Raw genomic sequence first — 72,089 nt, 5'->3', positions numbered from 1 at the left:
AGCGATCACTGCTTTTGGAATCTGGGAACTTTTTCACTTACTGTCTGATGCACTGAAGATAAGTGGACCAGATATTAAATGAAATAGTTCTACATTCACGCAGCAATGGACACTACACTAGAGAGTACAACTACATGTTTATCCTTAGACAACACGATTACAGATGTATCCTTACTTCAGATGACAACTGTAAACATACCCAGAACGGACAGATATAATTGGCCATTTTAACAGTTGTTCTGCCATACCAGCTTAAGGTTCTGCCGGCTGACGATTATGGCTAACTGGACCCTGTACGCTGACAACGAGCATGTTTATTTTCTTTCCCTTGCTACATCAAGCCATGTTTGGTCAGGGCTTGCAGAGTTTTCACGCTGGAGGTGTTAGGCTTGGCTGACCCCTTCCCTACTAACAAATTTCCTAAAGCTGGAGAAAGTCATTAGGTGGTGGCAAGACTTTAGTATAAAAGAAAAGGACGTCATCGTGTTAAGTGGACTGATTATTCACGTGAAGTAACAATTTAAATAAATCATCGAGTAGAGGGTCAGTACTGTGTCATTTTCACTTTAATCTGGCCTATAATTGCCATCTCACCATCTTGAGTTGTAGCAAGTGATTAGCACTAGACTGCTGCTGATAGTAACGATTTTTTTTTTTTTTAATGCGAGGAAGAAGGAACCAAAGGCCATGAGCCCGCAGTAACAGTTCCCTCCAAGAGAAAAACGAAATACAATAGAGAGCCAAATTCAAGATCCGATCATTTTGAGATGCCTGGACACACTGCGTTTGAAAGACTGGAGATCATAGGCAGCAGGAAATACAGACAGAGGGAGACAGTTCCAGAGCTGACCTGTAACATAAATGAAAGACTGGGAGTAACGGTTAACTCTTGCATTAGAGAGTTGGACAGAAAAGGGATGAGAGTTTGCTGCCAGACAGGTGCTACGCGCCCGTCGTAGAGGTGCTACAGTCTACTCCTCCATGAAAAGGATGTAAAGCTACAGTATTACCTTATTCGGTCACTGAACAATCTACAGTAAGCTATAAATGAAGGGAAATCTGGATCAAGGTTAAGTGAAAATAGTACAAGGAGCTTCCGAAGCCTCAAGAGTATCATGATAAGATTCTCTCAGGCAAGGGGTATGTATTCAGTGCTCTTTACCCTCTAATCTATTCAGTCTCGGAGATTCTGTAGTTCCTCTTCCATACTAGTTTAAATTTTCAGTATGTCATGTTAACTCTCTCGCCTTCCTGTGACTCCCTATGAACCCCCTCAGTCTGGTGGCGTATTTTTCATTCATTCTTGTTATCTCCAGGTTTGTTCAATTTAGGTACTTTCTTTTTTCTTCTCTCTTTTTTTTATATATGACCTGCATTTACCCCATTTCTATGTCTTCCCAAAGCCGAATAAAATCGTCTACAGCAGCAAAAATAAAGCAATGAAACGGTCAGCTAATTAAAGGGGTTAACAAAACAGACTGACGTTAACTGGAATACAGTACTACAGTTCCAAGCATAAGAATGTTGATGATGGCAGTGTTACAGTAGATCTCACCCTCCTACTGTTAACTTTTAGGTGGAAATAATCGACTATTCGAACATATATTTTTTAATGTGTCCGACCCTGGACATAGACTATAACACTCCGTTCCCTGAGGTCCAGCAGTCCTCCTACGAACCATACACCTCCACATACCACCAATTCGGCGCTGACATCCACCGTACACATTGAATCCAGTACTATATTAAGCCTTTAGATGCATAGGGTCCAGAGATCAGGCTAACGCATTTCGAAATATTGAAGGATTCTCTCTCTCTCTCTCTCTCTCTCTCTCTCTCTCTCTCTCTCATCCCATCCCTCCAGTGCCTCACATTTCTCACATTCCGTCATATATCAAATTAATCTTCTTTCTCCAATATTAAGCTCTTCCCAGCATCTTTACTACGTTTCTTTGCCTTATTGGTCTTCAAGCACGGCTCTTTATTTATCTCCTGTCACTGGACCGTTCTCTTATCCAACCGTTCACTATGATCATTTTTACATCATTCTTGCTGCATTCGGGGGATTTTGGCTTTGTGGAGGCTTTTCCTACTGGAGGTGTTGTGTGTACTCGTAGTTTTCATTAACCATTTTGCCACATGAAGTCTCTCTTTTTCTTTCTTTCTTTCTCTCTTTCATTCTTTGTGTGTGTGTGTGTGTGTGTGTGTGTGTGTGTGTGTGTTTTTTTTTTAGGTGTGTGCTTATAAGGAGGACATAATGCCGTCGTTTTTCACCATAGTCATTAACTCTGAATTTCTGATGCTTCATGCTGAACAAATGGACCAAAGAGACACTGCATTGGTGATTATATGGACGGATGGTTACAGAGGAGAAGGTGAAATACGGGAAGGTTGTTGCTGTAAAGTCTAATCCTGATGTTAGAATTATCTCCCGTTAGGTTCAAAATCCTGTTACGTAGCCACTCAAGGTCCCAGATCAGACTCTTCTTCTTGGTTTTTATCTATGTGAGCAAAACAGACACGGGTATACACAGCAGAGGCTTTAGCAGTGGAGAAACTGTGACTATGAGTTCATGAATTTTGTATACAGACACGACACATCCCAGTCAACATGGAAAGGGCTTGGCAGTCAATGATGCTACGTGGTGATGTTTGTATTGCAGAACGGGGACACAGTAACCTCTGATCTCTAACACAAATGTCCATACCCTGATATATAAGAAAATAAAGTATAACACGTGGGGTATATCATTCTACACATTTTCTTCCAACATCTGTGCTGTAGCCATGTAGCCTATTCGTGGTTTAACTCGTTCAGTGTCTCTGATCTATTTGTTTAGATGGAAATTGTAGAAATTCTTTGGTAATTACTGAAGTACGAACCTCCAATATTCCCATAAGAACCTGAACTTTGTGAACACATTGTAATTACAAAACTAAGCAGAAATGGACATAGCATCAAAGAGACATTGTGATTTAGATACCTAAGAAATTAGTCCTCCAAAGAACGACATGCTTTGCTGAAATGCCGTGAATATATCAAAATTACAAGATGGCATCGGAACTGAAAGCTTCGTCTCATCTGAAAATTACGTTATCACCAGTATGGGATTTGGATATCATAACAGAGCTGTCTTGGAAATGGTAGATGCCACTTACTGTAATTCGCGTCAAGTGCTTCATGTTGGACAGATACACGTAGGAAATATGTTTATGAAATTATGAGCTAACGGAAAAGAGCAACCTGTGATATATGATGGGCTTATGTTTCAGAAAATATTAACTCTCAACACTGCATGGAACAATAATTATGAGAAATATGGTGATGGGGTTTACTACCAGAAACATTTCGTATAAGAGTAAGGAAATCATTTTACCTCTAAGCCTGTACTGTATAATGTATTCTTGTTCCTGTAAAACTGTAAATGAGTGTCGTGCGCTAGGGAATTCCTTACGATGAACTGGCGCTGTTGAGAAACAAAAGAAAAACATTTTATTACTATTATGGTAATCATCATCATCATCATCATCATCATCATCATCATTAGTATTGCCACTATCTTTATTATTATTTTTATTATTATTATTATTATTATTATTATTATTATTATTTATTATTATTATTATTATTATTATCACCACCATCATAATAATATGGTAGGTGGTGGTGACCATCATCTACCCACTTGATGTAGTGCTATCTACTTCTTCCTTCATCTTTATCATTCTTTTTCTATGTCTACCCTCCTCTCTTCCTGTTTCTTCCATCTTTCCTGTCACTTTTTATTACTCTTATTTCCTTTTCAAGTGGCTTTACATTGGGTAGCAAGCCTAACGGTTTCCTCTATGCCAGGTAACCACTTCCAGCGCTGGGTGGTAACCATATAACAAGCCCATACGTGTTCCCTACGTGTCAACAAATGGGTTAGCAGAAAGTTAGTGGCCCTCCCCGTAAAACACCTAAAAGACAAACGGCCACCTCATGCGGGATGGTGGCGTCTGGCTGTGGAGATATAGATAACCAGCATCACATATTATGATCATTGTTATTATTATTAAACTTTCCACATCCCAGTGGGAAATTTTATTGTTTTGGTTTATTTGTTTATTTATATATTTATTTATTTTTTGCTTCTTGAGAAGTAAATGGCCATTACTCGGAGGCTTTAGCCTAGGGCCTTCAAACTTTGTCAGCTGTCCCCAGCTGGGCGCTTCATCTGGCTAATTTGTAAGCGAATCAGTTAACTGGATCTCAGGATGTTATCTGGAACACAGAAAAACTTAACTGTTGACATTATGTCAGAAACCACTTAAGCCAGAAATCTGAAATTCTTATAGCAAATGACTCTTGCCGGGGAGCAGATCAGAAAGGAGTATGATCTTAATCAGGTAAATATCCTCCGAGATCGCCTAGGGTTATATATTAGGATTTTTCCAGATATTACGGATGTCACCTAATTTTCCTTGAAAGAATAAAGCCGCCACCAAACTTGGACTTGTAGACTGTACTGACCTAAGGTGACATGCACAAGATCAGTGACCTTGACCTTGAATGGCGTAAAAAATTTGGAGATCAGGGACCTTGACCATCAGTGGCGTAAAAAATTGGGATTTTTCCTGTTATTCAGGATGTCACCTAATTTTCCATGAAGGATTATAGCCAGAGCCACCACACTTGGTGTATTATAGACTGTGATGAACCAAGATGACATGCACAAGATCAGTGACCTTGACCTGGAACTTTATAGCTCGGCTTCTTGTGGGCAGTGCTGGTGGGATTTTATTTTTTTATAATGAAAATTGTCCTTGGACAATTTTACGGTGTTCTAGTTATAATAACGATACTACTACAACTACTACTACTAACTTTTACGATTATTATTATTATTATTATTATTATTATTATTATCCATCCATTATCCAATTCTACGTCGCCCCACGAGGAGCGCAGAAGCCTTGGGCTAGGCAATTTGGTCCTGACATTTAAGATGAGAGTGACCAGCCTCACTCATCCCTGAGTGGCATTACATGAGCAATAACTATTATTATTATTATTATTATTATTATTATTATCATCATCATTATTATTATTATTATTATGACAGAATAGATAGGCAAGCCATGTGGAAGGTATTAAGAATATATGGAGTGGAGGGGAAATTGTTGAGTGCTGTGAAGAGTATGTACGAAGGAGCTAGGGCTACGGTGCGAGTGGATGGTGAGCTGAGTGAGTTCTTTGATCTCAATGTGGGACTGAAACAAGGTTGTGTGATGTCTCCATGGCTGTTTAATATATACATGGATGGGGTTGTAAAGGAGGTGCAGGGTAGGGCAGTGGATGTGGGGGTGGCCCTAATGAATGAGGGTGAGATTTGGAAGCTTCCGGTGTTGCTGTTTGCTGATGATACAGTATTGTTGAGTGAAGATGAATGGGAGTTCCAAGGTTTGGTGAATGAATTTGGGACAGTGTGTAGGAGGAGGAATCTGAAAGTTAATGTAAACAAAAGTAAAGTTATGGTGTTTGAGAGGAATGAAGTCACAGAGTGTGCAGTGAGGTTGGATGGTGAGGATATGGAGAATGTGAGTGCATTCAAGCACTTGGGTAGTGTGATGAGTAAGGATGGAACTTTGGGGGATGGAGTGCGTGAAAGGGTACAGCAGGGAAGGAAGGTTGTTGGTACACTGAAAGCAATGATGTGAAATAGGGAGGTGAGTATGGAAGTTAAGAAGTCACTGCATGATAGTATTGTGATCCCTACCCTGACGTATGGAAGCGAGGCATGGACCTTGCAAGAGGGGAACAAGTCAAGAGTGAGAGCAGTGGAAATGAGTTACTTGAGAGGAGCATGTGGAGTGACGTGGAGGGACAGGTTGACGAATGAAGAAGTGAAGGAACGCTGTGGGGTGGATGTGGATGTGGTTGAGATGATTAGGAGAAATACACTAAGGTGGTTTGGACATGTGAAGAGAATGGAGAATGAAAGACTGACTAAGAGGGTGTATGTAGGTGAGGTGGAGGGAGGGAGAGGGAGAGGTAGACCGAGGATGAGGTGGAGGGATGGAGTTGAGAGGTATATGAGGGAGGGGGGGGGTGAGTTGGGAGGAGGGTAGTCAAATGGTGGGTGACAGAGCGACTTGGAGGCGTTTTGTCTGCGGCCACCCTTTGCGGGATTAGGGCGTCGGGCTATAGATAGATAGATGGATTATTATTATTATTATTATTATTATCATTATCATCATCATCACATGAACTTAGTTCATATGTGGAATATGCTGTCCAGTTCTGGGATTTTTACTTGAACCAATACATCATAAAATTTTCAGGCGTTCAGAGAAAGACCTCTCAAATACTTCCATCACTAAGCATCTCTCTCTTATCCCCTGCTCTTAAAAACAGAAAGCTTAGAGATGAATTAGGATGAGGTATTAAAACTGCAAAGGATTCACCTAAGCAAAAACAGGGAGGTTCATTACAAGGAAGTTCGTTTCCTACCAGAACAATACTTCTGCGGTCCCACATAGCCAGCCAATTAATTCCGCTGTCTTACTCTGCCCCGTGACACAAACTCATGGAGAGTACACCTCCACCTACGCCAAAAACATTTATCATTTATTCCTGCCTCCGGATCCGGATCCACCTGAAAAGCTAATCAACTCCTTGACTCAGTATCGACCTATCCACAAGATTTCACTGAAATTCGATGCAGGTACTTAGACATCACGTACACAAACACAAAAACAGACGAACAGGTGAAAACATATCCTCAGTCCAACCTCATTTGCGGAGGCAATAATACAGAGTATGTCGTTAATAGCGAGATATGAATAGCATAAAAGGAAATATTATTGTGCAATATGAGAAAGATATCGCTAAAATGGTGTGCCGCTAAGTCCTCTACACCAACGAGACCAGAAATCAGGGTGAATGAAATAAACAGCCAAGAAAACTGAACAATAGTTCCATGACAGGTAAGGAAACATGAAAATGTAAGAGTTCCACCATCATATACAAATCATGCTTACTAAAAATCGGGTCAGCTGAAATGGAGGGGAAATTTATCATCTGTTTTCCATAACTTGTTTGGAAGTTGTGTGACTTGAATACATAATTTCCTGAGTGTCCTCCCTGCCCCATCTCTCTCTCTCTCTCTCTCTCTCTCTCTCTCTCTCTCTCTCTCTCTCTCTCTCTCTCTCTCTCTCTCTCATTACGATGCAAAGCGAGAAGAATATTTTTACTACAACTTTCAGCTCCTCCTCAACTCCCTGTATATAATGGACCAGTGAAGAGTATCGAACCGTGAGCAGGGGAATTTTTTTGACAAGAGAGAGAGAGAGAGAGAGAGAGAGAAAGAGAGAGAGAGAGAGAGAGAGAGAGAGAGAGAGAGAGACCTTTAATTACGCAACTCCTCTTCATTTTCCTCCATCCCTCCTTCCATTCACATAGCATAACTGTATATATTGAATGGCGTGCCTCAGCGGGAGTTTATACATCTGCTGTTTATGTTTTGTTGTGACAGAGTCCCCCCGTCCATTTTTCTGACGACAGTTTGATGAAGAGGGTGAACGTGCGGGGCAGAGATTTGGAGAGAGAGAGAGAGAGAGAGAGGTTATCAGTGTTATTCTTCACGTCTCGTGCGGTTAATTGTTTTTCTCACCACTAACTATGTTCATAGCGTTGGAGGGAATTATCGTACTAACATTAGACTGAAGGTTAAACTAAATTAAGTAAAATCGTCTGATGGTAACAGGAATCATTATATACTGTATATATAAACATAAATAAGCTAGAAAGCACTCAGAGTGCATACCTCCGCCAGTGCCATTGTCATTAATAAGGATCCGGATCCGGATCCGTGGATATAGGATCCACATCCGGACTCGGATCTGCCCCAAAATTTATTTATTTATTTATTTTATTTCATTTTTTGTCCATGGCCCATCTTACCACAAAATTTCATTGAAATTCATTGAGAACTTCAGGATATAATGTACGGGATACTCTAGATCCGGATCCGGCTCAGCCTCCAAATTTAATAATTTTTCCTTCGCCCATGGCCCACCCTTCCACAAAATTTCATCATAATCCGTTCACGGTTTTTTTTAGTAAAGTTGCTAAAAAAAAAAAAAAAAAAAAAAAAGCATACCATTACAAATAGACAAACAAACAAATCAACGTCAGCGAAAACATGACCTCCTTGGCGGATGTTTTATATATATATATATATATATATATATATATACGCCGCGTTGTTTGTTTGTCCTTCAATCACGGCCAAACCAACGGCCACAGACTCCACACCCTTATATATTCTGCATCAGGAGGGTTTGGGGGGTTAAAAATTAAGATCTGCGTCATTTGAGGTCACCAGTACAGTGTTCGCCTTTTTGTCGCAGGCACCGCCGGGTACCCCTGCAACCTAATTTTTGCCATGGAGATTTGCATGGCTTCCAGTTCGGACATAGGCTGTATGGCTGACCACCGAGGTCATTTTGAGGTCACTGGTCGGAGGTCATTTGAGGTCACCGTTAATACACGCACGAAAGACTGGACCCAGCTGCCCAGTTTTTGGCATGGAGACTCACATGACTTCCAGTTCGGACATAGACTATGTGAGGTTGACCTCCGGGGCCATTTGAGGTCACCGGTCGGAGGTCATTTGAGGTCACCGGCAGTAGTAAACAAGTGCGCACAAATACTGTGCATTAGTCCGAGAAAGCTGAAATAGAAAGTTCCTGGACCTCTTCTAATCTCTCTTCAAAAGCATTTAGAGGCAAAGTTGCGGACACATCAAACAGAAACACCCCGTCCACCAGCGAGGTGGTGGCTCTCCGCATCTGGTAACACTGATAGGTATGGAGCTTCACCAGGTTTCGTTCGGTCGCTGGGACGAACCGAACGCGGTGATCATTGCCGCTGTGCGCAGTTATTGGTGGGAATATAACATATAAGCGATGTTCCGCAGGAAAATACACAGATAATACCATGTCATGATTATGGTAAGTTTTTAAAATTATGTCATAAAATACACGCTCTACATAATGGCAGCTGTTATGAATGATATGGATTTCAGGAGTGGTGTAGTTTCGAGTCATGAACCATGCAACAGTTAACAATTCATCATATAAGTCATTATTATCAGCTTCCCCATAACTATCAATAAACAGAGAATTATCGTGACGCCCATCCTCCCTACCGTGAACCTAACATTCGTAGACCTCTAAAATCGAAACAATTTCACTTCATACAGGAAGTGGCACCACAGGAGGCGGCAGGGTAAGGGTGGGGGACCTAGGTGACAGGAGGGGGGAGGTGGATGTGGAAGGGGGCAACAGCCCTGCATTCATGACGGAGAAGAGACTATAGGAGGGAGAGGGGTAGCATAGACTTATCCAAAAGATATGAAAATTAAATATGGAAATGCAGAGTTGGAGCTAAGATAGGAAGATAGGACTGCACTAGAAAGGAAGGTTATTGCCTGAAAAATGAAGGAAATAGACGTGGTAAAGGAAGACGAGTCGGAAAAAGAAGGGGTAAACAATGAGTTCATTCATCGATAAAAAGAAAAATCTGCTTCGTGCCGGCATATGTGTCAGCCTGCATAACCGACCTTTAATATCCAGTCAAGCGTTCCTAGTCAGGCCATTCCAGGTCATCTGAAGGTAATTTAGACCCAATTAGTTCCGTTCAGGTCAGAAAGCTCTGCGTAGATCTTTCATGTATTCAGGTTTAGTCAGGTGAATTCATTCTGATTCAGTTAAGGCCACGTAGGAACTTCTCAGATGGTCCATCACAGAATCGAGGATTATGCAATAAAAATTTAATCACAGCTCACGTAAACATATTGCACTTAAAATGAATTAGTCGTACCATGTAACATAGCGACCTCATTTAGACCAACCTAATCTTACCTTGCTACATAATCTGACCTAACCAAACCAAACCACCTAACGTAGCAGCCCTACCTGACTTAACCTAATAAATATCTACCTACCTAACCTAATCTAACAACGACCTGTACCCTACCAACCACTAAACTGAACCGAACCAAACCTCATGGAACCTAGCGAAACAAAATTTAACGCACCTCCTAACCAACCCTAGCCCTACCTAACCTAGCCGTATAAATTACTTTAATCCTACTCCATCAGTATACATAATTTAACATTAATAATAAACCCACATAACTTAATTAACTAACAAACTTAGCCACTTGAACGAGTCTAATTTAAATTTAACCAGCCACCTAACCTAGTCAACTGGCCTAAACTAGCCATCTAAATTAGTCAACCACAATGAGCTTAGCACTTAGCATAACCTTCCCGCAAGAACCTAATCATTCATCCTAAGCTAACTACACATTAAAAACTGATTTTACGGAGAATTAGAAGTGTCCTCCACGGGTACTAGGTAAATCTACATGGATAGCACGTGTTTTTCTCGTGAAATGTACAGTCGGTGACCAATCGTCAAAATATCTGTAGTAAAAGTTGGCCACTTAAAACTAATTTACATTCGGCAGTAAGGTTACTCTTTTGCTTGGTTCAACCCAGCCTGTTCACCACCGTTGCACGCCTGCTCCGAGCAACAATGCAAAATTAATCCCTTCACAATGGCGACGTCTCTGAAATTTTATTCTTGCCACCTTCAGGCGAATTTAGGCTACTCAGTGTACGAAACATCTGTGTTATGAACGAGTTGTTCTGTGATGTCTATCCAGCACCTTTAGTTTGATAATCTCTCTTCTGCTGAATAAAATTGGTTAGTGGCAGGAATAAGAGAGAGAGAGAGAGAGAGAGAGTCTGCCAGGTTTTGCTCTCTGTCTCATCTCTCCACCTTCAGTCTGACCTTTTTTCTATTACACTTGCAGTCTCTTGGAGTCCAGTCAGTCACCCTCTTGCTCCATCGGTTATTCCTTATTTTTGCTACATGATCTACCCACCTCCATTTTTGTTCGTTTTTAACTTTTATGAGGTCTTTTGCTCAGTCAGGTCAGGCTATGCTTGCAATTGGTACCTTGTAAGCCAGTACTACCGTACAGTTGCTCAAGCAGAAAGTGCGAGAAAAAGATTGGAGTACATGGAGACATCTGGCTGTTCCCTGTAGTAAGCCCACGTATTTTTTATGAATGAATCACTCAGAACCGGGAGCTTATGTCAGGTGGAACGTGATTGGCTGAACATTCGAGTGGTGGTGGTGAGGCAAATATTCTCATCATATTATATGTAAATGAGGGTTAATAACTCATAGAAGGTAAGAGACAATTTATAGAGAATACAACAGTACTTAATGAACGAACGTGGAATATAACAGAGTAATAAGCGTTAGCCCCACATCATTGACAATCACTTGGCGTCACTTCCTGACCTCCTTCAAGATGTGATTGCCAGCAATGGTCTTTGGACAAAATATTGAGTTGAATTAAAGTGGCAGATTCAATTTGATTTAATAATTAGTCCAGTTATGTAGTTTTCATGCAATAATATTTTATTCGTTTGGACAGTTATCCAAACAAAACAGGAATATTGTTTATTTGTCGTATATAGATCACACATGTTATTTTGAAGAGAATATTATTTATAATTTTTTTAAGGAGTGAATACTTTGACAGAGGAAATAAACTTACTGTAAATTATTATGATTTTGTTCTAGGCCTTCCGATGATGAGATATATTAGAGTTGAAACATTATCAATATTAGCGACAAACATACGTCAGGCAAAAACAAACCCCCACAATTGATTTCCATGCCTTCCCTGTCTTCATTTCCACCACATTAGAAAACATGTCCTGTTGAATGATTGCTACGAATTTTCTTGGAAGAGATGAAAAAGGAATATAACCGTGTGAGATATGTGTTGGAATCAGCGTCGTGCTCATCTCGCAGCTATATCGCACACGGCAAACATCCTGGCAATCGATAGCGAATGCTTGTCAGTGATAGACTATGCAACATATCAAAGCAATCATGTGATCTTAAAGTCCGGCCACACTATCGGGCAGTGGCCGACGGGCACGAGTGATGAGCCCGCCATCGAACAGTTTTTTGTGGCAACTTTGATGGGCAAACCAGCGGACAGTCAGTGCCTGTAACTGAGCGACATCACCAGACAGCTCCCTGTGGTTTGGCGTCGGGCCGACGACCCTGGCATCCTCAAAAATTTATATCTGGCTCTTTAACTAGATTGTTTTTTCGCACTCTCTCCTTTATTTTCTTTTTTCCAATTGCAATAATTAATATGCTATACTGAGTTATTTATTTTCTTTTCAAATGTGTTGCACATGCTGATGCAAACCACCACACCACATGGTTATACGAACCACCACACCACATGTTAAAGCAAACCATCACACCACACGTATATAACACCATCACTTCCACATAGACTGACGAAGAGAGTGTATGTGAGTGAGGTGGAGGGGGGAAGAGGGAGGGGGAGGCCCAGGATGAGATGGAGGGATGGGGTGGAGAGGTATATGAGAGAGGGGGGTGTGAGTTGGGAGCAGGGCAGTGAAATGGCGGGGGACAGGGCGACTTGGAGGCGATTTGTTTGTGGCCACCCCAAACGGGATTGAGGCGTCTGGCAATAGATAGATAGACAGACTTCCACATAGTGGTAAGTACAAGCACGTTTTCATAAATTTTATTCCACAATCATTACACATCAATCGTTATCAGGACACGTGTGTTCATAATCCCATTTCATTTGACAAACTCCTTCCTCGTTACGAAATCGAACAAAATAGCAATTTAAAAATACATACGCATCGTTGCTTCATTTGATTAAACATATTGTACTTGGATAAAGAAAACTGTAAACGTGAGAGACAGCTAGAGTGCTGTCATATGCGGACGTAGCTGGCGACTGGCACCTAAAGAAAACTGGTGTAGTTGGAATATTTTAGTTAAATATATAGATAAAAAGTATAGAGGGCTAGACTTGTGTGATGGCCAGGAAGCGGAAACCAGTCCTGGTAACAATGTTACATTTTTTATTCTTAAACTTTGACAAAACTGGTGTCTGGCCCACTCTTAGGTAGCAGACTTCTCGAGACGACCAGAACATAGAGGAGATGTAGAGGACGCCATGCAACAGACGGAGGAGGAAAGAAACCAATTTCACACTGGCATAAAACGAAACATGCTTCAGAGGTAAAAGCAGTCACAAAATATGGAATGTTTATAAATTAAAAGTTCATCATGACACACTTACTCAGGCCAGTTATTACTTTTACTTTGGATCCTTGCACCCTTCAGGTTGAAAACCACTGCTCTGTACGATCTGCAGTCGATATTCACAAAACATCTCGGCTAATTTTCCATCACACTACTTTAAATAGCAGCTCATCATCATGATTATAGGCCTGTTTTAACTTTTCACGTTTCCCCTCACTCTGCTTCAGCTATGAAGTGTTTGGTAAGTTAGCTGTGAGAATTCAGATAAACAATAAAACAAACGATCTTCAAAAGAATTTTTAGCTAAAAATCTTTCATCAGTATGAATCCATAGTACACGACAATGAGTTTTCAGAGAAATGGTAAGGTCATCATCTAACGTACATTTTCTATGGTTATGTGTCAAAGAAAATGAAGAATTGTAAAGGCTAACTAATATCTATCTATCTATCTATCTATAGCCCGACGCCCTAATCCCGCAAAGGGTGGCCGCAGACAAAACGCCTCCAAGTCACTCTGTCACCCACCATTTGACTCCCCTCCCCCCAACTCACCCCCCCTCCCTCATATACCTCTCAACTCCATCCCTCCACCTCATCCTCGGTCTACCCCTCCCTCTCCCTCCCTCCACCTCACCTACATACACCCTCTTAGTCAGTCTTTCATTCTCCATTCTCTCCACATGTCCAAACCACCTCAGTGTATTTCTCCTAATCTTTTCAACCACATCCACATCTACCCCACAACGTTCCTTCACTTCTTCATTCGTCAACTTCTTCATTCGCTAACTAATATGCTAAGATATATGTCTGCGAGCCCTCAGTGTTGATGCTTGTATCTAATTGCAAATATACAGCAGAAAAATAGATATTCGGGTTGTTTGACGTGTTGTGAAATACAAATTCCACACCATTAGTCCTCTAACAATCTATTCTATGGAATACGGTTGCAGAGAGTTTGCGAGTCGAGAAATATCTAACCAGTTTGTCTATCTATCTACGGTCTGACGCCATAATCCCGTAAAGGGTGGTCATTTGTCAATGAGTAAGTGGTTTTACGGGGAGGGACACTAATCCTCCGCCAACCCACTTTTTGACACGTAGGGAACACGTGTGGGTTGGTTATATGGTTACCACCCAGATTTGAAAATAGTTTCCAGGCATACAGGAAACCATTAGGCTTGTGGCTCAATGTAACGCCACCTGAAATAGAAAGGAGAGTAATAACAAGTGACAGGAAAGATGGGAGAAATAGGAAGAGAGGATGGCAGACACAAAACTAATGGTGACGGTGAAGGAAGAAGTAGGCAACACTACTGTACATTAAACTAGTGGATGACGGTCGCCACCACCCAGCCTACCGCTGCTAATATCATAAGCAGCTATGTTCTTTATAAATATGTAAATAATTGTATTTGATTTGGGTGTATTATTAAATGGTAGTAATATTTCAATTGTAAGGTACAAATTCATATTTAACAAAACACAGCCTGATTAAAAGCGAACATGACTGTATTGAGCAGCTTACTCTCGGCTAGCACGTACGAAACACGAGCTTAGGGCGGACCGAGAATAAGGCCGTTGGTTACTGTAACAACTTTGAATAAAGGCACAGTCGCCAGCAGACCGCAGAAATCGAAGTCAAAATGTTGTACCATACACAGAACTTTCTGTATAACATCAGAAGTGATTGTCTGATATTAAATGTATTACTGGATAATAATGCTACAGCATGAAGAAGGGTCTGGAGGACCACCATATGGACAACATATCAGTCCAAGTACAGAGGAGGCTCCCTGTCCATGGTTAAATACCCAACGAATATATACATCTGGCCTCTGGGTACCGGTAGGATATATAGGGCTATTTTTGGGATGACGTTACGTCGTATGACATTCTCAAAAACATCCGGGAGGAATTTAACCAGATTCTACCGACGTACAATCAAAGACAAAAATCGTGTCGTGAAATCTAGTGAAAACATCTGCTGAAAGGTTGAAGTTTTGGTGAGCTCTGCTGCTCTGCTTTGCCATACGGACGATTGGCAGCACTGATATGATTTGCCATTTGCTCCAGGTGACGCACCTGTGGATGCGAACATATTTTTTTTATATATATGCACCGTTTCTCATATGTTCTTCATGTCAGCAATGCTGCAATTCAATTGGCTAAATAAGTCTTGAAATCAGATCTCCTTCTCTATTTAATTACCTCTTACTTTGCTTAAGTTGATAATTATGAGGTGTGACTATCACTATCTGTCATCGTTATCAAACAAAATAGTCCAGACTATTTTACATGTGAGGAAAGTTACTGTATAATGGGGATTAATCGTTTCAGGGGCAGAATAGACACTACACAAGCGGATCCAACCATCGGCCACCGTGGCCTCAAAAAGCTGAAAGGTCATATCATCATATACAGAGCAGCGGAAAAGTTGATGTGGTATGGAGGAATGAATGTAACTAGGGAAACCATTCCTGGCGAGGTGAACATAGGAAATGTAGCCAGCAATTGAGGGAGCCTCTTCCTCAGGCAGAGGACAACCAACAAAAGCTTCCTAAATGAACATAACATGAGGATGATGGCGACATACATAGCTCTCGAATGCAGCAAGTTTTGTTTGACTTCTGATTCCACAGACATTCCATGAGATAACATCAAATGGCATTCGGTTAGTGAAGTTTATGTTTGAGTTTCCGGGGGTCAGGCAGGGATAAGGAGGTTGAACGAGCACTGCCTTGTGGTGTAGGATGTGAGAGGTCCTTTGTCGATAGATCACTGATCCATTTAAGGGGAGAGGCGATAGCATCCATCTTCTCTGTGAGGGTGGTGACAGTAGTGATGATAACCTGATGCGACTCAACAAGAGAAGCGAGTGTGCTTTCGGTGTTGGTGTGCTGGCTGACCAATTATCGTCGTGTGTCTCAGTGGCATCAAAGCGTGCCCCGACTGTGCACTGAGACATCAGGGAGGCAACAGCTTCATGGACGGCAAGTACTTGTGCGGAATTAGAAGCGGAAGAAGAGGCAGGTGAGGAGGCTGTGTCCGGTGGCAGTGGCAGTGGTGGTGGTGGTGTATGTGATAACGTGGCTCTAGGAGCCATGGCAGTGCCTAAGCATTTAGTACAACCATGCCACACATTGACTCCTGGCTTATAACAATGAGGACATCTCCACTGCAAGGTGTCCGGTACAGGTGAGGGTAACGGTTTCGAAGTAGAAGTGGTAGCAGCAGTGGTGGGTGGCGAAGGGGTGCAATATGGGCAAGTCCAGGAGGCATGAGTGGCAGCACACTACGCACACTTCTTCAAGGTAGGGCAGTAACGTGATATACGTCTGATTCCCTAGCATCTGAAGCACCACGGCTGTTCGTCCTTCATTCTGCACAGCTCACAGGATGGGAGACAAGGGAGGAAACTAAAACTGACAACTGTTGGAGGAGGGTCTGTGAGACTCCACGTGACAACAAGGCGGTTGATGGGTATTTCATTTTGATGGAAACGACGAGCAGTGTAGATGCCAGGGAGTTTTTTGGCCAAGGAAGGATCAATGCCGACAGGATAAGCGGGTGACAAGATAGGCAGGGAACTTACAGGGCCTGTCGAGTGAGTGCTAAACATCCACGAACAAGGACAGGAACTCACCACTCCTGACCCTGTCTATGATGTCCGTATGTCTCCGTGAGATATAGACAAAGCGGGAGGCGACAGCAGACATCTTGACCTCATCTATCTCCTGATCGAGAAGGAATGTCTTGGTGACCACAGATAGCCAACGAAGTTTCATATCGACAGACTGGTACTCTTTGAAGAGGAGTTTGACATACTCAACCCGGGGAGCAATTGCTGGAGGAAATAGCACAGGAAGGTGTCTTCCGAGGAGTGAGGCGAGGGAGGGAGGAGTCAGGAACCTTACACTGCCAAGAAGGCTAAAGAGGAAGGCTAATACTCCTTTAAGGAGGGGGACCCGGGAGTTAAATTTCAGGATCATCGAGGAGGCGGTAACTATGAATCAATTTTGAAAAGAACTTACACACGATGTTTTCTTAAAAAGGAACACATTTCCACCCTAGGAGGTAAAAAAATACATTAATTTTTCACCTCTATAACTGAGGACCACCCTAACCTATAGGCTCGGACTATATCCTTCTTACGCTATCCCACTGCACGCAATGCATAAACTGTTATATGACCTCTGACAAGTGCAGAATGATAGTCAAAATGTAGTCTGAAACGATGACACAAAACTATTTCTGCTCTTTGTGCTTGTTCGTACGTCGTCCCTTGGCCAAACAATCATTCGCTGTCCAGAAAGGGGCGGGACTGTTATTATCCACACTGATGCAGACCCCAACTTTCTTTTATGACTGTACAGTACATGTTGTTGAGCTGTGATACAGTGTCATGGCCATAGTGGTTGTTTCACTGTTTTCGTACCAGGGTGTTTTGTTAGTGCTGTTAGAGAGTTAGGTGTCTGTGCTGGGGAAGGAAACTGTCTTGTGACGGTGTGGCGTGGGAGGCCTTAAAGGGAATGTAAATGGTAGAAGTGTTGATTTTTCGTTTATAGCAGATTTGACATTGAGTGACACTATGTCTAATATGGTGTCGCTCAGGAATGTTAATTGTGGTGTGTTCTGTCTTTGTGAAGGAAGTATTTGTGAATGTAAGTAATGAGGTCTCCTTCATCACCATCACTGTCTCTGTGGAACTGAGTAATGTCTTATGTGTGAAGTCATGTGTTTGCGTGCCATGTGAGTTTTTTTCTTGTAGGACTGAAATGTATATGTTGTGTTTATGAAGAAGACTTTCATCATGTGGTGTTTTGATGTAGAAGCCATCGACATCATAGTTGTAATGCGTTTATGCCGCGTGTTCGGGACGGTAGGCAGCTTATGTGGATATTTGTTGTATATGTAGTGTTTGTGCACAGGGGCTGATTTGTGGTGGCAGTGGTTGTGTGAGTAGGGGTTGCTGGAGGAGGTGGGGGGAGGGAATGTGTTTGGAGCGACAGGAGAATTTTTTTGCGGATGTTACGCCTGTCACATACCCATGTACTGTGAGGTTGTTTGAGATCTGTGCGTGTAGTGCATGTGGTGCACTGGGGAGGGGCGGGGGGTCACGTGTTCGTTTTGTGCTTGTGGTGTATAAGGTGCAAACTGGACAAATGTATCATGTTTAAGCGTGGGAATGCTCCCAGTGTCTCCTGTAAATGTGAGGAGAAGGAAAATGGCCTCAGCTGAGTCACTTTCGTTTGTGTGAGAAACGGTGAACAAGTGCCTCACGTGGGAGATGGTGCCCCTCCAGGTTGACCAAGATTCTTCTTTTAGGATGCTGAGCAGGTCGGGGAGACTCCACTCCCAGGCCGAATTCATAGTGGTTTATTCTTACCTTTGGTTTACGAGTACAATATCACCAAGGGTATACTCTCCTCCAGCACCTCAAGCTCATGTGAAAGAAAAGTATCGATTTTCAACGTTTCCGGTGTGTCCATTCTGTTCACACATGACCATGCATTACAGCATTTGGATGCCGTATCATAGTAACCATATCAACTTTGTTACTCCAGTTCGCACACATAATAGGTTCATGACAGGAGTGTGGTATTGCTCACCTTTATTGATTTTCAGAGACTTTGGTTCTGCTACCATCCCCCCCTCCCCCCCCTTTCGTATGCCAAATCTTGTGGGTGCCATATTTTAGTAACTAGGTTAATTTTATGCAACTTCACACACACACACACACACACACACACACACACACACACACACACACACACACACACACACACACACACACACACACACACACACACACACACACACACACACACACACAAACTAAATATGTAATGGGCTCAGCTTTCCTGCTGGTAAGCAATGCTCAGTGTGATATTCTTTCTTTGGAAATGACCACCGGCAGAAACACTGGTGTTTGACAGCTGTTAACAGATGCGATCTAGTTCAAAATACTTTTGTCCTGGCACAAATGAATACAAAGATTAGTATGAAAAGGATATACAGATTAAACGTATCAATTAAAGAATACTTTGAAGTCTTGAGCGGGTAGAGAATGAAAATGTGGGGCAATTCTTTTAGCGTTCTGTTCATACCTCATTAGCTGTCATGCAGGACACGGAATCTCCAAGCCTTATTGTTAAGAGTCAGTAATGATCTCTTCTCCCATTACACGGCACTCTCTCATATCAAGCGTTCACCTACAGCATGCCTCTTTGTTTTTATCTTTTAGGTATCTGGTTTCAGTCGTGTAAAACGTGGATGCTGGCGTGATGATGATGATGATGATGATGATGATGATGATGATGATGATGATGATGATGATGATGATGATGATGGTGATGATAATTATGAAGATGATGGATTAAAAAAAATAATAAAAGAACTAGTAGAACAAGAGGTAATGCTAAAAACTGAGACACCTTGGAGAATTTTAGGAAAAAAAAAGTCACATCAACGAAAAAAAAAAAAAAAGAGCCCGGAAAAGGTGTGTAGAAGTGATGAAAGGATCAATGTGAAGAAGAAGAAGAAAGTGAGGAGAAAATAAAGTATTAATGACCCTGGGTGGGAATGATGACGAGACAACGATGACACTGGGAAGCTCTGGATAGACAGACGGACAGACGGTTAGACAGACCGACACAGACAGGAAGCCAGACTGATACACAGACACACACGCGCACACACACACACACACACACACACACACACATATATATATATATATATATATATATATATATATAAGTGTATGTTGGAGAAACACACACTTCACGAGCGTACATATGTGGATAGTTTTTTTACACTCCAGCCGGGAATCGAATCCGAGACCTCCAGATAGAAGTCAGGCACTATTACCACTAAACCATGGCGTGATAAAAGCTAAGCCACCTGAATTCTGTGAGGAACCAGGTAAATCCGTTATGGGTAGGATATATTTCCATCCCAACCCATATGATGATACTGTACATACAGAGAGAGAGAGAGAGAGAGAGAGAGAGAGAGAGAGAGAGAGAGAGGTTGAAGCCAAATAAAGAGGTAAAAATAAAGTGGGTCAAAAGAGACGAGAAGAAAGAAGGGGACATAAAATGAGAAGGATGCTATTAAGATACCAATAAATATCATCAGCTATCATAGCTTTCTTTTACGCCATCCTCCTCCTCCTCCTCCTCCTCCTCCTCATCATCATCATCATCATCATCACCAAGACCTCCTTTCCCAATCTAGGGACTCTCTCTCTCTCTCTCCCCTCTTTTTCTCTCCACGCTCCTGTTTCTCTTGTCATACCTCCGTTTCACTCATTCCTGTTTCTCTGTTCACGCCTCTGCTTCTCTCGCCACACTCCTGTTCCTCTCTCCACACTCCTGTTTTTCACTCCATACTCTTGTTTCTCCCTTGACGTTCTCATTTCTCCCTACATACTCCGTTTCTCTCTCCACACTCCTCTTCCTGCCTCCACACCCTTCTCTCTACACATCCCTAACTCTCCCCACAGATTAAATTATTCGCCCTAGTGGGTCCTGAGCCTGCCTGACGTCTTACTTGTTTTGTTTGAGGATCCGGTTACGTCTTCGGTTATATTTATGATAGTAAACCAATCTATGATATTTTCTGTGAAGAATAGGCATCTATTTCTACTACTGATGGTGTGGAAAAAAAAAGTCATTGCTAAGAAATGTGTTACTGAGGAAAACAAGAAACTGAAGATCGAATTCAGCTTTCTAAATGAGAAATTAATTTTACAAAGGAATACCAGAGCGAGTACGACGACTTCTTGCCCCTCCCCCCTTTTTTCTCTCTCTCCAGCTACTGTACCTGTCTTCCTCATCCCAATCCCACTCCTTCACCACTTGGCCCTCTTCCCTTTACCCAGATATTCCTAGTCAGCATCACCACTCCTTCCCCACCACCGTTCTACCTCCTCCCTCCCATCACCCCAAGTAGAGTGCAACAGGAACTTTCCTTCCCTTCCTTCAGCCTCTACCCAGCCTTTTATCTACTGCCATAACACCTACTCTTGCTTTGCCAGTTCGGATGAGGAAAAAAAAATCACCACCTGTAGCCGAGGCACAAAGATCAAATATAGGCTACTGTAGAGAAGGTTAAGAAAACAAAGTAGACTGGGAAGATATGCATTTTTCGGAAGATTAAATGTTGCGTTTCACAACGCAGTTGCCTCAGGGGATGTGGTAGAGAAGTGCCGAGAGTTAAGTGGCATCGTAAATGGTCAGAGCATTAACACTGCATCAGTAGCAGTACAAGCGTCTTGGCGTGCTGTGCTTGTGATGGCACTTGCCCTGTCGGGAGTGAGGCGGCCATCTAAGCCGTTACAGGGCCACAAAAGCTGCCAAGACACACCATTACAGGAAGCCAATCTGGATCAAACCCGGCTTGTTTGCTATTCAACCTCAGTGGTTGTGTAGGCAGTATTTAAAGACGTTTTGTCATGTTTCTGAGTTTTGTTTTACACACACACACACACACACACACACACACACACACACACACACATTTATACTCGCATTACTTTCACACACACACACACACACACACACACACACACACACACACACACACACACACACACACACACATTTATACTCGCATTACTTTCATTCTATGTTTAACAGTTCCTTAAAGGGTTCTCTTCATCTGCTCACTCTTTCTCCCTTCTCCACTCTTAATCTACCATTTTTATCTTTCACATCCCTACTAACGTCTTTATCACCCTGTCTAACTCTCTTTACCTCCTTCCAGAACATGTTCTTACATTCTCTCCACTTTACACTCAAATTCCTTCGAAATTCCTCATCCACGCTCTTCTTACTTTCCATCACTAATCCTTTCACCTGTCTCTTCCTCTCTACACATAACTCTCTTCGTCTCTCAGCTCCTCCATGCCTCTGCTTCCCATCCTCTCATTATATGCTTTCTTCTTTTGGGCCACAGCTTGTTTCATCCCTTCATTCCACTATGCTGTTCCTTGCACCCCCGTATGTCTTCTCTTTACCCCACACACCACGTCACATGCTGCACGGATTTCTTCTGTGAATATCCTGCACAAGCCTTCCACCTCCCCCATCTACTCCAAATCATATTTACCCAATCACTCCTCCACATCTCTCTCATATTCTGCCTTTTTTGTCATCCTTTTGCAACCTTTGTACCCTCGCTGTATAGACTATTTCCTCCGGTCCTTCCCTCCTTCTATTCTACCACTGCACTTGAACCTTGACTTTTAGTATCATTATATATATATATATATATATATATATATATATATATATATATATATATATATATATATATATATATATATATATATATATATATATTATTGTCATTGACTCCTACAGCTTAATTCGGAAACAGTTTCCCTTAGCAGAGCTATGGGAATTAATGACTCAGTTGTTCTTGTTTGGTCTATGGCTTATCTGAACATGAACTCGGTGGACTACAGGCTGATGTTGTCTTTTTCCTGCAGTACATCCATCTTTCAGGAAATGGAAGGGCGTTTGTGGGTGTGTGTATATAATGGGACTACCTGGGCATATCAATGCCTGCACTTACAGGCGTCTTTTTCCACCACCAGTGAGGGCGAAGAGATTGTATAAGAAGGCAAAAATCAGATTTACTGATCTACTGAAAGACTGTGGTAGGTGATAGCGCCCGCCATCCACAGGCTTGATATACCACCATCAGTGGTTGTACACTGACTGACAATCCATATTATTTCGTAGAGCTCAAGAAAGCATAAACAACTCATGGGCGACAACCACATAGCCAAATGCACGCCTATACTCCGTTTTTTTTTTTTTTTTTTTATCAAGGCGAAGATGCACTTGACAGATTGGTGATAATTGGCTGAATGCAACATTACTTCATAATCTAGCGTTATTAACTGACAACAAATACCTGAGGGGGAAATTTGGGTTAGTAAATATTTTTTGGACATGTTGCATTTAGCCAATCATCATCAACCTGTCAAGTGCATCTTCGCCTCAGTAAAAAAAAAAACGGAGTATAGTGGACTAGTGAATTAAGATGGTCTGACCAGATGGGTGCCAAAAGGGCTTACATGGGAGGGTGTGGTTGGGGCCTATTGCTCACATAATACCATCGTGGAGAGGCTGCTTATACTCGCCTCAAATATCTGGACTAAGTTGTCCAATCCTGGGCCTTTATGCTGTTGATGGCACAATAAAGAACTGGAGGACACTACACATAGAATGAAGAGATTTTATTGCTAATATAAACATTCTAAGTGTAATTGTCTGCACCTTAACTCTACAGACTACTTATTTTCTTCACTGATTACAAACCAGATCATAATGTATATTCATGAAAAAAATATCCTATAAGACACAGCAAAGTAAGAATTTGTTCTCACAAACAAAATAATATTATATGAATGAAATGTAAGGTAGGTTACTAAGCCAGCACCGAGACTGGCAAATCATTGGATTACATGTGTGTAGGAAGCTTAGGTCAAATGACAGGGACCTCATTTGATCTTAGGTCATGACTACAACAACAGGAAGATGACATCACCTGAACTAAATGTAATGGTAGTCAGGAATAAATTTAGTTAACTGGAATGTTTGATGATCATTTTGCTGTCCACCTTGCCCAACAATGTTAACAATCACCCTCTTAACTCCAGACAGACATGAATCTCATACACAGCCTAGAGTCTCCCTCGTAAACCAATCAGTTCCACTGGAGAGACACCTCCACATTCTAGAACTTACGCTGGATGCACACATGCGTTTTTCTATCCACAGGCAACGTAAATGCAAAGGTATGTAGTAATTTCGATGACCTGAAATATTCACGGGCAGTACCTTCAGAGTCCGTGGCTGAATCGGTAGAGAGGCGGCCGGCAGTCCTATAGGTCCCTGGTTTGAATCCCGACAAGGGCAGCGAACAGTTGAAGGATTTGAATTTCATAAAAGCAGACACTCCTGATCTACCAGAAGACCCTCCGACATGTGGTAAAAATACCCCCGCTAATACCAGTACACCAGTCCTGTGTGAAACAGCCCTAGCATGTATTCAATATGGACGGTGGGTGTTAGCGCCGAAGTGGTGACATGTAGAGGTGTAGGAGGACTACTGGGCCTTGGGATAGGCCACTGCCCCTCGAGAAGTAGACCTTGAAGCCTTTGCCCAGAGTCGGACAAAAAGGAAAAAAAAATAGCAGAAGGAATCTGTGAAAGCAGTCTACTAACAGTTCATAAGAACGACAGTGAACCCCAACAGAGTGCCAGCCTTAGCCACACCACTAAGGCGTCACCAGGGCACCACAGAACACCGTCAAATAAACGCAACACAAAGTTCTACCAATAATAACGAAATGCAGGAAGATCACAAGTGCAGACCACTTGCAACAAATAAAAACACTCCCATTCAAGGATCCATGAATAGAAGCGCATAGCTCATTGCATCACATCAAGATCCATCCCAACTGTGTAACTTTGTGTTGCATGAGCCCCCACCACAACAAAACAAAACACAAACAACCTCCCAACACTGCACAGATTGCCTCAGTAGCCTCCCTGTTCCTCCATCCAACACTACACTTCATAAATACATCCATAAAGACAAAGCCATCACAGCCATCCGAAACCTCCAGCCAGAGAACATCCTTCGTGAACCATCACCAGACAGCCACCCCTCAAAACTCCTTTATCCAGAGAGATACGACTGCACCTAGCCAGAGTATGCTGCAGCCACCTCCTTTCCCTAGTTCATTACCATCACAAAATACAGTTCACAGATAATTTGCCATGCCAGCAAGGCATTACAGTCCCTCACACTACATCATACTAACTCACTTCATGCATTTCACTCTAACACCACACATAGTTCTTCAGCATAACCTCAATAAAAGATCTCTGGGAGCTCCCGGGTGAAGCGGCCAGTTTCCTGCGGTCCACTGGGTTCAAGTCCAACTAAGCCCAGGGTTGTAACAACACCCTGCTAGTTTCGGTTCAAGATTTTGTGGGAGTGAAAAGTCTCTTCTCATTTGTTACCCCTGTTCTTGTAATCTCATAACCAGTAGAGATGGAAGCTGTTTAATAATATGGAAGATCCCACGATACTCTAATTAAACGGCCTACTGCAGCTATCCTTCTGCACGCCACACCCTGCTCCTTCCATACTGAGGTCAGAAAATCCCCTTCCTCCTCCTTCTCCTCCTCCTTTTCCTCCTCCTCCTCCTCCTCCCCCCTTTTTTTCTTCTTCTTTCTCCCCCACCTCATCATCATTACCTTTCTATGGCGTACATGGGGCGGGTAGTATCCAGAAACAGTCCAGTTCTAACAAAAAATCTCACAGAAGAGTCATTCTGTCAGCAGTTAAAGGGACTGTCTCTATTACTCATTCTTTTTTTTTTCTACATTAACATTTTTTTACCTAATCTTCTGGCTGAGCGACAAAGATATTCGGAAGTCTGCTCTAATTGTGTGTGTGTGTGTGTGTGTGTGTGTGTGTGTGTGTGTGTGTGTGTGTGTGTGTGTGAACAAGGGTCCTGAGCCGCGTTTATGTCTGTCACCACCTGCCATCCTCCAATCCCACCTCCTTCCTCTCCCACACCAGTCCTCTCTCTCTCTTTCTATCTATCTATCTATCTATCTATGTATCTCTTTCGCCGTTTCTGTTCTTCCCTTTCCCTCTTCCCCGAACGTCACTTTTCATTTTATAGAGTCGGGGTTTTGCCTTTGTTCACAGCCCCATCCTTTGCCAGCATTTATATTTCCTGTGTATATCTCACTACGTATTACACTGTTCTGATGCATTTCCCTTCCCTCCGTTACTTCATATACTTTTTCTTTTCTCCACACTCCCATCCCCTCCGCTTCCTACATTATCACAAACACTCCAATTTCGTGCTTTTCCTTTCTTCATCCTTGTTTTGCTTCCCTCTCTCTCTCTCTCTCTCTCTCTCTCTCTCTCTCTCTCTCTCTCTCTCTCTCTCTCTCTCTCTCTCTCTCTCTCTCTTCTCTTGCCACTACTCAGCTGCCTCCACTCGCTGCATTTCCATCTCTCTCTCTTCATCCCTCTCTTCCACTTGGCTACCCCTTCTCTCTCTCTCTCTCTCTCTCTCTCTCTCTCTCTCTCTCTCTCTCTCTCTCTCTCTCTCTCTCTCTCTCTCTCTCATCGGACTGTAAAAAAATAATGATTCGCATTTTTTAGAATAAGACCGCCTTTGTCCGTGAAATTACCGTCCACTCAGCCTTACACATGTAGTAGGGAGAGAACTGGAAGGTGTAGTTGCTGACAGGATGGTAGATCATCTAGAATTAAATAAGTTACTATATGACTCACAACTCGGCTAGTGGCGGCGACTTTAATGTTTGACCACTGATCTGATGTTTTCCCTTGTATGTTCTCATTATAAGAGAATATGACCGTTGTCGGGCAATTGATGTTCTTTATTAGTACTGCCAAAGGGCAATAAGTACAGTATTTAATCGAAGGATGATGACCAACGCTTGTCCACTAGGAATTCAAGCTGCATTTTGATGGATAGAACAGGCTCTCCGATTTGAGAAGCGAGTAATTGTCAGTGCAGATACCTCCGGATGGGCATGAGTTGCTATGCTACTTTTACTCTAACTTGACCTAAAATTGCCATCTCTTCTTTTATAATGCTGACTTGTAGTGCCTGATTAATAAAAGAATTGCGATGTCTAATATCTTTTTTCTGCCAATGGGTTATGTGAAATAAGCTACAAAAGGGCGACAATCTGGGTCAAGTTAAAGACTTACAGCGAGTTGCAGCATGATTCAGGTCTAGGTCCCTTAATACGAGAGCTTATAATTTACATCACTGGCATAGATCCGGGTATCATTAGTCGAACTGCAAATTTTTACGATAAGAAGCTAAGAGTTAATGCTTTGTCACTCGAGAAGTTAGTTGCAATGGATGGGGACAAATGCTCTTCAAACTGGACATGTTCAGTTTCGGACATATCAAACAGAAACACCCTGTCCACCAGCGAGGTGGTGTAATGCTCTCCGCATCTGGTAACACTGATAGGTATGGAACTTCACCAGGTTTCGTTCGGTCACTAGGACGAACCGAACGCGGTGATCATTGCCGCTGTGCGCAGTTATTGGTGGTAATATAACATATAACAATGTTCCGCCAGAAAATATATTGATAATACCATCATGATCATGGTAAGTTTTTAAAATAATGTCCCACAATACACCCTCTACATAAAGACAGTTACTATGAAAGACACGGATTTCATGAGTGGTTTAGTTTCGAGTGATGAACCATGCAACAGTTAAAAATTCATCATAAAATCATAGCTATCAGCTTCCTCACAACTGTCAATGAACCATGAACCTGACATGGTATACTTCTGATATCGACGCAAGTTCACTACATACAGGAGGTGACGACACAGGAGGCGGCAGCGTGGGGGTGGGAGACCCGGGAGACAGGAGGAGGGAGGTGGGTGAGGAAGGGGGCACAGCCCATCATCCCTGTAATTTTAGTCAAAATCGCACCAGTAGTTTTCGCGTAAACTTGTTAACAGACGAGCACAAACAGATAAACCGTGTGAAAACAATACCCGTCCCCGAGACCCTCCGGGGCGGGGACGGGTAATGATGCTGATGAAGATGACGTTTATTTCTGGTAGTTTTAATGATAAAGAAAATTGTGTGGATAAAGATAATGATTGTGATGATGATAATAATGATGTTGATGATAACAGTTATTTAGGCCAGTCTATCTATCTACCTATTGCCAGACGCCTCAATCCCGTTTGGGGTGGCCACAAACAAATCGCCTCCAAGTCGCCCTGTCCCCCGCCATTTCACTGCCCTGCTCCCAACTCACACCCCCATCTCTCCTATACCTCTCCACTCCATCCCTCCATCTCATCCTCGGCCTCCCCCTACCTCTTCCCCCCTCCACCTCACTCACATACACTCTCTTCGTCAGAGTTTCACCCTCCATCCTCTCCACATGGCCAGACCACCTCAGTGTGTTCCTCATAACGCTTCCTATCACATCCACATCAACACCACAACGCTCCTTTATATCCTCATTCGTCAGCCTGTCTCTCCATGTGACTCCACAGGCTCCTCTTAAATAACTCATTTCCACTGCTCTCACTCTTGACTTGTGTCCTTCCAACAACGTCCAAGCTTCACTTCCATACGTTAGAGTTGGTATCACAATACTGTCATGTAGTAACTTTTTCACTTCCATGCTCACTTCCCTGTTTCTTATCACTGCTTTCAAAGAACCAGCAACCTTTCTTCCCTGCTGTACCCTTTCAAGCACTTCACCCTCCAAACCTCCATCCTTACTCAACACACTACCCAGGTACTTAAACGTACTCACATTTTCCATTTCCTCACCATCCAACCTCGCTGTACATTCACTGACTTCACCTCTCTCAAAGACCATCACTTTACTCTTCCCTACATTCACCTTTAGATTCCGTTTCTTACACACTCCCCCAAACTCATCCACCAAGCCTTGAGCTCCCCTTCGTCTTCACTCAACAACACAGTATCATCTGCAAACAACAGTACAGGGAGTTTCCAAACACTATCCTCTCTCACCAGGGCCACTCCAACATCCACTACCCTACCTTGTACCTCTTTTATTACCCCATCCATGTACAGATTGAACAACCATGGAGACATGACGCATCCCTGTTTCAACCCAACTTTCAAAGAAAAAAATTCACTTAGTTCACCATCCACACGCACTGCAGCCTTTGCACCATCGTACATACTCTTCACAGCATTCAACAACTTTCCATCTACTCCATATATTCTTAACACTTTCCACAATCCTTGTCTATCCACCCTGTCATATGCTTTCTCCAAATCCATGAAAGCCGCATACAACTTCTTTCCCTTCTCTAGAAACTTTTCCACTAATGATCTAAGAATGAATATCTGATCTACACAACCTCTTCCCTTCCTAAAGCCTCCCTGTTCTTCTCCAACTAAATTTCTCTGTTCTTTCTCTAACTCTGTCAATAAGTATCCTACCATACACTTTTCCTATTATACTAAGAAGACAAATGCCCCTATGGTTACCACACACTTCTTTTTCCCCTTTTCCTTTGTGCAAGGGAATAATTATACCTGACTTCCAATCCTCCGGGACTCTACCTTCCTCCCAGGCCAATCTGCACATCTTCCACATCCATTCTACTACTATCTCTCCCCCATGCTTCAGCATTTCACCACACACTCCATCAATTCCTGGGGCTTTCCCCGATTTAACTTTCTTCATTGCTTCCACAACTTCTATCCTACTGATTTCTTCCTGTCTTCTCACCTTCCTCCTTATCCCAGCCATTCCCCAGCCACTTATACTCGCATTACTTCCATCCTCTATGTTCAACAATTCCTTAAAGTGTTCTCTCCATCTGCTCACTTTTTCTCCTTTCTCCACTAGTAATCTACCATTTTTATCTTTCACTCCCCTGCTAACTTCACTTCCACCCTGTCTTACTCTTTTCACCTCTTTCCAGAACATTTTCTTACAGTCCCTCCACTTTACACTCAAATTCCTTCCAAATTCCTCATCCACTCTCTTCTTACTTTCTCTTACTAATCTTTTCACCTCTATCTTTCTTTCTACATATAACTCTCTCTTCCGCCTCTCAACTTCTTCCACGCCCCTATTTCTCATCCATTCATTGTATGCTTTCTTCTTTTGTGCCACAGCCTGTTTCACCTCTTCAGTCCACCACGCTGTTCCTTGCACCCCCCTCCGTCTTCTCTTCCTTCCACACACCACATCACATGCTGCACATATTTCTGCTGTAAATATCCTACACACACCTTCCACGTCTCCCATCTGCTCCAATTCATATTTGCCCAATCGTTCCTCCACTTCTCTCTTATACTCTGCCTTTTTCTCATCCTCTTGTAACCTTTCCACTCTCCTTGCAACTACTCCTTCCTCTCGTCTTTCCCTTCTTCTATTCCTCCATCTTACTTGAATCCTAATTCTGGCCACCACCAAGTAGTGGTCAGAATAAATACTGCACAACACATTAACCGTATGAAAATTAGCTTATACTCTACTACTACCATCATCCTAACTATCCTACTTAGCGATAGGATGAGGCAGCATCGAGAAACATTTATCTATCTATCTATCTATTGCCAGATTCAAACAGCCAGGGGGAACAAGGCGTCGGGGATGATGATGATGATGATGATGATGATGATGGTGTAGGAGGAGGAGGAGGAGGATAATGATGATGGTGGTGGTGGTGGTGGTGGTGGTGGTGGTGGTGGAGGCGGTAATAATAATGATGATGGTATTTAAACAGAAATCGAACTAGTAGAAATATCCGGCATTCTGTAGACAAATATACTTTTAAACACTAGATATACGAGTATGGACAGTGACACAACAACACAGTCACGATATATAAACACTAACATGCTCAATTTATCTATGAACTATAGTTGCCGTGGTAACAACTGGGCCTGCCATCGTCACTTCTCCATCAATTATATTTCGTAACCATACTGCAGTTTCTTCCACTCTCTCTTACTCGTGGGCACTCTCGCTAACACTCTCTAAGTCATATCTCTTAACCATGCTGCAGTTTCTCCTTCTTCTACTCTCTCTCTCTCTCTCTCTCTCTAACCCAGGCAGTTCCGGTCCATCAGCCGTGGGTAGAGCATCACTGCAGAGCTAGTGAAACTCGGCTAGCAGAACCCATAGACTTCATGGCCAGAAGATCTGCTACTGCCTACGACCCGTTGTGGGGGGCATCTGACAGCAGATCCGAGTAGCTGGGAGCCCAGAAGATCAGGGGAACCGTGTGTTGGTTCAGCGTTAAGGCTGCGTACGGTTTCATCACGCGCCAGGACACTGGTGCTGATGTTTTCGTGCACAGTCGAGTGATCGTTGCACCCAACACACGGCACCTCCAGCACTCTCTTGGCGAGGATGAGACGGTGGAGTTCAGTCTCTCACAGTCTCCTAAGGGTCCTGAGGCCAGGGATGTCTCTGGGCCGGGGGGTGCTGCTGTGCAGGGCTCTGCCTATGCACGGAGACGTCCCACGGCCCGGAGATACCAGTCCAAGGGTCCTTGGTGCTCTGGGGAGATGGACACCGTCGTTGCGATGAGCATCGCGACGGCGAGGGCTTTCTACGGCGATGACAGGGCGGCTCTGCGCACTCTCCTCCCTCAAATCATTGAGGAGAATGGGGTGCCTCGCCTTGCCATCCCCAAAAGCTTCGCCCTCAATGCCCGTCCCGCCACTCGTCAGGAGCACCGGCCCCGGCCACTGCAGCCAGTCCCACCCCACACGACACCGCGGAAATGGCTGCAGTTGGATGCTCCTCTCAACAGGGCGACTGCTATCACTCCTAACGACCCAGCTTCGACTATGGACCTAGATACGACCACCGCTGAGATCCACGCACCTCCACCAGCAGCTGAGGAGGGACGGAAGTCAACTCCCGACCCCCTGATCTCCCAAGATCCAGTGGCACCTCCCTCCCCACCAAGACCTGCTGCCTACGAACTCCAAGACGACACCATGGACAGAAGCGTAGTGGAACCTCCTACTGACGTAGCCAACGACCAACTCTCGTCTCCCCAGCACGCCAGCTTCGACCCTCTCCTGAACTTCGACACTGACCCCGAAGAAGTAGCCAACACTGCCTACGGGAATTTAAAGAAGAAAACCCCGACCTCTTCCGGAAACTAATGCAGTGAATACTTGCGGCTGTTGCTACTGAAGCCACATTTCAACAGCAATCCACTCCACCAGCAGCTGTCCTTGAGCCCCATTAATTATTCAGATCTGCTCTGGCGGGCCCTTATTTGGCCCGGTCCTGCCAAGGGAGGTAAATCTAACAACAACAACTAACCCAGGGGCAACCACTGACATCACTGTAACCCACCCAACCATCATGCCTTGCCATATATATATATATATATATATATATATATATATATATAACCCAGGGGCAACCACTGACATCACTGTAACCCACCCAACCATCATGCCTTGGCAGTATTAGCAAGAGCATGAATATATATATATATATATTTTTATATCTATATATATATATATATATATATATATATATATATATATATATATATATAACCCAGGGGCAACCACTGACATCACTGTAACCCACCCAACCATCATGCCTTGCCAGTATTATCAAGATCATGAATATATATATATATATATATATATATATATATATATATATATATATACATATAATATGACAAAATGCAAAGGTCTATATGTTTTACCTCTAGTACATAATAATAAATCTGTCCAGTATATACAGCTTCCAAAAAACAAAAGTAAAAATTAAAGTCTATTACAAAGAAAATGCTCACGGTAAGCATCAGGTGGTTGCCATGGTAACGAGTCGTCCATCTGGCCTTCTCCACCAATCAAGTTTGGCAACTCTTCTGCACCAAACTACTCCGGCCAACCACCATGCCACCTGGGGACAAATACCAACAGATAGAATAAGGTGGAACTGAACTGAATACTGGATTCTCAGCGCCTGTCAAGGACCACATGGCAGTAATTCAAAGCCAAAGACACATGATAAGTAAAAGAACAAAAAACTGGAGAGAAGCAGTAAGGGAGAGAATAATCACTAAAATAGATGTTGACTAATTACTGGAGGGTCTCATTGTCAGGTAAAGGTTGAAAATAAATAATGAATTTTTCCCTGCAAAGGGGAATGTGGTTAAATCAGGGGAAACTTGGCAGTGCTTAGTAGTGGTGGTGGTGGTGGTGGTGGTGGTGGTAGTAGTAGTAGTAGTAATATTGTTGTATAGCCATGTTCATCTGTTGCTTTTCTAAGTCCACCATTCTCCTTTCGGGGGGCAGGGCAGTAGCTGGGGGTGTTATTTAACCATGCAGTGTAGCCGCCCAGATATATCAGTGCCACCACATGAAGGCGTCCCTCTCCACCACCAAAGCAAAGTGGCAAACCAGCTTAATAGTTACAAATGGAACTGTATTAGGCTTTTTTTTTCTGTAAATTGTTGTAAATATAACCCTTTCAATCTAGTGACATTATCTATCTATCCATCTGTATCTATCTATCTACCAATTACCACATGACTTAATCCTGTAAGGGGTAGCCACAGACAAACTGCCTCCACGTTGTTCTGTCCTCTGCCACTTGACTCCCTTCCCTCCAACTCACATCCCTTTCTCTCATATATTTCTCCATTCCATTCCTCCATCTCATTCTTGGTCTCCCCCTCCACCTCGCACATATACACTCCTAGTCAGTCTCTCATTCTCCATCCTCTCCACATGGCCAAATACATGCTTCAGATTATTCTTGCTGCCTCTAGGTGTTTATATTCAGCTTAGGAGAGACTTCAAACTGGTGAGATTAGATACTGTATAACCTTCTTTAGTCCCTTTACTATACCCGGGTGTAGTGGTGGGTGCTGGCCACTATCATCCACTCACTTGATGTAGTGCTGCCTACCTCTTCCTTCACCTGTCATTCCCTTTTTGTGTCTGGTCTCTTCTCTTCCCGTTTTTTTCCATCCTTCCTGTTACGTTTTATTACTCTTCTTTACACAATGGTCTAAAGATGGCAAGAATACCACTGACAATGGCACTGGATTCAATAAGTGTAAAGCAAAAAAGACGGAAAAAAGGCCAACCTATAACAAGGAATTAGTGTATTCTTCTCGCCTGACATCCATGTGACTTAACAATGACACATTTGTTCTAACGTGACCAAGATTCCCAACCCCCTTCAGCTTGGTGATGGCCAGGTGTAGTCTTTGGTGATGGCCAGGTGTAGTCTTTGGTGATGGCCAGGTGTAGTCTTTGGTGATGGCCAGGTGTAGTCTTAGAAGGGTGGATGGACTTAAACTGACATAAACAAGGAGACCCATTTTGTCTGACCATTTTGTAAGAATATAAGTGTTTCATGCAAGACCTAGTTTGCCCCACAATATCCTCATGCAGATGTACCACCAACTTTATAATCTCCAGCAGGGTGAACATTCTCTCTCTCAAGCTAATGGAAGTGACAAAATGAAAAATATAATAAGTGAGGTGGTGTGTGGGGTGATGAGAAGACAAAAGGGGGTGCAAGGAACAGCATGGTGGAATGAAGAGGTGAGACAGGCTGTGGCGCAAAAGAAGAAAGCATATAGTGAGTGGATGGGAAGCAGAGGCATGGAGGAAGTTGAGAGACGGATGGGAGAAGAGGTGAGACAGGCTGTGGCGCGAGCGAAGAAAGCATACAGTGAGTGGATGGGAAGCAGAGGCATGGAGGAAGTTGAAGGACGGAAGGGAGAGTTATATGTAGACAGGAAGAGAAAGGTGAAAAGATTATGTCCTGTGCTTGCCATTCTCAACAGGGTTCAGAAAAAACTCAGCTTAACACACCAAGACACAGCACTTAGGGACATAAATTATCGGTCTAAGTTGAATAAAATGACCTGGAAACAGCAAGAATAAACTAACACACAATCGGAGTGAAGTGGCAAGGAAAGACGCTGACCTGAACTGAGAACATACTACACTCAGACACTAATTTTCATGTAGGTACCCACTGACTAAAATCACTTGGAGCCTGCCAGACTAAATTAAGGTGTCAGTGCACTAAGAAGGCTAAAAGACTCACCTTAATTCGAAAGCCACTACACTGGGGCCACTGGTTCTCTGTAACTTAGGCTGCCACGTACCGCTGCCTGACTCTGTATTCATGTTGCCATCTTGCAAGTAACCCAAGTAACGCACTAGTAACAAGTAACATCGTACCTGCAAGTGAAAGGAACAATTAGTTGCAGGTGGGGGGAGAAAGTGACCAATATTACTCTTGTTATCATCAAAGAAAATACACCACATGTTGAGCCTGTACCCCATGAAGAGTCCAAGAGGGGCCAAAATTGTTGTACAAGGCAGTATGTAAACAGAGCTTCACAAGACACTCACCTGCAATATCTGATGTGTTGTGGGCACAGCTCAGTGTGATGGTGTGTGTGTGTGTGGGTGTAGCAGTGGCAGTAGGAAATGAATACCCGGTACATGATACATTGGTGTGTGTGTGTGTGTGTGTGTGTGTGTGTGTGTGTAATTCACCGGGTAATTCACCGGGTCGGTCAGGATCACTTGATGGTCGTGATCGTCAGCTTTTACCCTCCCGGAAGGGAGCTGAGAGCTCATATAGTCCGATCTAAGGGCAAGGCTGTGACCTTCACATACGCACACACCCGTCCCCTTGCTCAAGGGGGACAGTAACCACCCACTTCGTCAGTGAAACTTTTCGCAACCTGAGCGAGGCGCGAACTCCCATCCACCAGTTGGCAACCGAGAACGTTACCACTGCACCAACGAGCGGTGTGTGTGTGTGTGTGTGTGTGTGTGTGTGTGTGTGTGTGTGTGTCAGTGGGAGTAGGAAATGAATACACAGTACATGATACACAACTGACACTGACAACACTGAGCCGTCGTTACAACACACAAGAAACAGCCAGGTGGAGTAGCAGAGCAGCGTTATAAATGCACCACACTATTTTCACACAGGCCACACAACTTCAATGCAATATTAGAGTACACAGTCACGTTGCCCAGCCTTTGCAATGTCTGCCCCAACCCAGCAGTGCTGAAAGCAATTTGCCTAACTGTTGTACAAGATTTTTTGTGAATACCAGTAAGTATTATCCAACGTTAAGCCCACAGTTCCCTTTATGACCTATCCATGTTAATCTAAAAGTACAGAGATAAAATCGTCAACAGACAGCGGTAGTAAGTGTTCCTGTGTCTCCCTGAACCCGGTGGACTGCAGGATGAAGTTACCTCTCTGCAGTGCCACATCCTGCTGTCATGGGATAGGGATTGAGCAACGTATATATTAATAGTGGTACTGGCGTGGTTATATCAGTGCCACCACCTGCAGGCATCCCTCCAACACGTCATCGTCTTGAAGGGACTATTTACGTGGAATCCTCTTCAAAAAATACCCCAAAACCCACATAATAATAAAAAAAAAACTATCTATCTATCTACAGTATCTATTGCCAGACGCCATAATCCCACAAGGGATGGCCATTTGACTTTTGAGTTATATGTTTTACGGGGAGGGGCACTAACCCTCCACCAACCCACTTGTTGACACGTAGGGAGCACGTATGGTTTGGTTATATGGTTACCACCCAGCGCTGTAAATGGTTTCTTGGCTTACAGGAAACCATTTGGCTTGTCACTCAATGTAAAGCCACCTGTAAAGGAAAGAAAAGCAATAAGAAGTGACAGGAAAGATGGGAGAAATAGGAAGAGAGGAAGTCAGGCACAGAAAAAGAATGATAAAGGCTAAGGAAGAAGTAGGCAGCACTACATCAAGTGAGTGGATGATGGTGAGAAATAGGAAGAGAGGAGGGCAGGCACAGAAAAAGAATGATAAAGGCTAAGGAAGAAGTAGGCAGCACTACATCAAGTGAGTGGATGATGGTCGCCACTACCAACCACCACTAAATAATAACCAATAAATAATAACCAATAATAAATAATAACCAAAAATCGACGGAATTACATTACATACGAACATTCTAAAAATGTCGGGGGCAGAATGTTTACAAAATTTCGGCAAGGACACGAAAAAAACTGACACCCTTTAAATATCTGCAAACAACAATATTCTGCCACCAAACTACACTTATTTATCTCCATTACCTTGCATAACAACAGTAAGCAGAATTAAGTGGGGAAATTAGATGTTAGTAAAGAAAATCTGGAGGCAGAGCAGGATACTTACTACGCCAGCCATCTTCGACGTCAAATCTTACAAGAATGCCAAATATCATCTCAATACATCCACTTTCCCTCACACACGTACACCCAAATAATCTCTGTTGCTTATCTAACATTAGTGAGTAGAATTATGTAAGTAGATTAGATGGAAGCTGCCGAAAAACGAATCAGAGCAGGATATTATACGATGCTGGCCTTCTTCGGCGTCTGTCTTCCATTTACACCACCATTCCACAACCCATCTCAAAACACCAATATTTCCATCACATACTTATACCCTAGTAATCTCTCTTAACTTATTTAATATTAACAAGTAGATTTATCCACGTAAATCAGATGCTAGTGGTAAAATTATAAACTGGACCAGGATACTCACGACGCCAGCCTTCTTGAGCGTCTGCTCGTACTTTGTCGCCCTTTATTATCACGAAACACGAACACTCACTTGAAATACTCACCTCTAAGTTAGCTCCATTGCCTTATCAAATTTTCCCAAACAGAATAATATAAGTCAATTAACCGTAACAGGTTTAAAAAGTGGAATCAAGGCAGCGGGATACTCACCTCATCATTCCTAAATGTTCTCTTGAAACATGGCGTCGGTTACACTTACACTCCCATCGCCAACCTCGAAAGGATTCATAAAAGATCTTAAACCAATTTCCGGGATTTAACATGCCTTCACAGCATTTAAAAAGCATCAGAAACAGTTTTGCTTGGTTGATTTTTTCCGATTTTACACATATGTATGTATTATTTTAGCTTATTTGCCTGAAAACTGAAAAATAAACAAGCAGTTTTATAGACGTGTCCCGGACGCTCAAAACACTTATAATTTTGGAACCTCGGCTTGTCTCCGATGCGATGCCCGCGAAGTTCAAATTGGTATCATAGTTTTGATTAATTCGCTGGTTTATATGCTAGTATCGCTGCACTTATGATCGAGTTAGCTGTGCGAAAGATTTTTATATGCTGCATTATTTGCATGAATACTATCCTCTTACGGGATATTTTGGGTTTGCTGACGATAAGATGAAGCCGAAGTCAATAACTACGAACAAAATTCCCACAACCTGACATTTCCTTTCTAGTTTCAAATTCTTCCTGAAATTAGTTTAAACCTCAGCAGTAAATGTTACCTTTTTAGAAACTTAGAGAGGAAATTACGGTACAACTTTCTTTTGCTTCCCTTAGACGAATATACAGTAATGTACTGTACTATGACAGAGATACCGCGATGCAGTAACAAATAGCATGTGTAGTTAGGTAGCGAGATTTTTTAAGAATACACAAATTATATACTTATGCCTGTGTCTTGATTTGTCTAATAGTTCGCTGTCGATCTTACACACCCTTCCCAGCACCTTACACACCCTTCCCAGCATCTTACACACCCTTCCCAGCACCTTACACACCCTTCCCAGCACCTTACACACCCTTCCCAGCATCTTACACACCCTTCCCAGCACCTTACACACCCTTCCCAGCACCTTACACACCCTTCCCAGCACCTTACACACCCTTCCCAGCACCTTACACCCTTCCCAGCACCTTACACACTCTTCCCAGCACCTTACTCTTCCCAGCGCCTTACACACCCTTCCCAGCACCTTACACACCCTTCCCAGCACCTTACACACCCTTCCCAGCATCTTACACACCCTTCCCAGCACCTTACACACCCTTCCCAGCACCTTACACACCCTTCCCAGCACCTTACACACCCTTCCCAGCACCTTACACACCCTTCCCAGCACCTTACACACCCTCCCCGGTACCCTTCCCATATGGACATACACAGTCACTTGTTCCTTCTTATATAAACTTTTCCTACAAGTGTATGTTTGTATTTTAATCTGTGTAAAGGTACTGGCCAGCCTGTCCTTGGCACTTATGGCCTGCCTGTAGTTTGTAGCTTGTTCTGGATGTCTGGTTCAGTCAGGCTTCATTACGCTGAGTGGCACTGTCTATCTATCTATTGCCAGACATCTCAATTCCGTAAGGAGTGGCCACAAACAAATCGCCTCCATGTCCCCCTGTCCCCCGCCATTTCATTGCCCTGCTCCCAGCTCACACCCCCCTCTCTCATATACCTCACTACTCCATCCCTCCATCTCATCCTTGTCCTCCCCCTTCCTCTCCCCCCCTCCACCTCATTCACATACACTCTCCTCGTCAGTCTCTCACTCTCCATCCTCTCCACATGGCCAAACCACCTCCGAGTGTTTCTCCTAACACTTCCTATCACATCCACATCCACACCACAACGCTCCTTCCTCATTTGTCACAGTCTAAATACCGTCTGAACTTTTCCTCATCATCTAAAAGTTCCTGGTCTTTTCACATTTGTCTCATGTACCCATTTTTCATTTTAATTTTATCGGAAATGGCTAAACTAAGCAATAACAGCTCTTCTTCTTCCTCCACCTCCTCACAGGACCACTGGGTACTGTCTTCCATGGCTCCAGTGATACAGTTGATCGCTACATCCGCATCGTAACTCGCTGACATCGCTTCCCGTGTGTAAAGTCACATCTTAAGCATCACGAACGGACTGGGGTGTATTGGTGTTGTGATGAGGAGGGGTAGACTGAGATGATTTGGCCATGTGAAGAGGATGGATGATGACAACTGGGTGTGGAGAGTGAGAGTTATGAATGAAGAGTTGGGAGGAAGGATGGGACTGGAGTGTATTGGTGTTGTGATGAGGAGGGGTAGATTGAGATGGTTTGGGAGGAAGGATGGGACTGGAGTGTATTGGTGTTGTGATGAGGAGGGGTAGATTGAGATAGTTTGGGAGGAAGGATGGGACTGGAGTGTATTGGTGTTGTGATGAGGAGGGGTAGATTGAGATAGTTTGGGAGGAAGGATGGGACTGGAGTGTATTGGTGTTGTGATGAGGAGGGGTAGATTGAGATGGTTTGGGAGGAAGGATGGGACTGGAGTGTATTGGTGTTGTGATGAGAGGAGGTAGATTGAGTTGGTTTGGGAGGAAGGATGGGACTGGAGTGTATTGGTTTGTGTCATGAGAAGGGGTAGACTGAGATGGTTTGGGCATGTGGAGAGGATGGAGGATGCCAACTGGGTGTGGAGAGGTAGACATGTGGGTGCGGAAAATAGGAAGTGTAAACGTCGGGGGTAGGGATGTGAGAGGCAGACCGAAAAAGACCTGGGACGAGGGGTAAGGGAATGAATAGGGAGGCTGCCAGAGATCAAGCAGCGTGGAGTGCCGTCATTACGAACTGTCCGTCTCCTCCAAGTTGATGTTGTCCCATGCTAAGGTGGGGACATATATTAACGAGTAGTTGGGAAATAAATAATTAAGGAACAGGTGTTAGGGAGACTCCTTACCCGTATGTATGTTTCTTAGCACCGCAACCTCCTGAAAATGATAATCTTTGGTCCGCATTCTCGTCGGGCAAGGCAGATCCCAAGCACCTCTTCCTTAATGATTTATTTTCCAAACTACTCATTAATATCCCCTGGCTGACTTCTTATCTCTTGTCAGTGTCGACATAGATTGCATGAATTACACACAAGAATATAGTAACGGAGCAGAATTAGAAATAAATTGTAAGGACACTCCCTAACGCCTCTTCTTAACGATTTGCTTTTCAAGATACTGTACTGATTAAGCAAATAGAAATATCATCCGTAATATGCGAGATTTCGTAGTACCTCCTCCTCGGCAATTTATTTTGCATATTACACATTAATGTTATTATTCATGTAATCTGTGACTTTTAATATCGGCGTAGATTCCATTTATAACACACTGGAGGATTTTAAGGTGTATGCGCAAAACAATCGCCCAGGAAGAGACCCTACGGAATCTCCAAAGCCTAGCCTATGTGGTACAGTGGTAGAGTGTGCATCTCACACGCTGGTGGACGCGGGTTCGCCTCCCATCAGAGTTGTTAAAAACTTTGGATTGCAAAGGCAATCCCAAAACTTTACTGGACTGGCCTATATGAGAGATTTAGGCTGAACTATTAATGTCGGCACAATTGCAACTCAGAGTAGCATAGAAGAGAATATTATGGTGCATGGTGCAAAATAAATCGCTGAAGAAGTGTTGCGAAAATCAATCCGTATTATCGCTGGAACGTGGCCCTCACACCCCTTTTTTCCTTAGCGATTTATTTGCAAATTAGGCCTTTCTGTTGGGCTGTATGATATTTATACTTTGCTAATACCGCCATAGCTTTCATCAAGAGGATATTAAGGTCAAGAGTGCAAAATAGTTCGCCGAGAAGGAAATGTTACGAAATCTTCTACATGAGAGATTACGGCTTAATTAAAATATCGGCACAGTTGCATCAGTATATAGAATATTAAGGTGTAATGTGCACAATAAATTGCTGAGGAAGAGGTCTTACGAAGCCTCCTAAGTCGGGGTTGAAAATTAAGCCGTTATGTCGTTGAAATGGAAGGATTTTTAGTACTTTTTCCTGATCAATTTATTTGGTATATTACACTTTCTTGTCCTCTCTGTCGTTATCGGTATTTTTTAATACAGTCATAGTTCCTATTAGCACCATATTAGGGGATATTAAGGTGTAACAGGCCAACTAAGTCACCGAGGAAGGGATGTTACAAATTCTCCAAGGCCTGTCTCACCAAATGTCAACAAAGATCAGCTGATCGGCGCGCCAGCATGATTTTCTGATAATAATTTCGTCTATTTCTCTTTTGTGGTGTTTGACATCTTTCTGTATAAGCAGGGAGAGTGAAAATATGGAGATGGCGGAAGTTCTACGATTTCGCCAGGCAACACTGAAAATCCACCTTTTACTCTCAGTCAACCAAAACACTCGTGCACGAGGGTTACCTTGTGTCGGTCACTAGCAGTGGTGTTTTCAAGGCAAGCATCATGCCTCCAATGTGTCGGTCACTAGCAGTGGTGTTTTCAAGGCAAGCATCATGCCTCCAATGTGTCGGTCACTAGCAGTGGTGTTTTCAAGGCAAGCATCATGCCTCCAATGTGTCGGTCACTAGCAGTGGTGTTGTCAAGGCAAGCATCATGCCTCCAATGTGTCGGTCACTAGCAGTGGTGTTTTCAAGGCAAGCATCATGCCTCCAATGTGTCGGTCACTAGCAGTGGTGTTTTCAAGGCAAGCATCATGCCTCCAATGTGTCGGTCACTAGCAGTGGTGTTTTCAAGGCAAGCATCATGCCTCCAATGTGTCGGTCACTAGCAGTGCTGTTTTCAAGGCAAGCATCATGCCTCCACTGTCCAAAAAGCTACAGGACTGTACCTGGTATGTTCTTGGCTAGAGATAGTTGTTGAGAGACGGGAAGGGGTCCACCACTGGCACAGACAAAACCCCGTCAGTGATACTCTGTCCAAAACGCCCCAGCAGTGAGGTTCACAAACCGGAAAAGACCCAGTCTGTGCAACACTGGATGCACAAAACTTCATTCATCCATCATACAGCACTTTATATCAATTACAAACCTATACAATTAAGTCTTGACCTTGATGCTTATTTTCTCAGAACATAGTATTTCTAGCTTCTCTTTGCATCTACTGTAATTCATCTCAGATTTGGATCATTTTGGTGTCATTTTTTCCTAATTTCAATACCTTTGCGCCCTGAAATGTTAAGTAGCATATATTCTTTTTTATCACCATGCCATTTTCTGTGAGAATATTTTCCGCATTTTATTGCATTAGGTATAAGATAACAACCATTTTGCACAACAGATAAGCCAGTATGCATTTCCAGGAAGTTTAATTATGATTTGACCAATTTGCAGGAAAAGAAAAATCTGAATATATTCAATAGCTGCAAGTCTGCTATGATGTAGCAGAGGAGTAGCTGGAAGAAGAAGGGAACCAAACAGCACATCTGTGGGCATCACACCTTTGTTGCCAGGCATGTGTCCAGGTCAGTTCCAAGCTTGTTTTATCAAAAGCTGTGCAGGCTGCCTACCACTCCTTCCATAATTGCTTCATAGTAGCTTAATATTCTACTGCCAGTTACTTGGGAAACAATGACAACAATGATGATGATGATAGTAATAATGATGATGATGGTAATGGTGATGGTTTATCTTACTGTCGTTATCCGTGACAGCTGTAGTTCAATCCAGTGGTGGGATGCACAGGTGATGGAGAGTCAGCCTATACCTCTGGGCCATGTCACCCACACAACCCAAGGTCACACACTGTATGGTTTTCAACTCCCTCAGTGGGATGACCTGTTCTTGTATTTTTTCTTGCCATCCCCAGATGATCTTGTTTGGCATAGGAGAGACTTATTACAGGGGTTAGGTATAGCCTTCATTAATCACTTCACTGCTGCATCATCATCATCCGGACCTCCTTTCCCATCCTACCGGTAGGGCAGGGTGAGGAGTAGCAACATTCAGACAGCCCAAGTTTACCCAGTCCAATGGGCCATGCTTCCATTCACTCATCATTCAAGCCCCTGGAATCCTGGCTCTATCTGATACACCAAAAACATTCACCATATTCTGTAGCTTCACATAAACATATCCGATAGAGTTAATACGGATACTGTCACATTAAAAGGGGTGTCAAATCCTTGATCATGCTCTTCTCACAACATTCATCCAGCCAGCTTGGATCTCATGTCAGTTCGCTAGCCTCATAAACCACAGACCTTACTATATTCCTTCTGCCTTAACTTGGCCCAGAGTTTCATACTTTTGTAGCTCAGTGGCAGAAAAAGTCAGTATGGTTTCTTGACAAGCACTTCTTCGTGACTAGTGCCATATTTGTATTGTTTATGAAGACTCCAACTATCTATCTATCTGTCTGTCTGTGGAAGGGAGAGGAGAGAGAGAGAGACCAAGGATGAGATGAGGGCTGGAGTGGGTATATATGAGAGATGAGGATGTCAGTTGGCGGGATAAGGTGACGTGGAGTCGATTTATTTGTGGCCACCCCTTACAGTATTAAGGTGTCTGGCAATAGATAGATAGATAGATAGTGGAATGTGTGGTATTTGCATTGGTCATCAATGTATTGTGAAGAAATAATGATGAGATGATGATGATGAAGATAACGATGACGAAGATAACGATGATGATGATGATGATGACAAAGACAATGATAATGATGAAAATGATGAAGATAACAATGATGATGATGACAATGACAATGAAGATAACGATGATGAGAAGATGAAGATAATGGTGATGATGATGATGATGATGATGATGATGATTTACATTATTTTTGTTGCTGTCTCTAATTTTCTCTCTCTCTGGGCAGTGATGGTGTGGTGGAGGCGGAAACACAAGAGCTACTACGACTACCTTCTGTCAACAGTTGGGTGTGGCAAGAGTCGCAAATATTACTGCTGCTGCAACACATGTGAGAGAGAGAGGTGGGAAGGAGAGAGGAATTAAGAGGATGGGAAGGGAAGAGAGAAAATGAATTGGCAGGAATGAGAGAGACAGAGAGGATGGGAAGGGAAGAGAGAAAATGTGAGTTTATGAGACCAAAGTTGAATTGGAAGGAACAAGAGAGAGAGAGAGTATACATGCATTCTACTGTGTAAATATATATACTGTATATAAGATAAGGTCCTCTTAAATGCTGTTGATCCTTATTAAACCGAACTTAGTGAGTGACAGACTAACTAGGAGAGTATGTGAATGAGGTTGAAGGGGGAGGAGAGAGGGAGGGGAAGATTGTGGGTGCAATGAAGGGATGAAGCAGAGAGTTATATGAGAGAGGGGGAGAGTGAGAGACTAACTAGAAAGAGTGTGTGTGAGAGAGTTGGAGGGGGGGAAGAGGGAGGGGGAGACTGGGGATGAGATGAGGGATGGAGTAGAGAGGTATATGAGAGAGGGGGGTGTAAGTTGGGGGGATGGAGAGTGAGAGACTAACTAGAAAGAGCGTGTGTGAGAGAGTTGGAAAGAGGGAGGGGGAGACTGGGGATGAGATGAGGGATGGAGTAGAGAGGTATATGAGAGAGAGGGATGTAAGTTGGGGGGAGGGCAGGGAAATGGGACAGGGTGACATGGAGGCATTTTGTTTGTGGCCACCCCTTACGGAATTAAGACGTCTGGCTATAGTTAGGTGATAGACAGACAAAGATAGATAGACAGATAGATAGATAAGTACTCTACCAATTTCTCCCCTCCACAGGTATACAGATCTAGGCCTGCTATCCAAGTTCGGCACAGAGATTGAGATGCTGCGTTATTTTCTGTGCCGCGTCAACCACTGTTACAACCAAGTCCCCTTTCACAACTTCGAACATGCCTTCTGTGTCACTCAGATGGTAAGTGGGTCCTATCTTTGTCGTAGATTTTCATTATTGTTATTATTATTATATAGTGGTAGGTGGGGTCACTCATCATCCACTTACTCGATGCAGTGCTGCTCTCAGGTGACTTCCCTTTCCTCTCTTCCTTCTTTCCTCCCATCCTCTTCTTTCTTTTTTCCTTCGTTCTTTCCTCTTCCTTCTGCCTGTGGGTGACTCTACACTGAGTGACAAACCAAATAGTTTCGTGTACACCAGGAAACCATTTACTATGCTGGGTGGTAACCATATAACCAAATTATGGTGCCTGGTGGTTTAGTGGGTAATTAAGGCTCCCCAATCGGATTGAGCCTTCGCAGGTTTATATCCAAGGGGTGGTTGGGGGTTTGTTGCTCACGTAATGCCACTCAGGGATGAGCGAGGCTTTTCACTCTCATCTTAAATGTCAGGACCAACTTGCCTAGCCCTGGGCTCCTACGCTCCTTGTGGGGCAACACAATATTAGATGATGATGATGATGATTCTTATTATTGTTGTTTTTCTCTTTGTCATACCTCATCCTGTCCTAAGATGATGATGATGATGATGATGATGATAGTGGTGATGAAAATGATGATGATAGTGATAATGATGGTGATGACAATGATGTTGATGATGATGATTTCTTGACAGATGTATGGTATGGTGTGGCGTTGTGGATTGCAGGAAAGACTAGGCGATTTAGATGTGTTAATTCTCCTTACATCCTGCATATGCCACGACCTTGACCATCCTGGATTTAACAACATCTACCAGGTAAGGGAAGCATTGTATTGTTTATTTATATTTGGCCTGAGTTTTAAATTACAGTATAGACAATGCACCTTAAGGGATATATAAAAAGAGGTGTGTAGTAGATAGATTGATATATTGTAGTGTTAAATATAGATAGATAGATATACTGTACTGTTAGAAAAATAGATAGATAGATAGACAGTCAGATGGATAGATAGATGGACAGATAGATAGATAGATACACAGATAGATTCACAGCACCACTTAATAGATTCATTTTGCCCACAGATCAACGCCAAAACAGAATTAGCCCTGCGATACAATGACATATCACCGCTTCAAAACCATCACTGCTCCGTTGCATTCACTGTTTTGGAGCAACACGAATGCAACATATTCAGGTGGGTGTATTGAGAGGACGGAGAATGAGAGACTGACTAGGAGAGTGAGTGAGATGGAGAGGAGGGAGGGAGATGGGGAGGGGGAGACCGAAGATGAGATGGAGGAATGACGTGGGGAAGTATGTGTTTGAAAATATTGGGAGAAATATTTTGAGTTGGTCTGGCCATGTAGACAGGATGGAGAATGAGAGACTGACTAGGAGAGTGTATCTGAGTGAGGTGGAGGGGGAGGGGAGGGAAGGGGAGACCACGGATGAGTATTCTAGTCCAAGTTTTTAGTAATTACAGATACTACAAACCCTCTTATGGTAAGGACAACTCCCTTACCCCATTCCAGCTCACACAAAACCATTTTAATCCACAGAAACGTGTCGGCCGAGGACTACAAGAAAATTCGTGAAGGGATGATCCGCTGCATCCTGGCGACGGACATGGCGCGGCACAATGAGATTCTGTCCGACTTTAAAGAGATCATTGAGGAGTTTGATTTCAAGAATCGGGCCCATGTTAACCTTGTACTTATAGACTGTAGTTGATTTTGACTTTTTGCCCCCTCATGGTAGGTATAACTGGTTGTATCATTTGTCATATCATTTATGAAGCCAACAATGTACTTGTGTGTGTGTGGCCATTCGCCTTGGACGCTGCAACTGTGAGCAGGGCAATAGGCAGGATGCCGGTGGGGAAGGCAGCGGGAGTGGCTGGGTTAACTGCTAAAATGTTGAAAGCCTCAGGAGATATAGGAGTGGGGTTAGTTGCTTTCTTGATAAATACGATTATGTGTGAGTATGTTGTCCTCAGAGTGTAATTGTAAATGTGTACAAGGGGAAGGGTAATGCCCTGGAAGGAGGAAATTATAGAGGCACGAAGCTTTTAGATCAGATAATGAAGGTAATGGAGAAAGTTCTAGAAGGTATGATTAGAGAAAGAGTGAATATTGATGAGATGCAGTTTGTGTTTATGCCAGGCAGGGGGACCACAGATGCCATATTCATTGTTTGACAGCTTCAGGAAAAATGTTTAGGAAAGAAAAGGGATCTGTACTTTGTTTTTGTTGATATGGAGAAGGCCTTTGACAGAGTCCCTTGACAGGTGGTGAAGTGGACAGTGAGAAAGCTTGGGATCGAGGAGTGGCTGGTTAGGGTGGTTATGGCTGTGTATGTGGGTGCTCGCACCCAGGTAAGGGTGAATAGAGATTTGAGTAATGAGTTTTCCGTGAATATTAGTGTGCATCAGGGGTCAGTTTTGATCCCCTTGTTTATTATGGTACTTGAAGCCCTCTCTCGTTACTTCTGAAAGGGACTCCTGTAGATGTGTGCTAATGATTTGATTTGGTGTTGACTGCAGAAAATGAAAGGGAGACAGAGGAAAGATTTAGGAAGTGGAGAGATGGTATGGAGCACAAGGGATTAAGAGTAAATGCAGATAAAACAAAGGTAATGGTATCTAGGGCTGGTGGCAGTACTGTCAGAGTAGAGGGAGGGTGGCCATGTGCAATTTGCCACAAGGGGGTGGGAAGTATTTCCATCTTGTGCAGTGTTTGTGATAAGTGGGTGCATAAGAGATGTAGTGGTATTAGAGGTAGACTGCGAGATAATGCTGATTTCATGTGTACAGTGTGTTGCAGAGAGCAGGTGGAGATTGTCAGGCATGAAAGGATTGAGCTTGCTGGTGAGTCTCTTGAGTGTGTGGAAGAAGTTTTTATTCAGGAGACATGTTATATACTGGAGGTGGGGCTGGAGCTAGCTCTGTGGCTAGAGTGAGAAGTGGTTGGAAGTTCAGAGAGCTGTTGCCTCTCCTGACATTGAAAGGGCTCTCTCTCTGTGCTAAGGGATCTTTGTATGCGGCATGTGTCCATCCATCCATCCATCATCCAATCCTACGTTGCCCTGTGATGGGCATGTGTTAGGAGTGTAATTCTGTACGGCAGTGAGACTTGGGCAGTAAAGGAAGAGGATATTCGCAGGCTCAGACGTACAGAAATGACAATGATTAGGTGGATGTGCAATGTGTCCTTTAGTGCGAGGCTTGGGGGGCCTAGGTTTACGATGGAAGAGTTGAGAGATAGGATGAGACTGGAGTGTATTGGTGTTGTGATAAGGAGAGGTAGATTGAGATGGTTTGGGCATGTGGAGAGGATGGGGGATGATAACTGGGTGCAGAAAGTGAGAAGTGTTAATGTTAGGGATAGGGTTGCGAGAGGTATACTGAAAAAGACCTTGGATGAGGTCATTGAGTGTGACCTCAGGGATAAGGGACTGAATAGGAAAGATGCCAGAGATCCAGCAGTGTGGAGAGCTGCCATCGGGTGACCGAGGCTGATGCATGCAAGCATGTTGGAACCTTCAAGAACGAAAAGAAAAACGAAACGACCTTGGTCACCTAATGGCAGCAGCTCTCCATGCTGCCTGATCTCTGGCAGCCTCAAGTATTTAATTCCAGCTAGTGCAAAATGGTCTGAGAGTTAGTCATAGGAATAGTGGTAGGTAGGGGCAACTACTATCCACTCACCCAATGTAGTGCTGCCTTAAGGTGACACAGCACTATGTGAAAAGAAAAATGCTTGACTGTAAAGGGGTGATTATCAGATGTCATACAACCAGATGAATCCCTGGTGGTTTAGTGGATTACTGTGCCCCATCCAGATGTGGCCCAATAGGGTTTACGTGCCAGAGGTGAGTCTTCAGAGGCTAAGTAGGTGAATACTGGTACCACAGAGGCTCTTATGGTAAGGTGGTAGATGGATGGCAGTGAGAGAGGGGGATGTAAGCTGGGGGGAGGGCAGTGAAATGGCAAGGGACAGGGCAACATGGAGGCGATTTATTTGTGGCCACCCCTTACTGGATTATGGCATCAGGGTATAGATAGATAGATAGATGGATTGACTGATTGATTATGTATGCTCAGGACAACTCTAGCATTTTATTTTAGCTAATCCCAGATATTTTATTACTCTAAGAGGGATTATAGAAGCCTGAGAGTGTTAATACTGGTTTTAATATCCTGCCCAGCTGTCCATGGTGCTGATCAAGGTAGCAGACATCAGCAATGAAGCGCGGCCGCTGGACATTGCCCAGCCCTGGCTGGAGTGTCTCATGCAGGTAATGGTTTGTAAGTTAATTCTTTGTCTTTGTAGGTGATGGCTTATGCAGGTAGTGTTCTGTTTATTCCTTTTTTTTTTTTTTTCCCCCGAGGTGGAAGTGCCTATCATCCATTCACTCAATGTAATGCAGCCCTCAGGTGACTCTGCACTGAGTGACAAGCCAAATTATTTCCTGTTGTCCAAGGAACCTACTGTATCATATCATTTATAAAGGCTCCAACATGCATTCGTCAGCCTTGGTCACCTAATGGCAGCTCTCCATGCTGCTTGATCTCTGGCAGCCTGCCTCAGCGTGCTTACATGCATCGGCCTTGGTCACCTCTTAGTGGCTATCCATGCTGCTCAGTCTCTGGCAGCCTCCCTATTCAGTCTATTATCCCTGAGGTAACACTGTGTGACCTCATTCCATATACTGGTACTAGATACTCTGTACTGTACTATGTTGTGTTGGTAATGAGGACTAGATCAAAACCTCCATCTCATCCTTGGTCTCCCTCTCTCCCCTGCACCACTCTCACATACACTTTCTTTGTCATTCATTCCCCATTCACACCTCTTGGCCAGACCATCTCAAGATCCTTTTACTAAGTAAGAGACTAACTAGGAGAGTATGTGAGTGAGGTTGAGGGGGGGAAAGGAAGGGGAGACCGAGGATGAGATGGAGGGATGTAGTAGAGGGGTATATGAGAGGGGGCAGTGTAAGTTGGGGGATGGAGACTAAGAGACTAACAAGGAGAGTGTATGTGAGTGAAGTGGAGGGGGGAAGAGGAAGGGGGAGACTGAGGATGAGATGGTGGGATGGAGTAGAGGGGTATATGAGAGGGGGGAGTGTAAGTTTGGGGGAGGGCAATAAAATGGAAGAGGACAGGGCAACATGGAAGCAATTTTTTGTGGCGACCCCTTACAGGATTAAGGCGTCTGGCTATAGATAGATAGATAAACAGAAACTTGTAATAGCTTCTAAAAACACTGATACTTATATTGCCATTCTTTCAACAGGAATTCTTCAACCAAAGTGACCTCGAGAAGTTGGAAGGGCTGCCTGTCTCTCCGTTTATGGATAGGGACAAAGTAACAAAACCATCATCTCAGTGCTCCTTCATTGGTTTTGTGCTCCTGCCTCTCTTTGAAGCACTAGGGAAGGTTCTGCCGGAGCTTGAGGTGAGGTAAATAGATTGATAGATAGATAGAGTGTGAGAGAGAGAGAGATAGACAGAGAGAGACCTAAGAGAGAGAGAGAGAGAATATACAGACATTCATTTCAGTGCTCCTTCATTGGTTTTGTGCTCCTGCCTCTCTTTGAAGCACTAGGGAAGGTTCTGCCGGAGCTTGAGGTGAGGTAGACAGATTGGTAGATAGATAGAGAGAGAAAGGGATAGATAGAAAGACAGAGAGAGATGTAAGAGGGAGTTAAATATGCAAACCTTCATTTCAGTGTGTCTTCTTTGGTGTTGTGCTTCTGCCACTCTTTGAAGCATTTTAGCAAGGCTAGTGAGAGAGAGAGAGAGAGATTTACTTTCTGTTGTTCTTATGATGTTGATGATGATGATGGTTCTATTCCAGTCTTTTCTGTTTGAATCTATTGTCTTTTATTATTATTATTATTATTATTATTATTATTATTATTATTATTATTGTAAGGGGTTGGCAATAGCCAACACCTACTTTCGTCATAAGATGATCCACCGGTATACATGGAGAGTAATGAGGAGGATGGATGGTGAACTTGTTGAACGAAAGGCAATGATAGACTACGTGTGTGTGGATGAGCGAATGAGAAGACAAGTGTTGGATGCAAGAGTGTGGAGAGGGTGGGGGAATGGAGTCTCGGACCATCACTTAGTGATGGCCAAGGTAGAGCTGCAAAGAAAGTGGTTGAGGAGACGAAGGGGAAGACAGGAGGAAGCAGCTCCTGTGAGAAGAGTGGAGAAATTGCAAGATAGTGAGAAAATGGCAGAGTATAAGAGCATAGTGGAAGAAAGATTGGGAAGGTATGAGCTAGAGCAGATGGAAGGGGTGGAAGACGTATGTAAGATATTCACGGAAGAGATAGGCGCAGCGTGTGAGGCGGTTTGTGGAGTGAGGAGGAGATGCAAGGGTGTGCAAGGGACAGCATGGTGGAATGATGAGGTGAAACGAGCTGTGGAACAAAAGAAGAAGGCATATGGTGAATGGTTGGCGAGTAGAGGTAGGGGAGAAGATGAGAGAGAGAAGAGAGAGGTATATGTGAGCAGGAGAAGGGAGGTTAAGAGACTGGTGAAGGAGAGTAAGAAGAAAGTGGATGAAGAGTTTGGGAGGAATCTGAGTGTGAAATGGAGGGAGAGTAAGAAATTGTTTTGGAAGGAGGTAAAGAAAGTAAGGCAGTGTGAAAGGGGAAATAGTAGGGGAGTGAAAGATAGGAATAATAGATTGTTGGTGGAGAAGAGAGAGAAACTGAGGAGATGGAAGGAGCACTTTGAGGATTTGTTGAATGTAGAGAATGAGAGCAATGCGAGTATAAGTGGTTGGGGAATGGCTGGGAGAAGGAGAGATGAGAGGAGGGAAGAAGAGATCAGTAGGGCGGAAGTAGTGGAAGCAATGAAGAAGATCAAGATGGGAAAGGCCCCAGGGATTGATGGAGTGTGTGGTGAAATGCTTAGGTATGGGGGTGAGATTGTTGTGGAGTGGATATGCAAGTTGTGTAGATTGGCTTGGGAAGAGGGAAGGGTTCCAGAGGACTGGAAATCAGGTATAATTGTTCCTTTATACAAAGGAAATGGGAGAGAGAAGTATGTGGTAACCATAGGGGTATTTGCCTTCTTAGTGTGACTGGTAAAATATATGGTAGAATACTCATTGATAGGGTTAGGCATATGACAGAGGAGCTAGTTGGAGAAGAACAAGGGGGATTTAGGAAGGGAAAAGGGTGTGTAGATCAGATAATTGTTCTAAGATGTTTAGTGGAGAAGTATCTAGAGAAGGGAAAGAAAGTGTATGCTGCCTTCATGGACTTGGAGATAGCTTATGACAGAATAGATAGGCAAGGTATGTGGAAGGTATTAAGAATATATGGGGTGGAGAGGAAATTGTTGAATGCTGTGAAGAGTATGTACGAAGGAGCTAGGGCTACGGTGCGAGTGGATGGTGAGCTGAGTGAGTTCTTTGATCTCAATGTGGGACTGAAACAGGGTTGTGTGATGTCTCCATGGCTGTTTAATATATACATGGATGGGGTTGTGAAGGAGGTGCAGGGTAGGGCAGTGGATGTGGGGGTGGCTCTAATGAATGAGGGTGAGATTTGGAAGATTCCGGTGTTGCTGTTTGCTGATGATACAGTATTGTTGAGTGAAGATGAATGGGAGTTGCAAGGTTTGGTGAATGAATTTGGGACTGTGTGTAGGAGGAGGATGCTGAAAGTTAATGTAAACAAAAGTAAAGTTATGGTGTTTGAGAGGAATGAAGTCACAGAGTGTGCAGTGAGGTTGGATGGTGAGGATATGGAGAATGTGAGTGCATTCAAGTACTTGGGTAGTGTGATGAGTTAGGATGGAACTTTGGGGGATGAAGTGCGTGAAAGGGTACAGCAGGGAAGGAAGGTTGTTGGTTCACTGAAAGCAGTGATGAGAAATAGGGAGGTGAGTATGGAAGTTAAGAAGTCACTGCATGATAGTATTGTGATCCCTACCCTGACGTATGGAAGCGAGGCGTGGACCTTGCAAGAGGGGAACAAGTCAGGAGTGAGAGCAGTGGAAATGAGTTACTTGAGAGGAGCATGTGGAGTGACATGGAGGGACAGGTTGACGAATGAAGAAGTGGAGGAACGTTGTGGGGTGGATGTGGATGTGGTTGAGAAGATTAGGAGAAATACACTGAGGTGGTTTGGACATGTGGAGAGAATGGAGAATGAAAGACTGACTAAGAGGGTGTATTTTTAGAATTTAGACAGTTTATTGAGACAAACAGTTATACATACATATACGTATACAGGTATATCTATATATTACATTATCACCTCAAAAGGATGAGGACGCTGAGCTACTCTTCACCCTACTCCGAGATATTACATACTAACATAAGAACATAATGTACTTTTCACCCTGCTCTGAGATATTACATAAGAGCATAATGTACTCTTCACCCTACTCAGATATTTTGTTCAGTTACTCTTACATCACAATATAGCAATGTCTACTTAAGTATGTGTTTGATGTTTTGACAATTCAGTATACTTCCTATTTTATCGTTATTAAACATCCAAACGACTTGTTCGGTCACTGAGTCTACAGCAGGATTTCTAAACTGCGCTAATTTTGAGCAGTGAAGTACATAGTGTTGCAGGGTGTGGGCTCTGGGTTCATTACACAGTCTGCAGCACGTTTTATGATCTGGCGTATCCACTCCAAGCTGCCACAGATATTTATAGCCTAACCTCAGTCTAGTGCATACAGAATCTTTCCACTTATTTCTATATTTTCCATATGTGAAGTGGGTTCTCAGAGCAACGTTAGTATAGTGATACATAGTTTCACTACTAGAATGTTGCTGCTCCATTCTCTGATTTTCCTCTTGACCTTGTTGTGTTCTTATTATAGTTTTAATCTGTTTCAAGGTTAGTTGGCATACTACATCTATGTCTTCTTTTTCTGCTGCACTCTTGGCTAGTTCATCAGCTCTTTCGTTCCCTGGTATTCCAACATGGGATGGTATCCATGTGAATGATATGAATCTACCCGATTGCTTGAGCTGATGCAGGACAGCTCTACACTGGAAGACTACGTCTGCCAGTGCAGGTGCTGTGCTCTTAAGGGACTCCAGTGCTCCTCGGCTGTCTACGAAGAAGCACACGTCTCCTTCACCTCCTGTGATCTCCCTGAGGCCGTATAATATTGCATATAGCTCTGCCTGAGTGGAAGACACGTTGTTGCTTATTCTAAAATTTATTTCGCTCTGTACACATGCACTGTCTGCTTTATCTAATATTACGATCCCACACCCTGCTCTGCCATCCTCTCTGACCGAACCATCGCAGTAGACGTGAGCAGTGTTTTCATTGTAGAGTTTATTTATTTGGTTTTGTGCATGTGTCCTTAACACACCTACAGCATAACATTCTTTCTTTTTCTGTAGTGGAGATATGCTCACCTTTACCTCTTCCTCTTCCCAGGGTGGAGGCCTAGGTGCCTGCGGTATCTCCTCACAGAAGTTTTGTACCTCGTATTTGAGTACGTTCCTCGCAAGGTCTTTCACATAGCCATTCTTGCCTTGCCTCCAGAAGGTTCTGGTTCCGTTAACAACATCTTTGATGCTGTTACGGAGTCCCAGTCCGCTTTCTGACCGCATGTGTCTTATTGCAGCCGCCACATTGTCTTCCTGAATTCTATTTTTTACACTCTGCAAATTTAGCTCAAGTCTCATGACATCTATCATGGTGTTCCTTGGGCAGCTAAGTATGATTCTCATTGCGGCATTCTGGATTTTTTCAAGTTTTTCCAGCCTTCCTTCACCAAGGCAAGAGAGGACTGGGCTTGCGTACTCTAATACCGATCTGACAGTAGTGAGGTACATCATTTTTAGTACTGGTACACCCACCCCTGCACCACTATAGGCCATTGATCTCAAGGGCTGCAATCGTGCCTTGCATTGCGTTATTATGTGGGTCATCTCGGCATCTTTACAGTCTGCTGTGTAGCCGACATACATACCTAGGTACTTGTAAATTCTCACCCTCTCGATGTTTTTGCCATTAATTACTAAATGTTTTTCCCCTAACGCACGGCACTGGAACTTTGTCTTACTCTCGTTAATTACAAGACCCAGACTTTTGATCAGGTTGCCGAACCTGTTCAGTGCAGTTTGCATAACATCAAAAGTTTTGGACTGTATCATGATGTCGTCGGCATAGATTACTGCACTGACCCCGAAACCCAGGTTTTCACGCGCCACTTTGTTCATTAAAAGATTGAAAAGTAATGGGCTTAGGACTCCTCCCTGTGGTGTACCAAGCTCTAGATCAGTGGTTCCCAAACTGGGGGCCATAACCTGAACCGAAGGAGTTTAGCGAGTAGGTAGTCAGTGGAGAGAACTTACACAGGTTACACAGAAACAAAACCAAGAATCAAGATGCTTGTTGATAATCTGCAACAACACCCTTCACACTGAGTGGAATGGGGATTCAAATGAAGGAAAAATGAACCTGGCATGAATGTTCAGAAGCAAATGGTCTGGCAGGAGGTGGGTGTGTCGCAATTGAAGGCCATGGTTGTGGCAGATAATTATGACTCACTATGATAGCATATCACTTCAGAATTATAAAGTTATCATTGTAAGATTCAAAGATCAGATCAAGTGCGATTAATACACTTTTTCAATCCAGTGATTTTTTTTTTAATTGCTGAATCAGCTTTTCGCAATAATGCAATTTTTAATTACTCTAAGTATGGATTTTTTAAATGTGCATTTTATTATTCCTTTAGTACCATTTCAATAATTATATAAGATTCAGCTAAGACAAAATACACATTTCTTTATTAATACTTAACAAAAGAGAAAATAACAAATGGAATCAATAAAATTACAGGATTTGCTAGAGTGATTTTTATATGGACATGATGAGTGTAGGACTGTAGTGTAGACAGTCACTGTAGTCATGGGTTATGGTTGGGGAAGGGGGGCCATGGACAAGGATCATGTATGAAAAGTGGGTAACGACCAGAAAAAGTTTGGGAACCACTGCTCTAGATGCTTTTCCCGGGAGAGTGTCCCTTGGGTCCACACCTGGGCCCGCCGCCCAAAGAGATAATCCCCCACCCAGTGCAGCAATCTTCCCCTTACCCCCAAGCTAGCTAATTCATATAAAATTACTTCTCCATTGGCCTTATCGAATGCACCCTTGAGGTCAATGAATACCCTGCAGTAGTCAGTATCGCTAGAAAGGCACTTAATGACGGCGTCTTTTGTCCCTTTACCTTTCATAAAGCCATACAGATTCACACTAAGCATGTCACCTATGAGGAATATTATTCTCTCTAACATGATTCTTTCCATCATTTTTGAAAAGCATGATGTTAGTGAGACTGGTCTGTTTCCTCCAGTCGCTTTGGGGACAGGGATGATAATTGCTTTTTTCCATGCTCTCGGTATTCTGCCCTCCCTGAGACTCATATTATACAAGTCTAACAGCGGGCCGTCCTCCATGCTGGCCAGGCAGTTAATTATCTCATACCTAATTCCATCCTCACCAGGAGCTGTAGACCTTCCATTTTTAACTGCACGCAGTAGCTCATCCCTGGTTATGTCTGTGCCTGTCATGTCTTCGGTGTTTAACGCAGTAACAATGAAGCTTCTCCTATTGTCCTGCCATGCCTCTAATGCCTCCCTCACGTCGTGTGGCAGGCATTCACTGCTCGCCGCAGATGCCCACAACTTCATTAAGTCTTCAGCTAATTTTTCTGGGTGTGGGTGTGCTACGTTTTTCACCTTTCTCCCTCTTACTTTGTTAACTTCTTTCCAAATTTCGGTTATGCTCTTACTGTTGCCTATCCTGTTAGTGAAGCGTTCCCAATACTCCCCCCTTACTTCCCTTTTGGCCTGACTACAAATCTGGGCCAGTTCCTTCATTGCGGCTTTGCTTGCGTCACCCCTACCCATTTGCACCCATTTTCTGTGAGCCAGTCTCATCGTGTGTGTGTGTGTGTGTGTGTGTGTGTGTGTGTGTGTGTGTGTGGATATTCGCCCCGCACATGTAGGGGCACGGGCAAACAGAGAGCCCGTCAGGGAAAAGGCGGAATCAAGCTCTCGATTCAGAGCAAAGCGGGAACAGCAGGCTGAAGGACGAGGGGAAGGCGGCAGGGGCAGGGGAAGGTGCGATGGTCGGTGGTGAAAAACGGCTGCCCGATGATCGACGAGCACGACGGGGCAGCAGGCGGAAGGAAGCAGAAGAGCTGCTGGGCAAAAAAAGCACCTCAAGTCTGCCCATCAGAGTCCGAGATGTCGGTGTACTCGGAGTCGCGATCTATATCCTCGTACAACTCTAGCTCCCCCGAGTCCCTAAGGCGAGGTGGAACGCCTAATGGGGAGTCTTGAAGGACCCGGCTAAGAGCTAGAGTTATGCCGCGTTCGAGCCTGGCGGCGAGGAGCTCACGAGTACACGCAGCATCGTCGGACTCAGCAGAGGATGGCAGAACAAGGGCAGGTGAGGGGCTTGCAGGCGGCGGATCGGTGGCGGAAGTTGTGAGATCCACTCCCTCAGCAGCAGGTGGAGAAACGGGGAAGGAAGGGCCCTCGACGTCGCGGTGGTCGGGCGAAACGGGGACGGCAGCCCTTTCCCCCTCGGCTGCAGACGGCAAGGAGTGGATCTCAGCAACGGTGGTGATGGTGTCAAGCTCCATGGCCGTGATCGGTGCCGGGTCGGTAGGGGGAGAGACAGACGAGCCAGTCGCCCTGTTGAGGGGTCCGTCCAGGCACAGCCGTTTGCGCGGTGTGCAGCGGGGCCGAGGTGGAGGTGGCCGGGACTTGGGCTGCGCAGGAGGCCGCCGGGGACGACGATCTGGACGAGGGGCTGAATATGCGTCTCCGACAAAGCTCTGGGGGATGACAAGTCTTGGTAGCCCGTTCTCCTCAAAGATCTGAGGGAGGAGAACGTGCAACAGAGCCTTGTCACCCCCACAAAAAGCCTGTGCCGTAGCGACGCACATCGAGACCAGGAGATTAGTCTCCCCAGAACACCCAGGATCACGAGACTGGCGTCTCTGGGCCGTGGGGCGCCGCCGTGCATGGGCAGAGCCCTGCACAGCAGCACCTCCCGGCCCAGTGACATCCGTAGCCTCGGGACCCTTGGGTGACTGACGGAGCCGAAACTCCACAGCCTCACCCTCGCCAAGAGAGCGCCAAAAGTGTCGGGGGTTAGGTGCAACGATCCCGGGTCTGTGCACGAAAACATCAGCACCGGTGTCCCGGCGCTTGATGAAGCCGTACCCAGACTTCACGTTGAACCACACCACCGCACCTGTGATCTTCGTGACTCCCGGCGGCTTAGAACTACTGCTGGATGCCCCCCTCAACGGGTCGTAGACGGTGGCAGTAGATCGCTGGTCGGGCATAGCTGGGAAAGTCTAGGGGTTCCGCTAGCCAAGTTTCACTTAGACGGCAGTGATCCTCCTACGGCTGCTAGACCGGAACTGCAGTCTCATCATTTGCGACAGTTGTTTTAATTCTTTATTGTTATAGTATTTGTCTGTATGGTATGAGCAATTTTTCTTCACGCGCCTTTTATGATTGAGTAATTCGTTAATAACCTTAACTAGGTCTTCGTAAAACTGGTCTACACTGCTCGGATGATAGCCACTATACCATTCCCGCACACCATCAATAAAGAAATCAACTTTATCTTTGGGTAGTGTTAATCGTTTTCTGCTATGTGTGATTTTTCGTTTTCCCAGTGGTATAGTGATAACAAGGGAGAAGTGATCACTTAGCAAGTCTGGTGCAATTTCACATTTTCCCTCTAGACCCTGACCATTTAGAATCACAGCGTAGTCTAATCTCCCTCCCTTGATATGTGTCGCCTCCTGTGTCCCCAGTACTTTGGATTCAGGGTAATCTAATATAAACTGTCTAAATCTCACGCCATTAGTATTGGTCTTTCCCTCTGTCTCCAAATCTTTGTGACGAGCATTAAGGTCCCCAGCTACTAAGGTCACTTCACTAAAAACAGTATCAGGCAGAGAGCTAACGGCAAAGCAATTTTTAGAAACATACAGGTTAATTACGTTCAGCACACCCTCACTCAGATAAATTTTGACGGAAACTGACTCCACACCTTCACTCCTGTGGGGACACTCTAACAGCTCCGATGGAATGGAATTTCTTACGTATGTAGATACACCCCGTATACCATCACCCGCCATAAGTTGATACTTTGTATATCCACCGAGTTTAAACAGATTGCCATCCCTATCCCCCGTCTCCTGAAGGAGTATCACATCTATACAGTGATTTAAAATATAATAGTGAAGGTCTGTAATTCTATTTTTCAATCCATTCACGTTCCAAGATATTACCCTAAGTTCGCAGGGACCCATTATCCATAGGTGTCTCTAATACCATATTTGATATTTCCTCTAATTCCTTGGAGAACTTGTCCATATGTTTATGCAGTTCCAGCCAACCTTTAAACACTTTACACTTTTTCTCATCATCCTGGCACGTTTCCAAAACCCTTCCTATACCTGCAACACCACTGGTCAGAACCTTGTGAGTTTTGAGCGTTTTCTCTTTTCCCCTTATTACAATTTTACGCTCTGGAGACTTTTTGGCGTGTTCACTCTCACTGTTGCTGTTTACTATGTTGTCTGTGCTCTCACTATTGTATTCAGCATTTTCTGTCGGGTTCATAAGTTTATTAACTTTCTTTTCTAGTGCTTCTAGTTTTCTGCCCAGTTCTTTTATGTATATGATTAACTCACCATTTCCCTGCTGAGTATTGGTGTTAGGTTGTGTTGTTGTGAGGGATGGGGTGACCACGTGACTAGGATGTGGGGGTGAGGTGTGACCTGCGCTGCTGGCAGGTGGGGCTATGTCGCCATCACACAGCTCGTCCCTGGGACCCGTCGAGGCATTCCTCAGGAGCGGCCACTCTGCCTCACCACCTTCCCCATACACGTGTCGCCTTCCCACCCACGCCTGCCTCCCTGGTGCAGCCTGGACCTGGCAGGGCTGTTTCACGTGGCCAACACTTCCATCCGTTGATTCTCTCCCTCCCCTTGTCCTCTGCTCTGCTGTCCTTTCTTCCTGCCCCTCGGACCCTCGCGCCAGATAATTTGGTCTTTTTGGACACAGAGGAGACCTTGCATTGTGGTTTCCACCACAGTTACAGCACCGAGGTTCGACACGTGTCCCCATCTTGATTTTTTCTCCGCATTCGCTGGACTCGTGCTTCCTAGCGCAGAATCTGCAGCGTGTGTCCTCTTGGCAGCGCCAGGCCCTGTGTCCCCACCTGCTGCAGCGAAGGCAAAATGCTGGTTCCTCAATGTAGGGCCGTAAGCTTCTGTATCCAGCACCCGGAATAAAAACTTGCCTTGGGATGTCCCCTTTCATTAGGGCAATCACTTGGTTCTTCTCCTGTCCCTTGTTCATGTGTCGCTTGGCCCAGATAAACCTAGGGTCGTTCAGGAGGAATTCTGGGTCTAGAACATAAGAACATAAGAAGAGAGGATAACTGCAGTAGGCCGGTTAGCCCATGCTAGGCAGCTCCTAGAAGAGTAACTGAACTACTAGAATGAGATAAGGATAGCAAAGAAGAAGGCTCTCCCCCACCCTCCAAACCCTCCAGCCGAAGCCGGCAGGAAAAAGTCAGAAAGAACACTACGCCGTATAGAAAAACTGGCGTGGACATTTTACAGGAAAGTGTGAAAGGAGAATAGAGACTATCACAGTGTAACCTGAAAAGGAAAAATTATGAATTAGTATTGGTTATAAGATTTTCTTTATTCTATATCCACCCCTTATTAGTCATATGCTTATCTAGCCTATGCTTGAAACTCTCAATGGAAGAGGCAGCAACTACTTTACTAGGTAGCTTATTCCATTCGTCTACTACTCTATTACCAAACCAATTTCTACCTATTTCCTTACTGAAACGGAATTTTTCTAGTTTGAAACCATTATTTCTAGTTCTATCCTGTATGCTCACTTTAAGTACCTTGCTAATATCTCCCTTATTTATACCCTTCATCCACTTAAACACCTCAATTAAGTCTCCCCTTACTCTACGCCTCTCTAGCGAATGCAGACTTAGTCTTTTCAGTCTGTCTTCATATGACAGGTTCCGGACGTCATGTATCATTTTTGTCATTCTTCTCTGTACATTTTCTAACGAATTAATATCCATTCTATAGTAAGGACACCAAAATTGTACTGCGTAGTCTAAATGTGGCCTTACTAATGCTAGATAAAGTTTCATTATTACTTTAGATGATCTATTGCTCACGCAATAGTATTATGGGATATCTAAACACGATAACCTTGGTGCATCTCTCCCTCTCCTCCGGAACCTGCAGTGTCACACCCTCAAAACCAGTCGTGGTCAGCATCTCCACTGCCTCCTGACTTCCTACTGTGACGTAAGGTCTCTGCCTACCTTCCTTAAACAGGACCTCGAACCGTCGATATGCAAGTCCAAGCTTCACCGTCCAGAGTAGTTTTTGGTGATAATTTAGGTCAGTGTTGGTGGGGAAGAGAAGCCTCACTCTATTCCTTGGGGTGGCCTCGTCACGGTCCTGGCTAGGCATTGCTCCTGACCCACGTGGTGTAGTCGGCTGCACTCCAGCTGCCTTCCCCGTATCACATGGTATAGTAACACCTCCATCTACCCCACACGACTTATTCTTTACCTTTTTGTTGTCTCTGTCCTCTTCTTCATCACTCGCTTCCCTCTCGCTGCCGCGTATCATCCTCTTTCTCTTCTCTCTTGTACTGATGACCTCCGTAAACCCGGTATCCATATCTATTTCTTCCTCGTTGTCACCCAAGGGGGCCTCCCTTCCCTCGTTCATGGCCATGGCACTAGCCATTTCAGGGGACGTTGGTTTTGTAGTGCATCCGATCAGTTTCAACTCAGTTGTTAAATTACTGTGTGATGAAGCGCTCTGGGAAGCACGTCTGCCTGCCGCGGAGGTCAAGGACAGAATGAAGAGGGTGTATGTAGGTGAAGTGGAGGGAGGGAGAGGGAGGGGTAGACCGAGGATGAGGTGGAGGGATGGAGTTGAGAGGTATATGAGGGGGGTGAGTTGGGAGGGTAGTCAAATGGTGGGTGACAGAGCGACTTGGAGGCGTTTTGTCTGCGGCCACTCTTTGCGGGATTAGGGCGTCGGGCTATAGATAGATAGATAGATCTATCGGTGGATAAATCAATAATTATATGGTGTCACGGTAGGGTCAGGCTCCATATTACCTCACCCTTACCAGCTTACTTCGGCATTTGTCAGGTTAATATACATAATACATTCACTGTTATGTCCATCCATCTCTCTCATTCTCCTCATCTCACCCTGTTTACTCCCCTCTCATCATCATCATCATCATCATCATCATCATATTTCCCAGTTCTGTATTATATAACCATCTTTTTTTTTTTTTTTTTTTTTTTTTTTTTTTTTTTTTTAACATACTACATAAATGTAAGATGTGTTGTACTTCATGAATATAGGATATGGCTGTATGATAGGCCAGCCAGTTGCAAGTAATGGTGTGTGTGTGTGTGTGTGTGTGTGTGTGTGTGTGTGTGTGTGTGTGTGTAATTCACCGGGTCGGTCAGGATCACTTGATGGTCGTGATCGTCAGCTTTTACCCTCCCGGAAGGGAGCTGAGAGCTCATATAGTCCGATCTAAGGGCAAGGCTGTGACCACACACGCACACACCAGTCCCCTTGCTCAAGGGGGACAGTAACCACCCACTTCGTCAGTGAAACTTTTCGCAACGTGTGTGTGTGTGTGTGTGTGTGTGTGTGTGTGTGTGTGTGTGTGTGTGTGTGTGTGTGTGTGTGTGTGTGTAAACTTAACCCATTAGCTGTGGTGGCTTCTCTTCAGTTAACATAAAATCGCTTACTGTATGCTGAAGTATATATACATATATATTTATTTTCCGGTCACAGCGTTCATCTAGCACGTCATATACTGTTCAGTTCTGCCGAGTTGCTCTTAGCTGAACGTATCGATGTAACGTTAGCCAAAACAAAATACCGTCTTTGTAACTAATTCGCATCTTACAGTTTCGATATCTAATCTCATTGTTCGTACATCACGATACTTTAGGCAGACAAGAAAATAATCTACCGAAATAGAAAACGCTAGTTACATGGATAACTGATATATTTTTCGTTCCTGGACTAGGCACATTTTACCCCTCTCCTATTCTGTCCTACTTTAGCCTAAACCAACCCATCCTAACCTACTTTTCTCTGCCCTACACTACCCTACCCCAGCCTACCCTGCCCTAGCGTTCCCTACCCTATCCTACCGCTGAGGTCTCCTGTAGGGATACTCGTTCTTCGGTTTTTGCCAGGCTTAGGGAGGTGGAGGAGATTAAGGTGTTGGACATCCGTTCTGGGGGCGGAGAGACTTACAACATCCCTTTGTCTTGTTGTAAACTTTGGTCTACCCTTTCCCTGTCATGACACTTCTCCGGAGTCGATAATATTCCCCATGCAGTGCTGAGGTACCTGGATGATGAAGCAGTGTCCTTCCTCCTGAGTCTTATAAATAGAATTTGGAGAGATTCGTCCACTCCTGCTTCTTGGCGGGGGCTGTTGTCCTACCGTTTCACAAGCCAGGTATTGCAGGTCACCATCTTGGTTTGCGTGGTAGGTTGCCTTTACTGATTATGGAATTTTTCCGTATTGGTGCCACCTTGTTTCCCTCATATCCTCAAGAGGAGGGAGTGCCTCAAACTAGTGTCCTTAGTGTCACCGTCTTTGCTAAAGTTCAGGAAGATTTTGTTGGCTCTGTTCCGGAGGGAGTGTCTGCCTCGCCGTATCCTCGCTATCCACATCCGTTTGGGTACAGGGTGAAGGCTGCCATGGGGGATGTGGATGTTCCAACCTTTCTTGTTTGTCCTGTGCGTGTACCAAGGATGGCTCCCTGGCTCCTCTCAGGGGTGCAACCGTGTGTTTACTTTCCTGAGAGAGGGGCCTTTCTTTCCTCACAGGCGGCTCTTTGCTATTTTTTTAGAACATGCTTCCTCTCACAGTGTCTCGATTCTCGTATGTACTGATGGATTGAAATCCCGTGAGGGGACAGGCTTGGATGTTATATTTCCCGATTTCATTCGTGGTAGGAGTCTTCCCGCCATCGTATCTACTTTTATCGCAGAACTTACTGCTATTTTACTCGCAGTCAAATTGATATTTAGCTTCCCTCCTGTTTGTTATACAGTTTTTAGCGACCCTGCCGATCTCCATTTTGTGTTTTCCCGTCCAATCCTCTTTTGTTGTCTACAGTGTTTTAGAATGGCTGTGCTTGCTAGGGACTGCTTTGTGGTTTTGTACCATTGTGGGCAATGAGCATGCTGACGCTCTGGCAAAGGCTGCTGCCTCTCGCCCATCCTCACCTCTCCCCTGCCTCGCTCAGTGATATTCATCTAACCACTCACTGTTTGCTCCCACTGGCAGAGTAGGTGGGATGCGGTGGGGGCCAACAAAATGTGTGATATTTGTGGGTAAACGGGCCCCTTCATTTGCCGAGGTCTGAATGCAGGTGGGAGACGGCTTTATGCTGGCTCCGAATGGGCCATTCCTGGTTCTCTCATTGATTTTTAATGGAGGACTCTACCCCTACTTTCTGTGTGAAATGCTTCGTCCCCCTGACTCTTCGGCTTTTGCTGATGGTGTCCACTGTTGGGGAATTGCGCCATCGTTACCTCTTTGAGCACCGGGCAGGAGAGGGATTGTAGTCTTCTGTTGGTACTTGGAGAGGATGCTTGTTGTGGTGGAGGGGGAAACCTTTGCTTGGTGCAGGCAGCTGCACTACCGTGTAAAATTTAGTATTCAGTGGTTTTAGTGTTCTTAGTGTTTTAGTGTTTTTCTTGTTTTAATTATGAATTGTATTTTGTGTGTGTGTGTGTGTGTGTGTGTGTGTGTGTGTGTGTGTTTCATCTTTTCGAGTGCTTTTATTCTCGTTGTCGTCCGGCGGCATATGACCCTGGTTGTTGTATCGCCAGATTTTATTGTATATACTTATTCAGTTCAATTTACCCTACCCTACTCTTCTCAACCCTACACTAGCCTACCTCAGCCTACCCTACCCTACCCTGCCATTGCCGACCCAACTCTACCCTACTTTAACCTACCCTCCCCTGTACAGCCCTTTCACCACTACATTACTTTTCCTGTTTTCTTCTCTCTACCTTCGGATGATTCTCTGCACCTCTACAGTAGAGAGAAATTTCGAACTGGAAGGGTTAAATACTGCCATCATCAACCCCATCTCTATCAGGGGATCTCCTAAGTTGAATAAAATCATGCGGTCAGCTAGGACAATGTAAATAAGTTGTTCTCGGCTTGAAAGATTAAATGATTCTGTCCCGTCATCCTAAGAGGGTTTTCTGAAGCTGTTGGATATCGTCAGAAGCTAGCAAAGAGTAAAAGTGACATCCGCAAACCGAGAGCTCTGCGTCCAGCGCTCCGCGGTTCAAGTCCCAGAGGTGGACAGATGTTTTGACGTGTAGACGTTACCAGGGCGTAGCTTGGTGGCCTACCCTTTAATATTCTGGACTAATGGTGGTCTAGCCTCGTGCACCTGCGCTCCACCTCATAAGGAAAAAAAAAAAAAGGAAAGCCAAGGGTCATGAATGAACTAAAGGACTGAACTAAGCGGGGAAGAACAAAAATCGTAGAGAAGATCGCCCCAAATTTGATGAGACAGTGTAGTATAACTGAGTGAAATAGGCGTTGGATATGACGGAACTAAACGGCAGTTATACCCACCTCTCTTCTGTACCCTACACTACCCTGATTCAGCCTACCCTACCCTACCCAGCCCTACACTACCCTACCCAGCCCTACCCTACCCAGTCCACCACCACCCAGCCCTATCTTACCCTGCCATAACCTATCCTACCCTCCCCAACTCAACTCGACCCATCCCTACCCCATACTGCCAAAACCAACCCAACCTTACCCCACCCTGTCAAGACCGACACAATCCTACCCCACCCTGCCAAAACCAACCCAGTCCTACTCCACCCTGCCAAACCCGACCAATCCTTTCCCACCCTGCCAAAAGCCGACCCAATCTTACCCCACCCTGCCAAAACCGACCCCATCCTACTTCACACGGCCAAAACCGACCCAATCCTACCCTACCCTGCCATAACCGACCCAACCCTACCCTACTCTGCCAAAACCAACCCAATTCTACCCCACCTTGCCAAATGCGACCCAGTCCTTGCCCACCCTGCCAAAACCGACCCACACCTACCCTACCCTGTCCAAACCGACCCAATCCTACCTCACCCTTCCAAAACCGACCCAATCCTACCCCACCCTGCCAAAACCGATCCAATCCTACCCCACTCTACCAAAACCGAGCAAACCCTACCCCACCCTACCAAAACCAACTCAGTTCTACTCCACTCTGCCAAAACTGACCTAATCATACCCCACCCTGCCAAAACCGACCCAATCCTGCCCCACCCTGCCAAAACCAACCGAAACCTAACCAATACTCTGCCAAAACCGACCCAACCCTTCCCCACCCTGACAAAACCGACCCATACCTATCCCACCCAGCCAAAACAGAGCCAATCCTACCCCACCCTGCCAACTCTGACCCAATCCTACCCCACCCTGCCAAAACCGACCCATCTCTACCCCACCCTGCCAAGACCGACCCATCCCTACCCCACCCTGCCAAAACCGACCCATCTCTACCCCACCCCGCCAAGACCGACCCATCCCTACCCCACCCTGCCAAAACCGACCCGTCCCTACCCCACCCTGCCAAAACCGACCCGATCTTACCCCACCCTGCCATATCCGACCCAATCCTACCCCATCCTGCAAAGACCGACCCGATCTTACCCCACCCTACCAAGACCGACCCATTCCTACCCCACCCTGCCAAGACCGACCCGTCCCTACCCCACCCTGCCAAGACCGACCCGTCCCTACCCCACCCTGCCAAGACCGACCCGTCCCTTCCCCACCCTGCCAAGACCGACCCAACCCTACCCCACCCTGCCATAACCGACCCAATCCTACCCCACCCTGCAAAAACCATCCAAGTCCTACCCCACCCTGCCAAAACTATCCCAGTCCTACCTCACCCTGCCAAAACCGACCCAACCCTACCCCACCCTGGCATAACAGACCCAACCCTACCCCACCCTGGCATAACCGACCCAACCCTACCCCACCCTGGCATAACAGACCCAATCCTACCCTGCCCTAACCAAACCAATCTTATCTAACTCATTTTTCACTCTAACACTTTCTTCAGTTTTCTTCATTCTTTCTCCAGACGATTTTCTTCAGCTCTGGAGAGGAATTTTGAATTTGAGGGGTTAGATACAGCCAGCATCAACCCCTTCTCTGTCAGGGGATCTCCTAAGTTGAATAAAATCGTGCGGTCAGCTAGAACAAAGTAAATAAATCGTTCTTGGTCTGAAGGGTTAAATGATTCTGTCCCGTCATCCTAAGAGGGTTTTCTGAAGCTGTTGGATATCGTCAGAAGCTAGCAAAGTGTAAAAGTGACATCCGCAGACCGGGAGCTCCGCGTCCAGCGCTCCGCAGTTCAAGTCCCAGAGGTGGACAGATGTTTTGACGTGTAGACGTTATCAGGGCGTAGCTTGGTGGCCTACCCTTTAATATTCTGGACTAATGGTGGTCTAGCCTCGTGCACCTGCGCTCCACCTCATAAAAAAAAAAATAAAAAGGAAAGCCAAGGGTCATGAATGAACTAAAGGACTGAACTAAGCGGGGAAGAACAAAAATCGTAGAGAAGATCGCCCCAAATTTGATGAGACAGTGTAGTATAACTGAGTGAAATAGGCGTTGGATATGACGGAACTAAACGGCAGTTATACCCACCACTCTTCTGTACCCTACACTACCCTGATTCAGCCTACCCTACCCTACCCAGCCCTACCCTACCCTACCCAGCCCACCACCACCCAGCCCTATCTTACCCTGCCATAACCTATCCTACCCTCCCCAACGCAACCATAACCTACCCATGCTTACCCTCGCCTGCCCTAATCGACCCACCTCTATTCTACCCTGCCATAACCGACCCATCCCTACCCTACCTAAAATGCCCGCCGTGCCCGCCGCCGGACCTCCCACCTCACCACCCACCACCCCACCACCGGGCCGCCACCGCACCACCACCCCAGGAGGATACAACGGTGGGGTTAGTGACCCCGATCAAGAGGGTCACAGTCCTGGGCCCCTGTTCCCCGCAACTGCCCCAAGTGACCAGGGAAAGGCAACTACCTTGCGGGCGGGACAACCATCGTCAGAAACGGGGTGGGACTGAACTAGCTTCAGTCCCAGGTAACACCGTATTGACGGCAATTGTTACACCCTCTAGGGCAGGAGGCCCAAGGGCAGGAGGCCCAAGGCTACGGCCTAATAAAGTGTACGAGGGTAAGGCAACCCAAGGCTCCGGCCTTAGTACACCCCAGAGAGAGAGTTGCCCCAGTGCATCCCTCTCCTGCTGTTCTCCCCTACAGGAGCAACACCACGCCGACGGTCCCTATACGTGGCGGGGAAGGAGCGGCCTTGTACGCCCTTCAGTTGCTTCTGGTTGGAAAGATCAGCTCCCGGCTACGGCCAGAGTACGTACCAGGGTAAAGAGCCCCTTCTATCGTATGTGTGGCTTTTCCCTACTACGGGAGCAACACCGCGCCACATTAACACTTTTTTCGATTTTCATCTTTCTTCCTCCAGACGATTTTCTTCAACTCTGGAGAGAAATTTCGTACTGAAGGGGTTAGATACAGTCACCATCAACCCCTTCACAACGAGGGGATCTCCTAAGCTGAATAAAATCGTCCGGTTACCTAGAACAAAGTAACTAAGTCATTCTCTGTCTGAAGGGGTTATTGTGTCTGTCCCATCATCCCGAGAGGGTTTCTTTAAGCTCCAGGAAATCGTCTAAAGGTAGCAAAGTGTAAACATGACGTCAGCACTTGTTCTAGGCGCCACAGATCGAGTCCCGGAGGTGAACAAAGGTTTTTATATCATATAGACGTTTTATATTTTATATTTTGCAACTTTCAGAGGCATTTACTCAGCTTTAGGAGTCTTATGGATAGGCTTAATCAAACGTATCGAACCTCCCATGTTAGAAAAAATAGCTTACAGAAATGCGTCCTCATACTGAAGGGGCGGAATGGACAGATCGAGTGACTAAGATATTGAATTATGTATATGACTGGTTTTGATGCTATTTCTATTATTATTATTATTATTATTATTATTATTATTATTTCAGGGAAATGTCCCAGGCTTCTAGACTGGCTGACTAGCGAATATTATTAAGTCTCCCTTGGCTCCATGCTCCTTCCACTCAAGAGCCTGCACTTCACGCATTCCACGCACAAGATGGCGCCACCGCTGCATTCCTGCGAAGACGAGAGGTCAAGAGGACGACACTTGCTTTTTGTTTGTTTGTTTACTGTAATTCCTTAAAGTTGTGATCCCTCCAACTTGAATGCTCAGTTGTAACTATAGATAACTAGAATACGATGCTAGTCACGAAGAAGGGCTATGAAAAGATACAGAGCTTGTAGTATTTTTTTCTTTTAACTAAGATACATGAAATAAGCTGCAAAAATACGAAAATACGAGCTTACTTAATGTAAATGAATTATAGTACGTTCAAGATGGAGGGAAGGCATTTTGTATTTTGTTTGTGATGTTATAGTGTCTCTCAGGATCCTAGGATCCTCTCTCGGCTGAACCAAATTGTTTGGGGTCAGCTGGAACATGATGCTAGAGTTATGTCGGTCGTGAGGGGGTTAATGGTGACGGTATTGACACTGTCAGGCTCCTATGACTCACTCAGTCGAATAAAATCGTCTGAGTCAGCTGAAATGGGGTACTAGAGTTGTCCCAAGCATCACTCAGGGGGTTAAGATTCTTAACCCTCTGGTGCTTGGGACAACTCTAGTATTCCATTGCAGCTGACAGACGATTTTGTTCGGCTGAGTGAGTCATAGGAGCCTGACAGTTACTACACTGTCACCATTAACCCCCACATGACCGGCATAACTCTGGTATATCATGTTCCAGCTGACGCCAGACAATTTGGTTCAGCCGAGTGGGTCTGGGGCCTGGGGGGCGCTAAATGAAAATATCCAAAAAATATTAAAGGGGGGGCTATATCAATTTTGCCACAGGAGGTATACCAAAATTGGACTTTTTAATAAAACCCCCTCCTCTCTCACTCCCTGTGTTTTGTATATGTCCCTCTCTGTCTGCCTGTGGTGTGTCTGTCCCACCCTCTGTGTGTGTGTCTACTGTGTGAAGGTGGCTGTGGCTATGTACGTGTCTTGGTGTGTGTAGTAGTGTGTGTGTCTTGGTGTGTGTAGTAGTGTGTGTGTCTTGATGTGTGTATGTATGTAGTAGTGTGTGTGTAAGTGTCTTGGTGTGTGTGAGCTGAAGTGTAAGTATGGGGCCTTGTGGTTTTAAGGAAAGCCTGCTACGCAAACTTCCCTCAGCCACATTTTAAAGAAACCTCTATCACACCGGGACTTGAACCCGGGTCTTCCTCATCAACAGGCCAGCACCATGCCGACCATGCCACCGCGCCCCCATAAGGATACCGGCTAAAACTTCTACTGTATTTTATTTCTTTACATGTTACAAAAAATGGGAAATTGAACAACATGCACAGACTAAACTAAATTGTCATGTACCTATTAATGTCGCTTTAGGAGGAGATATCTCGAAATTTCCTGAGCTACTTGGAATACCTAAGCCTGCAGTTTAATGCTAATCATGAACAAGTGCTATGGAAAGAATATAGAGCAGTTGCTACTTATATAAAGGGAGAAAGTAAAAACAAGCTATGGTAAAAGGACTGGCTTTAATACAGGTCAATACATTTTGAAAGGCAATTTATAAAGACCACAATACCTTCCTGATCTGATGCTTGAAGAGAAGATGAATAATGTGCATGTCTTTGTATTCCAGTGAAGGGATTGACCTCTCCAATTTACTGGGTTGCACTTTGGAAACCAACACTAGTCTCGCACAGCACACTGGTACTGTCCTCTAACCCTCTTATCCTCAAGCTTTAACATCAAAGTACAGATCTGTAAGGAAAAATACCATATGGTACTTAAACCCTTTCACCTCTATGACATATTTCAATTTGAAATTATTTTATTCAGCATGATTAATATAGCCTTCATCAATACAGTCCCTCATACCACCTCAGCATAGTCCTGTAATCCTCAGGTTTTAGCTTCTGATATGATGTCAACCTGGAAAGGTAACAAACTTTAACTCTTTCTGTTTTACCAAATATTTAAATTTGTCTTGAGAGACTGGTACAACCCTGCACAATAGTCTCCCACAGGACACTAATACAATCCTCTAACCCTCTTCTCAAGCTTTAACATTCACCCTCAGATCAGTAAACAAAAGACAGCAAATCAAACCTAACCCTATCAGCTCCACCACATCTTTTGATTCAGTAAGATTTTATTCAGCTTGATTCGTATACCCATCAACAATGCAGTCTCTCAACAGCTTCTTATTCAATCCTCTAACTCTCTAATCCTAAGACTTTACCTCTGAAGCTTCACATACGTAGAAAAATCATTCAAATTTAACCCTACCAACTCCATTACATCTTTTAATTCAAGATTACTTTATTCAATGTGAGAGACTGACATAACCTTCGACAATACAGTCTCTCACAAAACACTGGTTAAGTCTTTTTACCTCTAATTCCTCAAGGCATTACCTTCTAAGATCAGACCAGTAGTAAAGCAATAAAACTTAACACATTCTACTCCACCACACTGATTAATTCAAAATGATTTACTCTGCTTGAATGAGTATTATAACCTTCCAATAATACCATCACTCAATAGCACCTTGACATACTTCTCAAGCT

General features: G+C 44.3%; 1 protein-coding gene across 1 annotated transcript; it reads left to right on the top strand.

Annotated features, from left to right (window-relative positions):
* The first annotated feature begins 43,829 nt into the window (after positions 1-43,829).
* LOC145389820 (high affinity cGMP-specific 3',5'-cyclic phosphodiesterase 9A-like) lies at positions 43,830-69,489 on the top strand. The gene is made up of 9 exons (XM_080264961.1): positions 43,830-43,849; positions 44,210-44,311; positions 45,092-45,227; positions 45,882-46,004; positions 46,272-46,384; positions 46,749-46,899; positions 49,396-49,485; positions 50,487-50,653; positions 69,456-69,489. The coding sequence occupies exons 1-9, from the start codon at positions 43,830-43,832 to the stop codon at positions 69,487-69,489; spliced, it is 936 nt and encodes a 311-aa protein (XP_080121087.1).
* Positions 69,490-72,089: the final 2,600 nt, after the last annotated feature.

The sequence above is a fragment of the Coenobita brevimanus genome, unplaced genomic scaffold (assembly GCF_032717465.1).
Source record: "Coenobita brevimanus isolate Jiangsu-jjx unplaced genomic scaffold, ASM3271746v2 jjx.HiC_scaffold_2386, whole genome shotgun sequence".
NCBI lineage: Eukaryota > Metazoa > Arthropoda > Malacostraca > Decapoda > Coenobitidae > Coenobita > Coenobita brevimanus.
This window is presented reverse-complemented; position numbering and strand designations above follow the sequence as displayed.

Excerpts from the sequence above, each read along its gene's own strand:
- LOC145389820 (XM_080264961.1), top strand. The coding sequence starts at position 43,830 with ATGTCAGTTGGCGGGATAAG. Across the intron at positions 46,385-46,748 it reads CACGAATGCAACATATTCAG|AAACGTGTCGGCCGAGGACT; the intron begins GTGGGTGTATTG and ends TTTAATCCACAG. Across the intron at positions 50,654-69,455 it reads CTGCCGGAGCTTGAGGTGAG|GGAAATGTCCCAGGCTTCTA; the intron begins GTAAATAGATTG and ends TTATTATTTCAG.